General features: G+C 40.1%; 1 protein-coding gene across 2 annotated transcripts; it reads right to left on the bottom strand.

The window, feature by feature from the left end:
- Positions 1-13,134: 13,134 nt before the first annotated feature.
- slitrk6 (SLIT and NTRK like family member 6) lies at positions 13,135-33,032 on the bottom strand. Of its 2 annotated transcripts, none has more exons than XM_004066586.4 (2): positions 32,591-33,032; positions 13,135-16,829 (listed from the first exon to the last, which is right to left on the bottom strand). In XM_004066586.4, the coding sequence occupies exon 2, from the start codon at positions 16,812-16,814 to the stop codon at positions 14,283-14,285; it is 2,532 nt and encodes an 843-aa protein (XP_004066634.1). In that variant the 5' UTR covers positions 16,815-16,829; positions 32,591-33,032; the 3' UTR covers positions 13,135-14,282. The 2 variants fall into 2 exon arrangements, with proteins under 2 accessions (XP_004066634.1, XP_020564521.1); XM_020708862.2 differs by lacking the exon at positions 32,591-33,032 and adding an exon at positions 22,184-22,913.
- Between the last annotated feature and the right edge of the window lie 39,057 nt (positions 33,033-72,089).

Raw genomic sequence — 72,089 nt, forward strand, 5'->3', positions numbered from 1 at the left:
CAATTGGTGCAAAACAGAGAAGAGATGTTCCTGGAAAAGGCCAGACCTTGACCTTATTGAAATGCTGCTGCAGAGACGACGAAGAGCTGTGTGCATAATTGAATGCCTCCTAGTCTAATTGTATTGAAGAACCACTGTAAAACAGAAAAAGAAGAGCAGACGCATCAAATTCTGCAGTTTATAGCAAACAAAACAAAATCCCTTGAAGTTTGCATTCAACAAATTCCTTTCTAAGGTAAAATTCTTGTTTTATTTTAAAAAAAAATCAAAAAATGTGAACTACATTAACATAGTAAAAGCTGCTGATCACCAAAACACCATCTCTATAATCCCTTGTTAATCTTTCTCAAGCAAACAAAAGGTTTAATTTTGTTTTCCTTTGTGTCCCTGAGCAACATCTTTATGCACTAATCTCTTGATTGCATGATATCAACATAACGAGTGCATGTTAGCCTCAAGTGGCCTAGTTTTCAGGGACCATATGGGCTCCATGGGGATGTCACTTTCATTGCCTATTTATCTCATGTCAAACCTGCTCCGTTAACCAGCTAAAAGTTTTTTTATCAATAGGTTTTTATTTATTTTTATTTGACACGTTTTATTTCAAGCAATCAAAGCAAGAATAATGCACAAAACAAGACAATCAGTAGTTTTCAATTCATACAAAGACGTATGAAACTTAGGAGAGTTCTACTGTAACCATTTCTATTACATGATTTATCATTATCCGGTTCATAACTTTTATCAGACAGAATTAAGAATCCTTAAGTATCGTGGGATGGAACTCGAGTAAAGTACATGTGTATAACGTGTAGACGTATTTTTGGTAATTATGATTGCATAAACACTCAGGAAATTTAGAGCCATGACAGGTAGAAAAATGAAGGGTGGTAAAATATATGTTTCTATCATTTATGCATCTGTCGTCATGGGAAGTGGTTTTATTGATTAAGTGGTATCACAACTGCTCAAATACACAGAAGCATTATCAACACAAAAATATCCATCTCAAAACAAGTTAAAACATTCACTACACATGACATTTATCCTTTAGTAAGAAGTGAAAGAATTCTGCCAATGGAAGCATTGTCTTGATAAAATGTCTTAAAATAAGTTGTGATGCCCTTCCCTTTTTCATGTCTTTTGGGAAATAATATCGTGAAACTGGCTATTAAACAGGCAAATGTATGTATTTTGCTCTGGTAGTTGTATATATATTAGGTTTTAAAATGTCAAAACATCAAAAACAAAACATTATTTTGGATTAGAGGAATCAGAAACTAAAGAATTTCCCACAGTTTTGGCCATCAATTAAATCAACATGGTCCATCGGTGTTCATGTATTTATTTTTAACTGATGCAGTTGTTGCAGTCTATCAGATTCTCCTCCGTGTTTAGAATGTCAACTGAGCTTTATCAAAAATGTCTCTAAATTCTGAAGGCAGATATGGAAAAGTGTCTTGAAACACATTAGAGACGAATACAAAACACCTTTCAACTAAACATTGCGCCTATCGTATATTTTTTCCTAGTAAAAGAGAGATAAATCCAACATTATCCACATGATGACATGAGGGAACCTGCAAAAGTTGAAAACAGTTCAAGGGCAAATGGTGCTTCTAAAACAAGTAAAAGCTAATATGCTGAAATATTAATAGAAAAATGAGTTGTCATTCCTTTGTACTTACCGCTATTTTATTTACTTGTTTTGAAAGGAACTGTTTTTTCTTGCAAATTCCCCCTTCAACTCAGCAACTATCAAACTGTGCACCCCATGTATTGAAGTTTCTTAGAAGAACAAAGTAAAAAAAACAACTTGCTTCTGTGGTTGAAGTAGTGTTTCTATCTTAAAATATGGATGATTTGCAGCACACTTGGATGCATCACGGTGTGGCCTGATGACTGTGCATATATCTTATTCTTCCTATGAAAATGCATTAAAAAAGCATAGCAGGTATGCATTTAAATGCATTAAAGGGTTAAACGTTAACCTCTGATTCGATGTGTCATTGGCAGATAAAATACATGTAAAATGACCATAAAAAAATGGGAAAAAAAACCCAAGATTGAAATGTAAAACAGCACGACATCAGCTCTAATTGTGCACGGAATGACAGCCATTGTGTGGGGGAAAAAAATAAAATAAAGAAAAAAAGAGGATGGCTTGGAGCAACTGCAGTGATGCTGGCGTGCTGTGAAACATTTAATTGTGCCATCATTCAGAGAAGGACGGAACCGATGGCTCGTGCTGCTGCGTCTGCACGTCTTCTCAAGCCGCGAAAGCCCATCAGTGATCCCGCTCCACGTGCCAAGTGGGCCGGGCGAGGCCCTTTCTGAAATGGGTCATTAGCTTAATATTATTAGAAACACTTACGGCGACCCTCTCATATTTCTGCAGCGTGATCACATGAGCTAAAATGTAGGGAACACAAGTGTGACTTGTGACTCTGTGCTGGAGGATTTGAAGCAGATTTCAGATTTGTGTGTTTTTTCTGCTGCACAGAAGATCAAAAAGTGTCCCCCTATGGGGCTTCCAAACACGCTGCTTACCAATTATACTTGCATCAATTGGCTTTTTCTCGCTTGTGATGTTCACTTTTGAGCCATAGACAGTAGATCCACCCATTCACTGATCAGGTTCACTGAGCTCTGCGTACTATAGAACTGCATAGGCACCACTGTTGTATGAACAACAGTGTGGATTTGCACACGTGTTACATCTGTGTCACTTGCTGCCGTGCATCTGAACCGTGATCAATGCATTTTCTGCTCGAGGAGCTGAAAAAGTAAATAAATGAATGTAAAGCAAGGGGCTTAAAAAGTTACATATCCAGATTTTTTGTGATGAAAATTGTTTAAAAAAAATCAATGAAAAATAAAAGTGGATTAAAGCAAAGTGCCTGAAGACAGAGGGCTGCCAGGTAGTTTGATGTGGCGCATCCCTGCCGAGCTCTAGCTGTGAGAGATGGGATCTTTCCCCTCACCTTCAAAGGAAGTGGCTGCCACAAGTCTAGTTATCCTGCATCTCATGTTACATCAGATTATGATTTTGTTATTTTGATGTGTAGCGATGGGGGGTAAAATGCAGGCTCACAAGGAGATGGCAGATAACACAATAATACAGTGTGTGACTCCGGGGGTATTTACAGATGTACACTTGAGCGTGTTTGACTAAAAAATTACATTTTCTTTCATTCTTTATTTTTTAAATCTCTGATCTGTGTCAGAGCAAAACCAAGATAGCTTAAAAATAATAATAATTAATAATAATAATAAAAAAATAAAACCAGAACATGGATTGTAATCAACTATATGACATAAAGCACCATAAAGTAGATCCCATAAAACTGAAAGGATGACCATAGAGCAAACAACCTTGTGCTGTATCATAAAAACTATTATGTCAAATAAGAAATGGGCTCCTATGAATCTGTTTCACCCAATAGAAGCAAAATGACAAAGAAAGAACTGGAAGCTTCATTGGGACCAAAATGGATCCATTTCTTCAAGGAAAAAGACATTGCCAAGGAAAAAAAAGGTTTCTGGATATTTCATTCAAGCATCTGGATTATATCCAAAAGGAAAAAAAACAAAGGATGGTGTTCTCATTACATCTGAAGCAAAATATTATATCATTTGACAAGCATGGCAGTGGTAGTGTGGTAGTCTGGGAGTTGCTTTGCCTAAATACCATAAATACCAAAATTAGTGAAAAATTACTAAATATAATTTTGTTAATTACATATTTTTTGTTAATTATTATATTAACTTTTGTATGATTGACGGCCATTTTAGAAGGGTAAATGGTAAAAAGCCCAAAGCACTTTACCGACGGATGTAACAGATAATCGGGCAATTTTTCAAAATAAAACATCTTTCAGTTTCTGAAATAAATAAAACAGAAGTAATGCAAATTATTTATTCTTTCTGTGCGGCCCGGTACCAAATGACCCATGGACCTGTCCTGGTCTGCAGCCCGGGGTTTGGGGACCGCTGGCGTCCAGTACTGTGGAGGGATCACACAGCAACACAAACAATAGACACTGTTTGGGAGCAAAAAGGATGTCACAGTGACCTCTGAACCCCATGTCAATCATGTTTCGGTAGCCAATGGGGCTCAAAGCCCCGTGTAAAATCAGACGCATCTCCGAAACCGTTTAAAAAATAAAAAAAAATAGGGAGAGAAACGGAAAACAGTAGCTGTTGAATATAAACATTATTTGGTAATAATTTAAGATTTATAGTTTTTTCTTTTTCTTTTCAAAGTTACACTTTTTTTTCAATCTTTAACATTTCTTTCAAGTTTAAATATACCCTTTTATAACTAATAAACCTCCAAGTTAACAATGTGTGTTTTTGAGTTAAAAACTATTTTCAATTTCTTGTTGAAATCTAAAATATCTGTTTTGTATCCATTACATTGTGTTTGGGTCAAAACTGACCCATTTTCACACTTGAAAACAGGTCAATTTTGACCCAGACACATTAAAATGCATAAATCTACAATCTGGTTTTTCATTCATGCTAAACTGATTTCCCTCCACACAATTAATCCATCAACTGACTATAATCCCACTCCACCTTTTGTTTTTGTCAGAGCATGTATTTTTGACAACGTACAGCACAAAAATCTATTAAGAGGCCAAATTCCCCAAGACTGATTTCCATCATCAATCTTGGCGGCGCAGCGCATGCCAGAAGCGATGCGGTGATGAAGTACTGCAATTGACTTTCATTGGGGCACCTTTTTCTCTGGCTGCTTTATCGAGCGCTTGTCCATATACAAACTGCATTCCCCAGGAATCCAGGGGAAAACAAAAGCACGTCCAGCTGAGACGGATGAGTTTCAAATCGAACGGTTACAAAACTTTTTCTGCAGCTTCATTGTTGAAGTTGTTGGACGGTGGCATTAGAAAGGGGGTGAAAGTGGCGGACAGGACAGCGAAAAACAAAAACAAAAGCCGCACTATCTCTGGATGGGATTGCTGCTTGAGCCCTGGAATTTTCAATTTCTCCCCCATTCTTTATCCCCCCCTCTGTACCTGAGTGGCACTTCACAACAAAGGATTCAACACAATGCATCAGATGACTAAACACCTCTGACGCGTAACTGGGTCACCGGCTTGAAACTGTGTGCCGAGCGAACAACAGGAGAGGGGTTCAGCGTCCGTGGCGTCACGGCAAGCTGCTCCTTTTGGCAGACGGCATCATAAGATTAGCCTGAGGGGAAAGCTCAGCAACAGTTCGGCCTAGAAGTGGGGGTGTGATGAAAGACAATGTCGCTCCTTGTGATGGTGCTGCAACAACACAGCACGCAGATACTTCAGACAGAAAATGTCACTGTGGGACTTTAAAACGATGGCCTCTGATTAAGTGTTTTGATCAAGACTTCACCAGATATAACTTAAAAATATATTCTGTATGATATGTGAAATCTTTACCATACTTTTAGCCAATTTTGACAAATCTGGACTGAAAACATGCAGCTTTTTAACAGATTATTGCTTCTACTTTTAGTTTTTGGCACTTCATGATCATTTTTTTTAATAATAAATAGCTTAAATCTCATTAAAAAGAGAAGGGAAAAGTCTTTAGACACTAAAAATGCTTTAAGAGCCAGGACCACTTGAATACTTTCATTTGAAAACCCATTTGTAAGCTGTAAACAACCTCCAATTACATAATTCCCCATTTAAAATACACATTTTGAGACCATTTCAGGATTTTATAAGTTTAAGTATGCTTGAAAAGCTCTGAGGTGATGACATCACACGGTTCAATACAATCTGAATTTGGTATTCTACCCGGCATCAGAATTGATCGCCTTTTGGCATTTGTGAGGCTCCACATTATATATTTTGGGTTTTCATATCTTTATCGAGTCAGTCAGCATTTCACGTATCATCTGTACCAACACTTTGGGCCTTTTTAACATCCCTTTGCAAGAAGTACAACATTTTATTGAGTTTACTTGAGTATAAGTATACTATAGTATAAGTATACTATAGACCTTCTATGTGTGGTGTAGGAAGTTCACTAACTGAATACTTCTTCAGACTAAATTGGGACATTTTCGGTTTACAGTATATTTATACTGCCTCACTTTTAGTATAGGCTAGCTACTTGTAGTACACTTAAACTACTTTTTACTAAGGGATTCTTCAGATTCTTCTGCCCAGCGTCTTCAACCTTGCTTCATCTTTTCAGTTTTCCTATTCGAAGAATACCTTTAACCTTAGCTGAACACTGCGCTCCAACATTCAATAAAAAAAGGGTAAAAAAACTCAAACATTTCACAGTCAACCAGCTTGCTCATCTGAAGAAATGCACAATGATCAATGATCTTGACTATTACTCTGAAAAGCTGTTATTGAGGCATTTTGAGCCCAATTTTCTGCTGTCAGTGAGATTATTCCCAAGTGAAAATGTGCAAGAGATTTACCAATCTCCCAGCGAGTCGACATACCAGTAAGTTCACTCCAAGGTCAGTGTTGAAACCTTGTTTGCAGCTTTCTAGACTTTAAATCTCTGAAGAATTTACCTATCACAGGATTCTACAAAAACACAGATGTTTGTTCTTAGTTTTATATCAGCGGCTTGTACTGTGGAACAAGATTATCAGCTTTCCGGTGTGTTAGAGATTAGAAAAACGTGTAAAAACATAAAAATCAAAAATAAGTGGCATGCGTAGCGGGTTGATTTTTCTTTTTTTTTACGCAAGATGAATAGACACACATGAAATTACTTCACGCAACTCATATTGGTCGTAAGCGGTCCATACCGAATTTGAGTTTTAAAATGACAGACTTTTGGGAATTTTAGCATAAAGCATAAAACAAAAAACAATTAATTTCCTTCCAAAAAGATAAATTTGGTGTGATCAAACCCTTAAACTTTTGGATGGTCATGATTAATGACACTTTCATCCCTCATTGGTCCATGTTTAGCATTATTGACCACATTTAGATACACTAAAACTGTCAACATCTTCCCAAATGAGGTATATTGAAGGAATATGAACCAGACCCTACATGCCCATTTCACACATGACATTTTGCCAAACGGGTAACGCCTTGCAATTTTCTCCACAGTCTCCTTTTGTAATAGGGCTTGGTGCTAATGCCAATTTTCTAAATCAATTTAAAAAAGATAGTGGTTTATTTTTTCAATATCCTACTCCAAAATAATCGTGGGGAAACATTATTGTGGGGAGGAAGCTGAGCCAAAAGGGACAGCCCTTGATCAACTGGTCAGTCTACATTCCTACTCTCACTCTGGTCATGAACTCTGGGTCATAACCCAAAGGATAAGATCTCAGACACAAGCAGCTGAAATACACTCTGTTATCTGGTAGAAGTTTGGAATGAAACTGCTGCTTCACTTCAGAGAGACGCCTGTTAACCCTTGTGCTATCTTAGATGACCCCACCCTTACATTGACGTGTTCTTCCTACCATGACAAAGGTGGATAAAGGTGGAAAGATTTCATGTAATCCATGGACACCAGTGAAGATCACAAATCATTGAAGAAAAAAGGTTCAGAGCACTGTCTAGTGGGTCTAGATGACCCAACTTAGGAAAAGTTGGGAAATTAGGAAAAGTCATGAAATATGAAGTAAAAAGAAAAAGGTTAACTATTATTTTTTTAATGACAGACATTGAATTGGGGTCAAATTGACCCTAAGGATAAAAGGAGGGTTAAAGCCCATTTCGCAAGAAGCTTGCTATTTGATGTGATGCCACATGTTGTCACGGTAACGGCTACTGAGCTTGCACAGACCTCTTTCCACTTGTTTTTAACCAGATGAAGTAAAAGTTTTTTTCAAAGACACAAAATAAATTGTAAGAAATATCCACCATTAACTCTGATCATTAAACTTGATCAACATTTTATTTTATTATTAATAAAATGACTTTAAAACATATTTTCCAAGTTTCTGTTGTTCAGGTCACAAACTGGACTTTAGGTTCAGTTCACTAATATAGAACATTTAGGATATTTGGCCAAAACTTATTTTCAAGGTGTCTATTGTCACCTTTGAATGGACAACAATCAAAACCAAGTATTCACCATGGTATGATGCCAAATCATTAACCCTTTAACACACTTTAGCTCCAACTTTGACATTTTTTGAATTAAACATCCATCTATCCATTCAGTGTCACTTGGTTGCTGGGGCCTGTCCCTGCTACTGTTGGGCAAAGGTGGAGTTCTTTAAATTGAACTAACCTTTGTAACTTTTTTTTTCCTCGATTCCAGTAGATTCTGACGTAGAAAACAGCAACTATGCACTGATAAGCAGCACTTTACAGTACTGTTTACTCAATTATTAAAACCAACAGATTCTGACGCAGACAGAGGTAGCTTTTTTTATAGATTGGTGAAATTGGAATACCGTAAATTGTTGTTTATCGGCGTGATGCTGCTTTTTTCCTCTTCAGAATACGTTGTAACTGCCTATAGGCTTGAAGAGTTACAGTCCTTTGAAAAGCATGCGTTATTTCCTGTTAAAGGGTTAAAGCCCCTGGCCCCTTGTTGGGCAGTTGGGATGAGCTTTACTGCCATGACTTGGTTCTTAATGGCTAAATGTAATGTATTGCTCTAGAATGTTTAAGTTTTTCCCAAAGGGCTTCCTAAAGCTGTGCTGCCACATATAGCAGGAGCTCCAGTCTGGGTTTTTTTCTGGTTAATGAAATATAGCGTTGAACATACTAACTTGTTTGGTTCCGCCTTAACTGGAATAAACACAACTATGCAGACGACAAGTTACATCTTCCCACACGATGATTTCAATTTTCTCTTTTTCCACAGTGAATGTGTCCTCGTTGTTCCTCGTCTTGTAAGGACAGCTTTTGAATACTTCCCCTACATTAGACAAAATGTTTAATTCCGACTTTTTCTTCTTTCAGTTCTTTGTATTAAATCCTTTGTGTCTCGCAGCAGTTGTACGTTTTCTGTGCCGATGTCGTGTATCTCTGCCACTCGCTGTTCATTAAATGCCAGTTGAAAACGCAGAGGCCTGAATTTTCTCATGTTTGAAGCAATAACTGGCTGCTGCTCACTTCACAGAAGCCGGTGCATCTCCAGAAAAAAAAAAGAGGGGGGGGTGATCGATATTGTTGCACAGAAGAGATGTTCTAATCTTGTGCTCTCATTTATGAATATTTATGACCCAGAGGCTGCAGGGATGCTTTAACATAGCATTTTATGAATAATAACTGGGTGAAAAATTATAGATTTTTCCGAGTTATCTTCGAAAACATTTTACTAATAAAGACGATGCATCATGGTGGTGCAAATGAGAGAGTGCCTGCATTAACGAAGGGAAGAGAAATACTAATATAGCAATAATGCACAGGGTTACTCTGAAGCGATGGCATTTTTTTTATTTTCTGCATTTTTTTTCAGGGTGAGGTGTCAAAACAGTTTTAATGAAAAAGTCTGCGCTTTCAGTTGAGTTGAGGCGTAAATACTTTTTCTAGCTGAAACAGACGCTGCTCAAAATGAACTGTAAATAGTCTCGGCTGGCTACTGGGGTGATGTTTAAGTTCCGATCCGAGCGTGTTTGGCTTTGTGTGCATCTCATGCAAGCGTGTAAACGATGCCCTTTATGCTATACTTTACCCGTTCCATCATTTTCCTGGGTACTGTTGCTACAGCGTTGTTCACGTTTTCACATGATTGCCTTCCGTGTGATTTCAGCTAATCCACCGGTGAGTGGACAACCGCAATGCTTTGCAGGAGGCTCCCAACATCCGCAGTTATTAGAGCGGGTCCCTGCTCGCGCTGAACAAGAGCCTCTTAGTCCTAATGTACCAGTGCTTTCATCATTGTTGTGCAAATTTATGCAGCAAAGTGCGGCAGAAAACCTCCTCGTATCACCTGCTCTGGCTGAAACCTGTCATTCCAGCATCAGCTGCTTGAGATAAAATTGCTCTCTGGCTCCCAAGAAAACCCTCACAGGAAGATGCAGCACATAACCACGGTGACAGCACAAACAAAAAAAAACACACAAAAAAACAAAACAAGGAGGTGAGTCACTGCTCTGCAGCTGGTTTCACCTGAAATCCAGAAAAAAGTAAAGACAGACAGTTCTCCAAATGTAGAGTTTCCACGTTGTACCCAAGGGTCACTGAAATAAAGTCAGAGGAAGATTCACACACTGGGAGCATCAAACTGTGAGACGTTATTACAGATTTACCAGTTATTCTGAAAGTTTTTATTGTTAAATGAATGATTTTCACAAGCTTTTAGTCCTCTGTAATCATAAAAAGACTCTTTTAGACTTTGTCACCTTTTTTTTTAGACTATAAATTAGGCTCCATTAAGCAAACGTAGATATTTTTAAAGATACAAGTTCCTTAAATTTTACTTTAGGATTCTAATAATTAGAACTGTAAGAGGTATCCGAATATTCGAATATTTGCAATCTATTATGAATATTTGTGACGTCCAAGATCACTAATTTGCGATCTTTATAATTATAGTTGAGTTGGGTAAAGGTACACTTCAGGCAATGTAATTATTGCTCTAAAAATGTAGAATAATGTTAAGTATGTAAACTAAGCTGATCACGTGTGGTACTGTCAACAGACATAAAATCTCGGAAGTCGTGTCGGCAATGGTTCTCATTTTCAAAGTAAAGCTATCAAATGTTTTTTGTAGATGAGAAAACAAACAAACAAAAATGACGTTGAGTTTCCTTAAAATTAGCTCTGGAAAAAATATTTTAAATTTAATTAACATTTTGAAAAAAATACATGTGATGTGAAATTCACAATATTGCAGAAGTCTTGTGATCAATGTTGTAAATGCTAGCATGGCTGTAAAATGTTCATCTAAAGTGTGGGAGTTTCTTGGTATTTTCCACTAAAGATGAAAAAAAAAAAATTGTAAAATATGTCTGTTGGAAACACTGCAGTCTGTTTGGATGGAAGGACTCTGGGTGTTTTCTAGGTTTACTGAGGTGTTGCTGGGACTTCATTTACTTTACTGTTGTCATCGATCTACTGGAACTGTAGTCAGTGAAACTTTGAGGATGGAACAACTGTGGAGAACATTTTCAGGATTTGTTGTTAAATGATGCAAAGCAACAATGAGATTTATGTTTATGTCTCCTGCTGAACTTAACCAGGAAGTTGACGAAAAACAAATTCCATTTCCTCCTGTCTGAATCTTCCTGTTTGTTATATTTGGTTGATTATGATCTCCTGTTCTAACTAAAGGTATAAATGGGGATTAAATACATGTTATTTGAATTTTCTTACATGCAGTACAAAGGCATACATATGCCAACCATTCAGACTTAGTACCTTGAATAGTAAGAATTGTAGTTTATCTGTAAATCATTGATCCTGTTTTTTGAATCGAATCAGATAACCGCCTATGTAATGATCCATACTGCTACTAATTTAAAAATCAGTTTATTTTTTTCATATGTAGAGCTGGTTGTTTTACCTTTAAAACATTTTAGTTTTATCACAAAAGCAATCATCATGAAAAATGTAAACAAAACACAGAACTACCCTGAAACTGCATCCATTTATGTATTTCATTCAATGCATTTAGGTTTTAGTCAGTCTAAACAGACTTAATATGGATTGTATGCTATAGTCGCTGAGCTAAATTTCATAAATAGAAAGACACTTTTGGTTTAATTAAACTAATGTGTCTATCAAAACCTACTTTTGGAGGACGTATATAAAGAAAATTAAGCTGAAAATTGCATTTCTGAGTAGTTCATTCATATTGTTGTGCATCCAGAGCAGAAGTGTTACATAGAAAATATGCTGGGTAGGCCACACAAATCCCTGCTTTCTTATACCTCCTCTTGTAGACTTCCAGATCCATGTGCATCTGTTTTACTCGTCTGAGTGGCATCTTACTTAAAACAGCAATATTAGACTGGGAGAAGGAGGGGCTGTAAACTACAAGAGAGCAACGGGAATGGGAGCGGGATTCCTTTGCTGCAACGGTCCACCCACACATCAGAGGCTAACGAACTGCTGCTCTGCAGAAACTATGTCCTGTAAAACAACACACACTTTTTAACATTTTATGTTAGCTGAAAACATCATAATCATAATTACAAAGACCACTGGGATTGGTTTGAAAATAAACCGAAATAGGATATTTTTTGGGGACTTTAATTTGATTGTTTACGGATTAGAGAAATAAACAGGCAAAAACAGTCTTTGGTCTTGCTTGTAAGAAATACATATTTTGATTAAAGATAAACCACTTTTGTGAAACTTGCACTTAAAATTTGCATAAAACTATTTTGAAAAACCAAAGTATATTTAAAGAATTGTGTAAAGTGGCGGCTGTTGGTGTAACCTATCCAGAAAATTAAGAATCAATGTTTTTCTTTCCACTTTTTAAAACGTTAAAAAACGGCTAAAAGGCTATCCTCACTTTAATGATCTGTGTTTATTAACATCTTTTTATTGTCTTGTCAGAAAATATATTTAGGAAAAACAAATTAGGGTTTGTATCATTGCACTCTAATTACAGGGATCCAATTGTTGCCAATTGTGTTGAGCTTTATCGTGTCTAATATCTTCAGCCACTTCCTGCTTTTTCGGCATCACTTCACCCTTTTGGTGAAACAAAGAGCTTTGTTTGAAGAAAAGGCAGAGATTGTTCATCTCCCCTGCTGCGTGAGCTGCCTTTTTGCATGCCATAAACCATGTGCGTGCATACAAATTAATAAACATTTACTTCTGAATGTTGCCTGAATTCATTTGGACACGGCGCCGCGTGCTAGATCACTCTAAACTGGGAGGTCACGGGTGTTGTCGCATGGGGAATCCAATTAGAAAAAGGAGAATTATTGCTGGTCAGGGGATTGTAGAAGACGAGAATCGCCCAAAAAACAGAAATCCTGAAGCCAGTTTTGTGATGCAGGGGCAAGTCTGCAACACTGATGGGAGCAGCAGGAAGCCAACCAAAAGCCGTTTGGACACGAACATCCATGCAAATACACATCTGCACTGTGGAGGGCTGATAACACAGAGAAAATGCTATTTTCTGTCCAGGTGCCTACTGAGTTAATTAGTGCAGCGATGGCGCACCGCTAAGAGGCGGGCGGCACAGCCAAATGCTTCTTCTGTTTGTGGAAATGACGGTCCCCCGTTTCACTTATATTGCAATTCTTTATTTCCTGTTTCAGTTACAGCTTCTGTTTATATTCTGTACAGCACTGAAGGCACACAAAACCCAAAGAGAGAACAGAACATAAGTATATACAAAATATACAGAATAAATAACCTAGTTGAGTAGAAAAGCTACAGAGTGTGTGCTTACATGGACTTCAAGGGTATGAACGAGTAGAAATCCCCAACAATACGACATGTCAATCACCAGCTGTCCACCTCTTTCTCTGAATCGGACGTCAAATAATGGTCTGTCGCGTTAACAGAAAGCATAAGTGGCTCGTTTCTTCTGGCAAAAATAAGTTTCAGCAGGATTCTTTTGATTGTCATGCACCATCTTATGGCATTTGATTAGTGCTAGGCCTTTTGACAAGACTCTCCTGGTATATGTGTGCATATACCAGGAGATTATATATATATTTATATATAATCTACTGAACTCCCAAGTGCTTTTTCATCTGACTGACACTGCTTTCTGTGAACACACTACCAGCTGATAAAAAAAAATAAGTTTCTCTCGCTGCGGCTCGTTCTGGATCCATCCTCACACCGGAGGACAGAAGTGGAACCGCACTCCTATCACACTCCCCCCAACGTTCGCTTGGCAATTTGCTGACTCTACGGCACTATGAGCATTCATTCTGGTTCTAGCATGAAAGCTGCCTTAGGTTGACGGAGGGTGTAATCGGGTCATGGCCGGAATCAGGATAGACCGATTAAGCAGAAATTCTGGGTCAAGCAGTGATTGAAATTCGCTCACTTGGTTCCAAAACATCTGCTTCGTCCTGCAGGCGGGAGGTGGAGGAGAGAAGTCGCCATGTGGATCAATTCATTTGGCTGCTGGATGTTTAATCACATGTAAAAAGCTGATTGAGTGGATTTCACAGTGGGCTTTGACCCGGGCCTGCTTGACAGTCTCTTCTGTAAAACATAACGCCCTTCCAGCAACTACACGGTGTGGCTGTCGGCACGTTCGACCCAACAAAAGAGCAAACCAGTTACATTCTGTGCTACAGTTAAAGAGATGTGCCAATACTATATTTGTATTTATATATTTCACACTGTGGGAATCCCAAGAGGGAATCAGGAGAAGGCACTTGGTTCAAACAGGTTTGTTGCTGCTTCAGTTCAGTTAAACGCAGTCTGATGCTCCAGAACTTCTAAGTAGTCTGGTTCGGTGTGCAGGTTGGCCTTCAGTTCAAAGTACTCATTTTTCATTTGCTCCAGCATGACCTTGCGTGGTCTTGTGTACATTATGGCCTCCATTAGCTTCAGCTCCTCCTGGTGCCCCGGGCCCTGCAGGTCCATGGCGGGCTGGAGCTGGGACATGTTTTTCCTGAAGTATTCGGTAATTCCAAGCTGCTGGAGCTCCTTCTCCCCCCTGTCCAGAATGTTCCTGTACAAGGAGTTGGGATTTCCAAGAGTCATAAACTCCGCCTGGCACTCTCCGCCCATTGGCCTGAACTTGGGGCAGGGGTTTCCCGTCAGGGGGGACGTGTTCTCCCTCTCCATGATGCTTCTGCAGACGTGATGCTTGGGGCCGGATTCATCGTAATCCAAAGTGTCGTGCTCCTTGTGTTGGGAGCAATACGTGGGGTTGCGGCAGATCTGCACAATAGGACTGTGCGATCTGTCTTCATACAGAGTGGCCGACCCGGTTCTCTGCGTCAGGGTGTGGTGAGTGGTTTTCTGTCCATACATGCTGTAATGCAAATGGATGGGGGAACTGCTGGTGGTGTTGGGGTTAGGCTGCTCCTCTGCTGCCTTTTTCTTCGCCCTGCGCCGCCGTCTGTGCACCATAAACACCACCAGCCCGGCTGAGCAGAATATAATCATGAGGACGAAGATGAGAAGGCTTAAGATGAGCACAGAAAGTGGGATGGTGTCTGTTAGGGAAATGAACAACCCGCTGCTCCCGTCAGGCCCCAAAGTGGCTGTTACACTCTCCTCACCGCTGGGAGGCACCGGGTGGTAGGTCCCTAACCCGGGACAAAGCGCCTCGTGATGAAGACTTCTAAGCTCGCTCTCCATCACTTTCTTTGGAGTGTGACACAAAATTGAGCCCACCACTGTGTCTTTCCGCAGCTTCTCCACCCATTGTTTAAGGCTGAGCAAGTCGCAGCTGCAGTCCCAGGGGTTGTCCTCTAAATAAATCTGCTCCAGTGAGTCGAGTTGATCGAGCACGTTGCTCACTGGCAGATGCATGAGCAGGTTTTTTCTCAGGTTTAATTTGGCAAGGGGCACGTTGCGAAAAATCTGCGCTGGAAGAGAACTGAGCTGGTTATTATTTAAAGACAAAAGTTTCAGGTTTGGCAGGGGATTAAAAGTGCCAGGAGCAATCTCTTTGATCAGGTTGTATTCCAGATAAAGATTTTCGAGGTTGTGGAGTCCCACAAACATTGTGGAGAACAGCTTTTCTAGTTTATTTCCATTCAAAAACAGCTTTTTCAAGCTGCTCAAACTAAGAAAAGTCTCGTTATCGATGTAATCAATTCTGTTGTTGGATAAGTTGAGGGTCTCCAAACTGTCGTACGTAACGAAATCGTATTTCAAAAGTTTTTGGATCATATTTCCTGTCAAGATCAGTTTGGTAGGACTACGCTGAGTAATTCCAATGTCTGAGACCTTTTGGATCCCTCCATCCTGACAGTGCATCAAAAAGCCGGACACAGGGTGATTGTGGCAGGAACAGTGACTTGCGCAGGGACTACCTGGAGGGTGGGATGGTGTTGGGACCCTAGCATCATCTTTGGCATTGTTCAGTTTGGGGATCTGAAACGCTTTGGATGAAGGAGTAACAACCATATCCAATGACTTTGACGGCTCCTCCAGGTTGATATCCGCGTGGGACGGACACAAAACGTCCCGCTTGACTTTAGCGAGGATGCTCCCTTTCAGGTTTTGCGGTGCGCTGCAAACCACATCCCCGATGGCGGACTGGGATCTCATGTTTTCCATCCAGATTTTCAAATGTAAAATATCACAGTCACAGATCCAGCTATTGTCCTCCAGGAGCAGCTCCATAATCCGGCCAATGTGCTCCAAGAAGCCCACATACGGCAGCGTCTGCAGCTTGTTGCCTCGCAGGTCCAGGTGCGTAAGGGGCACAAAGCGGAAAATGTTGTTAGGTAAAAACTCAATGGAGTTGTCATTGAGGATCAGGACTTTGAGGCGGATCAGTTTGTTGAAGGCCCCCGGTTCAATGACCTGGATAAAGTTTGTGTCAGCCTGAAGAAACTCCAGATTCACCAACCCTTGAAAAGTGTCCTCTTTCAGGGTGACAAGGAAATTGCTGTTTATGTGGAGCTTTTTCAGCGTTCCCAGGGAGCTGAAGACCCCTGGCTCCAGCTCTTGTATGCTATTACCCCCGACATGCAGGGAAAGGGCACCCTTAAGCCCTTCCATTTCCTCAGTCCGAAGCTCAACCAGGTCATTTTTATAAAGGTTCAGGTGGAAGGGGACGCCTGGGGGGATTTTGATTTGGGAGATTTTGCTGATGTTCCTTTGCTCGCAGTTGAGATGAAGGATGCCGTCTTTCACCTCACATGAGCACAGGGAGTCACAAGACTCGCTAATGGAGGATGAAGCCTGTGAGGGATGGATATCTTGGGATCGGGCCGCCGTTAAAAACAAGCTGATGAAAATGATACAGCCCTGCATTGCGGTCTGAGACGTCTGTGGATAGAGAACAGAAGCAGGGGTGGGGGGATGGGGAGAAGTAAAAAAAACCTGTTATTATTCTTTTAGTTGAGACATAAGTCAAAATAAAACATTTACATAGTAAAATTCACAAACTTTAACCAGATGAATGTCCTTGAATGAAAAGTCCTATCCTTTCTGAATTATACAGGTGGAAAGAAAAACACCTTTATCCTGGATAAAGGGGTTTTTGACCTTTTTGCAGTGCAAAATATAATACAATTCCACATCACCTAAACACCTCATTTCCCAAAACCTTTGGTTTGAAAATGTATAAGGGTTGTTTGTTTTTTTTTCCCTGAATGTTATCCCGTGATTGTGTTACAAAGCACGGCATCTACATGGCAGCAAATACTTTTAAAAGGTCGAAAGTGGAGACAAAGACATTTCCACTGACTCACTGCAGGATAATACCACATATAGGGAGACTTATTTGACTTATTTCTCCACCCCTTCCACATGCTGACTCATCTGACTAGAAGACTTTCTCGACGTGACTCACCCAGGGCAAAAATCGCCTCAAACCATGTCAAAGAGGCACCAATTATGCTTATTGCACGCGACTGTAAGAAGTGGAGTACATCAGGCAAAACTCTCCACTGTCCACTGGAACTGCAGCCTATAAGCACGCTTTATTTTTATGATAACAAGGAGAATCGCTGTGAAGTGATTTTAATGATAAGCAGCCTCAGCACCACATCCAAATCCATTCCAGTAAGTTGACTAAAATCACAGAGGATGAAAGGATAGATCCCTCGGAGGGAGCTGGTGAAGAAGCGCACGCATCTTTTTCAGAGATGATCCAGATATTCACTGTTCACTAACAGAATTCTTCAAAGAGCAACCATGAGGGAAGATGACAGCTCTTCTTGTTAATGAATCTGATTAGCATCTGGGAGGCTTCACTCCAGCAAGACTAGGCCAGTTTGGTTCAGCTGAGTCTGTCAGAGAAGGAATTCTCTCGGTCCTGGTGTGTCTGACACAATGCTGATGAACATGGGCTGATGATGGGCTTCATTCATGTTGAAAGTATTCGAGGACGGCACTTCTTCATTACTTGGAGCAGTGTTGTATATTGACTCCAAAATGTGGCCTAAAGGCTGAGTCGATTTCCAGCATCTCTAATCCCCATATTTTTAAAGTCTGCAGCCTGATCTTTCCCCGTAGATCTGCCTATTCCTTTCATTTACACCTTTACGTAATGCCTCATTACATTCCTGTGATGTCGAGCCGAACGGCATTATTGAACAAAACTAAGCCGTGTCTATGAGGTCTACAAGCCTACACTCCAAGGTCACCTAGAGCCTCCCGGCACCAACGCTCCAACTCAATAAATGTTGATTATTTAGCTACAGAACACTATCTACAGAAAAAAGCGTTCCCTGGCCTCCTCTTCCTCCTTCATTCTTGTTCCAGGATTACCACATCAGACAAAGCACAGCTCGGTAATTAGTAGTGTATTTTGAACTTCAGGAGCACAATGAGTAAAACACCTACGTGTGGAATTTCTCAAAACAGATCTTCTTTCTCCAGATGGTGTGTGGAGAAGAAAAAAATCCCAACACAGCAGCTTCCAATGTGTAGGTCAACAGAGTTCAAAAAGCAGTATTAAAACAACAGTTCAAACGATAATAAAGAAAATAAAGTATATACTTCCCACAAAGGAGAATTTTTTTTTTTTTTTTGTCCAGACAGAATTATGACACCAAGTCAGTCATATCGGAAGAGAACTGTGAATGAAAAGGCCTGCAGCACGATTTGCAAGATTTGCACTGCTTCTACCTTTTGCACAATGCCTCTTTCAATATTAGCTACATGCGCTAGTATGGGGTAGCGACAATCCAGTGTGAACACCATATGCTTTAAGTGCATTCAAGAACAAGTGGTTAGTACGTTCTTGAATGTAAGAATACGCCATTTACTATTTTATTTGCATTGGAGTACGACACCAAGAGTTCCTAATCCCCTAATTTCATAATGGAAACATGGGCTGTACCTTATGTAACATATAGGAAACCTGGTTATTCAAGAAAGCTTGTTGTAACCTGGTTTACATACCAGTTGCAGATTAAGGGCGTTATAAAAAAAATGGAGATTGGGCTCAAATCAAAAGAGACCAACGTGGTCCCTAAGAAGGATCTTCAACTGTCCTTGTTTGTAGTTGAAACTAATTAATCAGATTTGTCAAACCTGGGAGATTACTGCTGTTTATACACATTTTATTGTGTATCTACAACTGTCTCTTCCTAGAATCTGATGGTAACACCTGAAGCTCTGCCCTTAACCCAAAGACAATATGAAACAGAAAACAAACTATTAACACAGTATATTATGGTAACAGGTACATTTTGCTAAAGAAATATGCAGCTCCAAGCGTTCTGTCCTCCATATTTCAGACAGACTCTGCTAACTGATTCATTTTTCAGGCGGTCAACTTTGCGTGGAACTCAGAGTGACGGGCACAGGACATAAAACTCTTGTGATGCCAGTCTGCCTTTGCTCTATTGTGTGGGAATTCAGATGCATGTAACTTTCTGTTTAGACAATTTAATTAGATATCTAGTAGAATCCAATGAGATCTCTTATCATGCATGCAAGGCTGACATCAGAAGCCACACAAACCCTGAGGAGGGTAAGACAGTAAAGTCTTGAAAATCAGATACAGACTACTTATCACACATGGGGACCGTCTGCAGACACTGTAACATGGGCGATGGGCACCGCCCTCTTACCAGGCCACAAATGGCATGTTCACACTTTATTTCATCCAACTTTAAGAGGCATTGTTGCCGCACAGCAAGGTGCTTGGTGACACCACGGGACTCCTATCACGAGTGTAGTGCCTCTTCATGGGTATAATATCATGTCACAGTGACACAAGTCACTGCAAGTCAGTAAACAGACATTTTTAATGCGTCTCATTTAGTTGTAGAACACAAATAAATAAACAAATGCAAAGTTCATACAAATGCTTCTTGAATAAGATGGTCAAGTATTTCTTAACAAACTGTATTATTGACGGAGTTTGAGTGGGCTGGTGAACATTTATAATGGAAGTTAAGTTCGTGACCCTGACTCCAGGATGGTGCAGCAGCCTTGACAACTAGCATCTTTACAAGCACTTTATCATACTTTTTTCTCAATTCCACCTTATTATCAGTCTTCGTCTTCAGCTCACTACCAAGTGGATAAATTATGTTTGAAACATTAGATAAATGGTCACGACTTGTTTTTTTGTGGTGTAATTGAGAGCCTCTGCTGCACACGTTTCTGCTGAAAAAGTCACAGGACGCTACTTATTTTGCTGCTTCTGACAACTTCCCTCCCTTTCTGATTTATTTATTTTCAATAAGACATGGACTTTCAGGCCGTTTGATATACTGCAAGACGGAACCATTGGCTACACATCTGCAAAGCAAGAGTGCACAGTTCCACAGCGAGCAACACATACGCCCTTGCTTTCCATTGATTTTGCACGCTTCACGGCGGTCAGAGCCCTGCAGTACAGCATGTTTTTCTCATCCCAACATTTGTCATAGTTTAGCTGTGAATTGACACACTCATGGTGTAGGTACAGTGTACGACAACAACATGAAAATGGATTTGAACCGAACGTGCTCGCTACCAGTCGACAGTTTAGTGTATTCTTTTTAGAGAAAGAACACAGGAGTCGTGTTTTGTGCTCATCAATGTCAGTGGAAGTAATGTATGCTGTAGCCACTAAAAACCCATAAAGCAGAAGCATAATTCCTCTTTTTGTAGCTCATGTACCAAGGACTTGTTATCCACTGCAGGACTTGACACCTACAGCCTTTTGTCCAACTAAATTAAGTACATTTTTAGCATAAAATTTATCATGGATATAGCAGACCATTTTAGTTTCTTGACTTAATTTTAAAAGCTTCTTATACAACTAAGAATCTTCTGACCGTCGTACTTGCTATTGCTGGGCTGTTTGCGGTCATGGTGATCAATCTCTCATTAGAAAGATGAACTATAAAGAGTAATTTATCTAAGCTCCCTTACCTGACTGCAGATGCCATGTTGAAACATGTTTTAAGGGTTACATTCTCAGTGTAAAATTGTGTTAAAAATAAATAAATAAAATTACCCATATCTCAAGAGTCTATCAAAATGTATATTTAAAATTGATATTAAAAAACATGTTGGATAACATTTTTTTAGACAGAGCAAAGCTAAATTTGGCAAAAGCAAGTTTGTTATTGTTTTAAGCAGTCCACTACTAAGAATGTAGAAAAGGATTACACCACAGAAGAAGTAGAGCGATGATTGAGCAAAAACTTTAACAAAGTAAGACTAACATTTGGCTTTTCTTGTTCAGAATAACCTTTTTTGTGAAACAACACGCGTTGTTTAAAGTCTTCTGATACTCTGAGGCTTTTACATGCAATGTTTGCCAAAAATCTCAAAGGTATCATTCAAACAAAAAACAATAGTGAATAAAAGCAACACCTGGCGGCCAACCGAGGCCACGGCAAGCTTTTAGGTACTGAAACGGCTTTAATAATCCCATGCCTAAACAGTTCAGAAAGACAAGAGGGGTCATAATCTGGAACATACATCTTATGAAACTGAGACTGTTTTTGTTTTTTTTGAAGACCTAGAATCAAGTCAGATATTCATCCTTCTAAAATGATCCATTACAAATCATCAATAGATTTGTCCGAAACCAAATGACTGTTAGTAGCAGCCCCATCCACTAAAGCAGGGGCTATAAGCCTTTTGCTGCTCATCGTTCTCCCCGTACTCTGCCATGCGGAAAAAGATCCCGTTGGCTGTGATGAAGGCAGCGAGGCTTTTGCTGCATGTTTCGCAGGAAGCTACATGGCTTGCATCTTAAGAAACACCTTCAGTGGCTTGTTTAAAAAAAAGTCAGCTGGAAGCTTTCTTGGGTCTCATAAGTCATGCTGATCACTTAACAAGATGTTGGTGGTAACACACAAGCACGATAAAGGATAGAAAATTACATCTATATGACAACAAACCGTTCATCTGACCCTCTGCTATTTCTATTTTATTAGAGTCCTAGCTCATTGTTCTCTTCTGGCAGTTTCTGATAGAGAACATATTCATGATAGAACTAATAATAGAAGCACAAGAGCTGCATGAGGATGGAAGGCGGGGGCTTACCTCCCCTGGCAAGTGTGATTTAGCAGGCTTGCATTTTAAATGGTCTGTTTAACTAATATGCAGTAATTAGTTCTACAGAAATGAGCAGACAGAGTACACCAGTGTGAAGTGGCATCAAGGTTGTGCGTTTTGTACAAAGACCCATTTGCAGCTAACATGTGTATATTTCGGCCACCTACTTCTCTTGTCCCTTTAAACGACGACACTTTCCGTGCTGGAGTGAGTCACCAGGAGGACTGGCAGATTGGAGGTAGATTTGCTCAGAAAACACAGATGCAGACGGTCAAACGGATAACAAGCAAAGCAAACATGCATAGAAGTATAATCAGCTTCAGTCTACCTTCGGCGTGGTGCAGAATGTGATTATTAGTCAAAATGACCTTCGAAAACTGAACTTTTTATGGCTATCTGGCTCAGTTTTTAAATAACCATTCACTTTTTGGCCACAAAAATCATGCGTTTTTGATTTTTCTTTGGTCTTCTTCAAAACACTGACTGATGTACACTTAAGTTACGTCCTGTTTAATACATTTGGTAACTTGGAAGTTGAGCCTGTTTTGATCTCTTGAGGAGCAACTGTGTGAGGCTGTGGAGGATACAATGCAGTCCTTCAGAATAAAAGACAGACTAATCATTGATGATCGATCTCCCTGTTGCAAAGCAAAAGACGTTAAATGCTTCACATCTGGATGTCATTTACAGTCTTCATGTCTACAATGAAACTGATATAAACGAGTACAAGTATAAAGCCAAAGAAGGATAAATTTCTATAAAATGACCTGACAAATATACCAGAAACAACCCAAAAGCAGGATATGGTGAACCAGCAGGTAGATAGACATTTACCTGATTTTAGTTCATCTAAAATGGGAAAACGTTGACTGGACCCTATCCTGCAATACACTTTAAACACTTTTTCAACCCTTGTGCTATCTTAGATGACCCCACCCTTACATTGACATGTTTTCCCTACCATGACAAAGGTGGATAAAGGTGGAAAGATTTCATGTAATCCATGGACACCAGTGAAAATCCCAAATCATTGAAGAAAAATGGTTCAGAGCACTGTCTAGTGGGTCTAGATGACCCAACTCCCAATTTTAAAGCACCTAGGAGAGCACAAGGATTAAAGTACCGTAATGTAAACGATCTGTGAAAGTGAATTGCACTTTAAAACTCTGTGGGGTTGTTTTTAATGGACAAACTATTTTTGTATTCTATCATTTAGAGTTGTGCCGATGGACGATACCTTCGTCCATCGTGATGGGTGACTGACATCCCGATGGAGAGACACCATCGTGATGCCACGCCCCCGCCACGTTGCGCGTCGACACCATAAGCCCCGGTTACATGTGCAAAATATCTTGATGGGATCAATGGTCGGATTAGAATTCAACAGTGTACATGGGCCCAGAAAAATGTTTTCAGAATATAACAAACGTTCACTAAGGTCACACCTTCGGTCGGAATAAATCATGGGCACATGCGCAGTAGGGTTTGAAAAACCGGAAGCGGATATAAGTTCCGCCGAGCAGCTATTTTTTTTTCAAACTTTATTGAATGTAACAATTCAATACAAAACAATGTTAAACAGCGCCGAGCGGCTATATACATTGACATGTCAGCTCGGTAATATACGAGACGATCTTCTAAACGTGCTTTAATAATGTTACGGTTATTATGAAACACCTGTTCGCTCATCATTTGAATTTTAATCCGTGTGGTCAGTGCTTTTTCTGAACAGAGCCGGAAAGAAGCCAGGATGAGCAGTATGCTAACAACATTAGCTTTGGGTGGTGCTGTAATCTGCATCCTGGCTGCACGTAAAAATGTGGGAATAACATCAGCCTTTATTTAGTCGGGACACGACTGGAAACACAAATCCACATGATTGTTTGAACGGTTTCTATGGACTGAGCGACATTTCTGCTTTGAAGCTCAAACCGCTGTGTGTGCTGACGATCCGAGCTGTACTCAGACACACACTTTTAGACCCGGTTCTGAGTTCGGTAGTTCGTACCTAGAGCTGCGGGATGGATCGCAGTCTTAAATCTCCCACACATAGCGCTCATGTAACAAAGCATCCCCCCCCCCCTTCCCATCAAACACAAAGCTGTAAGTGCGAGCTCTGCCGGTCCACTTCACTAGTTAAGTGCAGGAGCGGACCACTTCTTTTCTATTTTGTTTGTTACTCTTTTTGTTAAAGTCACTTCCCTCAGTTTATATTGGATCATCGGGGATGAGTCATTAGTTGGGAAATAAAGTAATAAAATAAAATAACGAATAGCAATTATGAGAATGAAAAATTTAAAAATCCCCCCCCCCCCCCCCCCCGAACGATATCATCGTCCATCCCGATGGTTGACAGCAAACATCGTCAACGGCCAATTTAGGGGACATCGTCCAACCCTACTATCATTTCAAACTCTTTCTTGTCTTTATATTAGGGCTGGGCGATAAAATGCTAATTAAATATATCGGAATATAACTTTTTCTCAATAGATCAGAGTCTACCACAATAGACTATTATTTTTGAAGGCTCCGAAATTAACACTCGCCAGTTGCGAGCATTTTATCCTTTTTGGCGAGTAAGGGTTAGATGCCACATGGCGATGTTTGCACAAACTTAGTCTTGTTTATTTGCCCTCATTTTGGTAAATTTCATTTTTCCTGTCCTGTACCCGTCTGTACGCGAGATAAAGAAACGCACACAAGATGATGCTTATGATGCTATGATAACAAGCTTTTCCGTCTGTCACCTAATTGTAAAGACGGGCCGGTAAAAGTTGGACAGTATTTTCACGCGGTGGATAAATAAAACAAGATTGATTCACAGGACATTCATAAAAACTGTATTTCATAAATATAATAACAGAATTGAATTTACTGTTTTTGCAGTGTCTTTGTAGCCTTACAGAGCTGGTGTTACACCGAAAACGGTGACCTGTCAGATATTGTGCTGAATATGCTAAAATGAGATATTGTGCTCCTACCTCTTTCTCTCTTCAGAGACCCTTAATGTTAATGGTGTGTAATAACAATAATTCAAAACATTATACTGTTTTCAGGCCGTTTTTGTTATGATTTAATATAAAATGTAATCACCTGGAGGCAAAATTAAATCTGTTCTTGTTTTCTTAGCATGCTTGAATTTGGGTTTACAGTTGGATGAAAATCAAGACATGTTCATACATTTTCTTCAAAGTAGGTAGGAGGTAGGAGAAGGTAGGAGATACATCTGTGTAAAATAGTGTTGTAATTTGGCTAGTAAAAAATATGTTTGTAAAAATCTACCAGCCAACTTGGCATGAAGGGTTAAATGAACTGTTCAATGTGCTATTTTTGTCGTTACATTCAACGATTAATTAATGCTTAATCTGTTGATCTCCAACAAATTGCTATAGTCTGACTAAAGGTTGAAGGTGTCATTCAGTCCCCTTGATGGTGTACAAAAAAACAGGAGCAACAGCACGATGTTGAAAAAGGCTCCACTGACAACAGCAATCATTGTACTCAGAGCGGTCCCACCAACTGGGACAAAAATGCCCCAGGAATGACAGTTTGCATTATGGCCCGAGTAACACGCTCTAGTTCTATTCTTTTGAGTGGAAAAATATTAATGTTGGGCCACTTTTCATTGCACTAAATCTATTGAAACTAAAGTAAGGAGTAGTTATGTTTGTATCTATCAAAACATATACAGTCTATAGAGTTTAAACTGTAGTGGATGAACCTTTTTGACTTTTAGCAAAATTATTTAGCCATTTTAAAGTATTTAACTCAATTGGCTCAAATTTTTCAATACTTCAACTTAAGAGTAGGTCAAGCTGGTTTAATTTAAACACTTAAGGTGGACGATATAGTGTGCGTTCAATAGGCTTTGTATCATGTTCACTTAGAGGCAGCTTTAATAGAACCACGGCTCTTGGTTTAAGAGTTTATGTCAGATAATAGTTATATTTTATGGATTCTAAAAAGAACTATACTTGTTTCAGACAAACTCTACTTATTAGACAAATTACAACAGATAGTGGTAGGAATATAAGGAAACTGATAAATTAGGACTATTTTTGGCATTTGTTTTTATTTTCCACTGACTTCATACCATCAAAAGCTTGTCAAAACTTTATCAACTGAATCACTTAGTTTCCAAGCCTTTGGATTTCAGTAATCCTACCTTATTTCCTGTTGTGGAAACATCGGAGGTCAAAATATTCACAAAAGTCACGCACTTTCTATTCTGATTCAGTGCTGCTCTGCCCTCTGACTGTTTATTCACTAGACACTTCCATAATTCATTTCTGTGTCATACTGGGATCAGCTTAAGTAGGTTTGTGATGCAGAGGGGGTAGACCTGAAACTCCACCCGGGTGACGCTCCAAGCACACTGATTGAAACCTGTGAGAGTTCAGTCCATGTCAAACTCAGAAGATGTTTCCCTAATCTGATGCAACAGAAGTTTAAAGTCCATCTGGACATTAAGGAGTTTTTTTTTTTTTGCTTCTCTATTTTCTTTGGTTCGCTCTTGTTTTTTTATTTTTTTTAGAAACAGCAGCTTTTACTAGGATTCTTTAAAGCCTTTTCTAGAGTTTTCAAGGTTTTGGGTAAAAAAAGAAAAGAAAAACACCAACAGACTTCCAAAAGCTAGAGAGGGCAAACCAACAATATTAAAGGATCATAGAACCCTTTTTAATTTATAAAATGAGAATTGACCAAGAAGTTTTATTGACTTGGTGATTGAAGGGTAGACTGAGAGACCTAAAAGGCCAGGACAATTCTTTCCTAGCACACAGTAAACCCAGCTACTTCAAAGAAAATAGTTTTCTCCTTGTTAATGTTTTATTAGCCCAGGTACTATGGCTGTTTTTAATTGAAAGCCTGATGACCTGACAGCTACAGAGGCGCAAAGTGACCTGCATCTTCTGCCTGAGACCTTTCAAGACCAATTAGGTTGGAATACTGCAGGGGCAATTAAAGAAGCCCGATGGTTTCGAGCTTCAGTTAAAACCCATTATTGGACGTGAAGCTTCAAAGACAAGTGCCACCGGCGTAGACCGTAACATCACCCATAAGTCCCTGTTTGCTGTTGACACAGATGACCAGAATTGGAATGCCTCAAGATTATCAAACGCTGCGGCACGTGTGGTAATCACACGTGATGTTGCTGCAAGAAAAAGGAGTTGGGAAGCAAACAAAGGCAGTGTGGGGTTTGGCAACTTGTCCAGCAGCTATGTAATGTAATCTTGTCTAACAAAAATGTTGACCAATTAGCATAGCTAGGTAACCACTACTGACAACATAAAGATTTATTTGTGAAGCTGTGGGAAAAGCCCCAACACTAATATAAAAAAAAAACAAAGTTAATCCAGTAATTACAAAGACATTATCGTGTTGCTAAGTAGGCAGAAGTATTAAAAAACATTAACATTGCCATGTTGATTGACTGGAACTAGCATAACCTACAGCTGAGCTCTGCAGGAACTTTCTCTTAGTTATCTTTGTAGTCCTGCTGTGTTGCTTTTTCCGTCTGTTTGCTCTGGTGCTGCTGTATCATCATTTTTCAGGAAACCATACCAAGCTCAGTTGATTAGGGGAACGTTTAAAATCAAAGCCCAGTCTAACTGCTGTTATTTCATTGTTTTATACGTTTGCAATCATGACTGAAATGTTCTGAGGAAAAAAAGCAGTATGTGATTATGTGGCTTTATACCAAGGTTAGCTGATGTGAGAGGACTGCACATCAACACTCCGATGTGAAGGATTTCAAACTGACGTGTAGTTTTCCTACATTCTGAACACCATTTATTTGAACAGAATACTGTCAAAAACATCACATCTGGAGTACTGCCTCTGCATCCCCCACCTAAAATAAAGTAGTGGGAAAAAAATGATATTGGAAATTTGAAATAAAATTCTGCCCATATTTCCTCAACCACCAATTTATTAAATCTATTCAAGTTTGACCAAAACGTTTAGAATAACGAAGCATTTCCAATGCACAACCATTCAATTAAATACAAATTATTGTACCAAAAATAACAGAAACATGTATTTTTCCTATAAATTCTTATAAGAAAATGCTTTAAAAGAAAACAAATTAGTGTTTGATTTATCGCTGCAAAATTTTGTTGGTAAAAAAATTTTTTATTTACCCATTTCATCATCTATCCTGGTTCTTGAGCAAATATTTGGATTTCTGATCTTTTAAATACTAGCTATTAACTAAAGAAATACTTCATTTTGTTTATATTAGAGACGATTCTTCATTCTGAATGCTGTTTTTTCCACGTTTATACAAATCATCCCTAACCAAACCCCTTTGTCAGTGACATTCTTTCAGAGTAACACAGAGAAAACAATAAAATATATATTAAATACCCCCTGATAATTGTGCCCCTTGATATGTAAATTGTGTGCCAGATGATCTACGTCTTCAGGCCTGATATGGTCCACACTTACTGCACTTTGCTTCAAGCTGAGCAGTTTAAACAACATTCTTTACAGCCTCACACGGTTCAATCCTTTTTACAGTCTACGTCCCCACAGCTATAATAATATGGCGCAGAACAAGTTTCTGCCTGTTGAGTAGCTTCATAAGGTTCAGGAGTGGCTGACACCAGTTAGTGAAATATGACAGAAATTGCTTGCATGACATCCAGTTTAATGGAAGTTTACCGAGTCAAGAAGTGTGAAGGAAAAAGAAAAAAAAAAGTGGTTTCTGTTGATATTTTGCCTTTTTTTATTTTGAAAAAAAGGTGTTTTATGTAGAAATTCAAAATACACATTGATGGTGGAAAAGTAGCAAAGACGACTCGGAACCTGACATGACTGAGTGAATTATCTTTACCTGGTAAATCAGCTTTAGTCATTTTTAAAGCATCGTATCGAGGTTGAGCAAAGTCTCCACATTTGCATCACCAGTGCCCCAAGTGGAAAACAAAGAGGAGCACTGCAAAGACTTTATTGACTTGGCAGACTCCAATAAGAGATGGGCTGGCCTGGAGCTCCACACTGCTATATTCCCCCTGACAGAGAGGTTTATAGCAGGTGCTGCTTTTAGTAAGGGAGGCTGTTTTCTTCTAGGTGTTTGAAACAACACACTACTAGTCAACAGCAGCACAACGGCTGAAACACTAAGCACAAACATGGAAAAGCTACTTTCAATGATACAGTGAACCCTGTCTGACAACTACACAGACAGCATATCACAATAAGATGTCCTTCCAGGTAATTTATTTCCGTTCACTCGGAGAACTATTCTTTCCCAGAACAGAGTTGATTAAAAAAGATAATCTCCAAAGGACAAACTGAACCGACGAGTGTCAGTGACTGCAAACTTTAACCCTTTACCGCTGGAGACCATGACGGCTACACCTAAATAACATGCTCTTTAAAGGATCGTAACTCCTTAACTGTTCTCACAATCAACACAAATCACCTGTTTCTGAAAAGCGGCTTTTCATATCTGCTTTGCACCAAAATGCAAGACATTACGAAAGTAAATTTTTCGGCTTTGCACCGATATGCAACACATTACGAACGTAAAGTTGCACCAATATGCAACACATTATAAACATGACATGTTGCAAAATGCAGCAAAGCCACTTTTTGTAATGGAATCAGAGGGATTTACATCTATTGCGTAAGCACTTTACAACTAGAAAGTCTTGCACTTCACCAAAAGTCTACTTTTTTTCTGCTTCAGGATCTGCTGGAATTACGTTAATTGTGAAAACGGTTGAAGAGTTAGTCATTCAAAGAAGGTCACCAGTGGAGCTAAATTTCCGTAGTAAGAGGGTTAAAAACACCAATGCACAATAAATTATTATATTTTAGGAAAGCGTGTGGATCGTGCAACTCTTCCATAAGCTTATAGCTATTCTGTTATTCTGATGTCCTTTTTTTAAGTTCGTAGCAATAGATTAACGTCCAGACTTGAGTTCGATTTGTCAAAGAAACAGATCTTGCAACAATAAGATCTACAGGAAGTAATGTTTCAAAAGGAGAGTAGTAGACGTAAAATGAGAAAATGCTTACCAAGCAAAAATAAAACAATATCAAAATATTTCCAAAAAAAGGTATATTTCCTCCATAAACAAAGGTGCATAATAAACAAATGATGCCTTGTGATGATCTTAAATAACTTAGGACCCAACCCTCCTTGTTCTCCAGCCATCTCTTCTGTACTTCTGGCTAATGACTTGATGAGGATCGTTGAGTCGAGCAGAAGCTGAATTCACCTTAATCAGCTGATCAGCAGTGAGTAGAAAAGGAAGAAAAAAATAGACAGGGCAGTAGATTTTAAGAGGATGGATGGAACAGCCTTCACTCTATATTAATCCAAATTTAAAGACCCACTCCGATCCTTTTATAATCTATGTTGAAAGTGTTCCCAGTGGTCTATTAACTATGATTATGCCTGTTTTAGCCAAAATCATAAAAACAGTTTCTAAGACATAGTCGTCTCCATTTCCCATCAATTATCTGTTTTTACGCTCTTCTGCTAGCTTACAGCCACTCACAACCCCAACCTTATATTACAGGAGTACAAAAACAAATGGCCAGCAATAATGGATTAATCCACCTGTACAGTTTTGAGCTTGATGCTAGTTTGGACGAAGGAAATGGAGACTTGCATGGATCTAGTCGTCTAGAGCAGAGCAGGGAGCTTGTGTCCCGTCCAGCATATTTTCTACATCTCTAATACATTCTTTTCAAACTGCATTTTTTTTGGTCTGCTCCTAATTCACAACGATTTGAACAAAGCAATAAACCAAAACGCAATTTTAACCTTTTTATTTATGTCCTCCATCATCAGAAAAAGGCCACAGGAACACCTTCAAAACACAATTTTCATTGGAATAGGTCCTTAAGTGTCTCTTCTTACTACTAATAATTATATAGGTTGTAGACTTGAAGGTCTTTGATTATAGGACCAGTTAAATTTGGGTTTGTTTGTTTTTCCAATAGAAATGGGTGGTAAATCTCATAAACCAGAGTTTGACAATGTATATTGATGTGAAAATGATGAGTCGAGTTCCCCATGGGAACAACTAGGACAAACCATAAAATGTGCCTAAATTACCATCAATCTGCCCAAACAACACCAACAGTCATTGTTTGCATTTGGCTAAGACTGATTTGTCACCAGATGCAAATAACATGTGAGATGACAAGTGATGAAGAGATTTGTTGCTTCCAGTGATGAGGACGTTTTATTTCCCCGTGACATTGGGAAAACGGATCAGAACCGGCACTCCTGTCATTGCTTTCATGCTGCGTCTGCATGCATCATCAGCTTTGATTTTTGTGTGCTCTTCCTCTGATCGTCTCTCTGGCTTCCCTGGCACCAATTACTGCGGGACTTGTCCTTTTTCTCCCTCCGTATTAGAAGTGATGTGGCCTGCCCTATGAAGTCAACACCACCACTACACCCACATATCCACAGAGTGCCTGTGGCCCTCCGCTGTAATCCAGGAGAAATAATAATTACGACATCCGCCCACTCGGGAGCCAAGGGATAGTTCAACTCCCTTGCTCCTCGCTCTGTCCCGGAGCTCACACTGAGCTCTAAACCTGCACCTGTCAAGTTAATCATTTCCTCCGGCTTCTTTACATATTGCAAATACAATTTGATGAATTTTCCATCGACGGCAATGGCTTGTTTAGTCGTGAATTATTGCACTGGCTCATTTCATCAAGTAAACACTGTTTTTTTGTTTGTTTTTTAATCAGCAATTTCCTGCTGCTGGGTGATTATTGGTCATTGATGTTGGTCCACAAATAATTATCTTTGGAGCGGAAGTCAAAGGAAGAGCAACATCCCTAATTTAGCTTCATTTGTCCAACTGGACCTCAATCGATACGCCTTTTAAGTGATTTGGTGCAGGACTTCTCAGTCTGTGCTAGTAAGTGATTTATAAATACTCAATTAGGCCATTAATCTGCCATTAATCCGGTGCTTTCTATATTCAATTATCCAATTCATAACCTAACGATAATTAGACGATGCCTGCCTGGTTAACTTGCATTTACCTATAACCTTATCTAATAATTGAAGTGGGTGTGGAGTGAATTCCTGCAGGAGAAAGTGATTAAATTAGCCATAAATGCTACGCATAGCTGATTTAATTCGATGTGGTGTACAGTAAAGCCCACAAGTACACACTCTTTTTCTTATGTTTTTTATTCCTTTGAAAGGTTAACACAGAGGGCAAAGAAATCCTTTCTGATTGGCTGATTTCTTTGAGAAGTCAAACATGAAAGAACACCTGTGTCCGATGACGTTCGTTTAAATATTCATGCGCCACAAGAAGGGACTAGAATTATAAAAGTAAGCTTTTTTTATTTATTTAAAAAAAAAAGTTTAGAAGAAAAGTATTTATAATGTAAAAGGCAAATTGTTATGGAACACAATCATGATATTTAAAATGAATTAAACATCAACTAACGATTCATCTGTTTAAATAAATGTATTCAAAATAACTTTATTTTATTTGTACTGTAAATTAAGTTAGCAACACAGAAATCCTAAAAATAGAAAAGATACACAAAAAAGATATCTCAGCGACCGCTTCGAGACTTACCGGCTAAAACTCAGTAAAAAAAGGGAAATATAGTCCTCATTTTCATCATCAAACGCGGGGACCCGCATCGAGGAGGCGCGGACGGCGCCTCTCCGGTCCAAGAACACAGGCAGACATGATCGGGGGGGAAACTTCTCAGGGGTCTGTCCTTTCCAACCTTCCAGTGTGGCTCTGCGGTCTGATACGGGTCACCGATTACTCCTATTTCTGACAGTCCCGGGATGAGCAGCCTCCAGAGTTCATTTAAATGACGCTAAGGCTCGGGATAATTAACAGAAGTGTAGTTTAAAATAAAATAAATGAAAAACACAAATCCGGCTTTTCCTTTTTCTTCTTTTCTGTCAAGACCTCAGGCACGCTCCGCGTACTTAACCAATGTGCAGTGTGGCGGAGCTGCTGAGTTATTTGCATGCTGTGGAGGTGGACTACGGGGAGGCGAAGCCTTCTCAAGTTAGCTTGAATGCTATACAGCGCATCCGGTTAAGGTATTTCAAAATAAGAGAGCATCAAATGTTTTTTTAAATAAACCGTCTTTTAACATTTTTGATCCCAACAATTTTTTAAATAAGGCATACAATTTTTACTATCAAACTAATTCACACAAATCTGCTCCCCAACAATAGTTTTTATTGACAAAAAAAGAAAAGAAAAAGAAAATTAGTTTTACTTTAAAGCCACAAAGTACTTCCTCTGTCTATTAATACAAGCACACAGCTGGAAAGGCGCTTTGAAAGAGATCCTCCTATTTCTTTTTTTTCTACTGTCAAACCACAAAAGAAAAGAAAAAAACACTTTCACTGATTGGCTATAATTGGTCCACAATACTTCTCTAAAGCTATCTACACATGGGGCATGTGATGTGCATTCAAAACAACCATTCTTGATCACGCTTTTAGAAAACAGTGGACACACTGGACTGTCGCTGTCCGATACATGATACATGATACAAGAATCATGCTCCAGTTATATGAAATATTTAGTGTCATATAATTCTGCCCAGACACAAACCGCAATAATTCATTTCTCCTCTATGATCAATTTCTAATGGCTGGTACTTCTGTGTGTTGAAAAGGGAGCTACCCATATGACGAATCAGAGTCCCTGATTGGTCAAAGTAAAACTGGTTTAACTTTCAGCATGTAAATGGCGTATACTTGTATAGCGCTTTTCTACCTACAAGAACAAAGCGCTTTACAGTCACAGTCCCATTCACGCAGTCACACACACATTCACACACTGGTGGCCGCTCCACTGCCAAACACAGGCGCCCGCCTACCACCAGAGGCAAGGTGGGGTTCAGTGTTTTGCCCATTAGACGATGCCTGCCTGGTTAACTTGCATTTACCTATAACCTTATCTAATAATTGAAGTGGGTGTGCAAGGTGGGAATCGAACCTGCAATCTTATGATCATGGGTCGACCGCCCAACCGCTGCACTACGGCCGCCAAACGTGTTCAATGGCTGCATGTTTTGCCCAAAGACGGACTTCAAAACTTGTGTAGTCACGCGAAGCCATGGTTGTTTTGATTGCAGCAGCCGAAAAAGGCACAGAAGCACGTTTACAAAGACTTTCTATTAGAAGTGGTCGCTCAAATGCGTGTTTCCGAGCCCGGTATGAACGCACCATAGGGATGCATGCTACAGAGCTGTCATAAATACATAGGGCATGGGATGTTCCCATTGTTACATCATTATTACTGCTTCCCGTCCTTGAGTGTGATTCTGGTGCTACCAGTTCTGGCAGAGTTGTGACCTTTAACCTCCCTGTGGTGCAGATGCTCATAAACGATAATCACCAACTCATGGCACTGAGACCAAGCCAAACAGTTGAACTGATTAAACAACTGTAAGTAACCTTGGGAAAGCAGCAGATTCATCTGCGTCTGCAAAGCCGCTGCTTTAATTCTCTGCTGCTTACAGATTGATCACTTTCAGATGGCGCTGGGAATGTTTTCCTCACGTTCTGCTTTGCATTTCTGCTGCTCAAAGCCAAGTGGGTCTGTCTTTGGATTAGTGTAAATTTTCACCCATCTGGAACATCAAGGCGGTGGGTGACCTCAGCTCTGACCCCATGCAGATAGATCCTCTTAAAGTTGGTGTTGGAAGAGACGAGAAAGCTGCAGAGTTCTCACAAACTGTACATTCTGGACTCAGCTCTGGCTTGAATTAAACAACATGTTTGGACGTGCTGCACACATATTTACATGATTTAGATCAAATCGGCTCCAAAGTTCCTTGCAGATAAATCAGTGTTAAGGAATGTCAAACTTTGCTAAAATTCTGGATCTAAAAATGGGTTTTCAGTGAGATTTTAAAGTATTTGGACGGCTGTCGCAGGTCTTTTTTAAAGCCTTGTGAACTGTGATTTTAGCTTCAAAAAAACGTAATTATAACTAAGATCAGGTGGTTTCAGGAGCAAAAAATACATCCAGCACCAACAGATAGATCACACAAAGGAGACAGAAATAGTAAAGCATGACATAATTAAAGTCTGATTTAGCTTTTTGTCTGTTCAGAACAAAATATGAATGGCACTGCTTTTGGTCCTACCAAAGATGAAAAGACAGATCCTGACAGTTAATGTGCCATAATTGTACGTCTTTTTTTTTACTCCTCATGTCAAAGTGATACCAGTATTCAAAACCATCTGTTAACAGCTACTGCGATATCTCTCTGACTTGACAAAGATTGAAAGTTTTCTTTCTGAAAGTCAACTTTTACAATTGAATTAATGTGTTTAGATGTGATGCGATTAAGGCTGACTGTGACTGGTTTTTTATTACAGTTTACACTTTTTTGTTTTTTTAGTTATCCCACTTTATTAGAATAGAATAGACTTTATTTTTAATGCCCATCTGTACAGTGAGATTAAAAGCTGTCACCACAGTAAAAAAACAAAACAAAAAAAAAGAAACAATATATACAGTACATAGTACAAACAAGGAGGTTATGTGCAAAATAAATAAGTGAACAACCCTGGGAGTATTTAGGGCAGGCAACTCGAGCAGTACATTTAGCTGGTTACTCCTCCCTGCGGGCGGTTTAGTCTGATCAACTCACCTGTTCAGCGTCCTACTTAAGTCCAGGTGCGGTCCAATCCTCTTCTTCCATTTCCGCCAGCTCTGAACTAAAAAAAATGGGGAAAAAAGAGGATAAATACTTCAATAAAAACATGACTGCTACAAAAGTTCATTTTAGCTCTGATAAGGATCAAACTGGGTTTGCCTCTTCTGCTCTAAAGGCCGTATCCCATAACTACATTTTGTGCATTTTCCATTGTTCGATGTGTGTCTGTTGAGGGTTTCGGCGGGTCATTAAGCGAATTCACATTGAGCTGTTCAAAATTTTGGTCGGTTGAGAATTATGCAGTTTACTTGTATTTTACGTAGTTTATTACATAAATTTTACTCAGTTGTAAATTGTAAATTTATGGCTTTCCCCGACCTGTGTGACACGGCCTTAAAATCGAGCTGAATCCCAGAAGAATGAAATGTTGCAATTCCAGATGAGACCACTGGCAGGAGTCAGATGAAGCAAAATTTACTTGTGAAATATTCAGATTTTACACCAAAAAAGAACACACTTGGTGTCCAAAGATTATTTTTAAAATAACTTGGTCTTATCTGCACTTATTTTGGTGTGTGTGGGTTTTTTTTTTAATTGGCTGATGGGTGGACCTATGGGTAGACCCAGACAAGCTTTAGACTTGGGGACATTGTTGAGTCGGGTGGAGCAAACGCCTGTCAACACGCCCATCCCACGTCAGGCGTTCCCAAACAGAATGGAGTGTTTGAGATAGTATCTGTCTACATGTCTATGGGGCAATAGTTATAGGTGAGCAAAAAACAAATGGGAGTTTCACCTTTAGATATACACAACTTGTGCATCAAGAGGTTTGCATATTTATTGTAAAGTTGCTTCTCTATCTAGTTGCCAGTTGCTGCAGTAGAAAACAATTCTTGTTTTTAAATTTTGGCTGCTCCTTTTTTACAAGGGACACCACAACAAAAGGAAGCTCAGCATATTCCCTATCTTAACGTAGCTAGGAACGAACCCGCTATGTTCTAGATACGCTTTCTCTTTTAACTTTAAGCTTTTGTTGTGTCTAGTCTTGGACACACCTATGTAATAATCAGGCTGTATAATCAGCTTCTTGCTATACCACACCTCTGTAGTGGATGGAATTTGTTAACGAAGGACAACAAAAAATGGATACAACTAGGCCTCTTATGTACATAGATTAAGTTTTGGATCTTTGGTTGGAGTTTAGCTTACAAAGGTGAGTACCAAACCAAAAATGCAGCGTTTATGTTTTTTAGTTCAAAACCTTTCTTGGTTGAACTGTCGACCAAACAAATAAGATGTGACAACAGACCTGAAATCTCCCCATCTTCAGCAGAATTCTCTAGAACATAGTTGAGCTGCTCCTGTTATAGAGTGCCAATAAAAGCTATGAAACACTTGCACTAAGCTCTATTGTAAGTCCTTCCAGAGCAGAGGCGGGCATACCAACCAATTGTTGGTATATGATTCCTATCAGTGTGGTTAGTATGCAGTTTTGTGAAAACAGGTGATGACCCTACTGGTCTTTGACTCATTTATCACCTCATCGAGGGCACGCTACTTTGAATTATTAATTGCATTTTCATTGATCTGCTGTTGGCACTCCCCGCACAGCTATTTCTTTACTTTTTTTTTTTTCCAGGGGAGTGTAATGTTGGCACCACCGACGTGCAGATGGCACATGGCAGTCGATGTTTTATGTATAAACCCATCTAATAAACAAAATATTTTAGGCGCTGCGTCTACTTTGGATTAGCTCTACTGTAAATTAATCCAAATTAAAAGCGGTTACAACACATAAACATTGCACTTTTGCTTTTACAATAGAGATGTCTTTCTATTGTCATCTTCACCATCTGGCGAGTTTTGAAGTGTACCTTCAGCTGGTTTAGCCAAAGCAGTGAAATCAGAAGCAGTGCTTTTCTGTGAGTGCACACTCATGTGTGTCAACACAGATGTTCTGGCTGAATTATTTCCATGTATGCGAGCAGTTCCCCTTTAAATTCTTTGCTATTCCTTTTATGTATGTTTTTTTTTTTTGAAACGCCGGGCCTCGAAGACTTCCCTCATGTGGTTCGTCGGCTTTGACGCACAGAGCCAAGTCCTCCAGGCTGCAACTCATCCTGTTTTCACCACTGAAAACTATCAACAACTTGCAGCAAAAGTGAAAGGCACTGCGTCGTTCTCAGCAGAAACATTTCTGTGCAATCCTACGTATACAAGCCTTAAAACACTTCACTGCATGCACAGCAGAAACCGCCGCCTCGTCCCGCCTGTAATGAGTACAATGTTACCTCCACATATTGACAGCGACGCGGCAGACGGTCTGTCAACACAATTACATGCCCCCTGCCCGTCTGATAAGGCAGAAGATAGGAACGAGAGCCCAGAGACGTTCAAAGGAATGGTGCAAGTCTTTATTTATTCTCGGGTTTTTAAAGTGGGCCGCAAATATGTGATTGTATAATAAAAGCATGAGCCAATTCCTTCTTTTTGTTCCAGTTCCAGCTGTTCTTCTGCATGATTAAAAAGTCACAGCTTTCCTAGGCAACTTTGGAGAAGAAATGTATTTTATTATGTTTTTTTCTTCACAATACGGTTTTATAAGAATATGCACAATTATCACCCATTACTGTTTGGTTTTTTTACCGCAATCAAGGTCATATTTTCAGCTGAATTATTGCAAGCAGAGACATATGGTGGATTTGTTCTCTGGTTTGTTTGGACCTACAGGCCTGTAGGGGTTGAAGCCCATCCAGAGCCTGCCACAACAGTTAATATTTCTGTTTCATTCGCTGTCGGTCTCATGGTAGTAAACCACAAAATTATCTTACAATCGAGTGATGATGACATCTCCAAAAACAAAACATCAGTTTTTTGCAAGCAGAATCCTTTCCTAGACAATAGAACGCATGTTTCAAGCAGTGTCGGGGAAAAAAAGAGTACTAAATAAAGCAAAAGCTTTGACAGACTGTAGTTATTTATTTTTTACCTTTACCTTTTTCAGTCAAAAGGCAACTCCACAGAAACTGGCCTTCTAACCCAGACTCCACAACATCACGGGGTGCTCACCTTGAGCCATCAGTCAGAAAAAAAATGCTCCTAAATTGGATGTCTATAGGCTAGGGCAATAAAGGCCAACAAACATGCAGTTAAAGTTTGAAAAGTCTAAAAATATGAGTTTAGAAGAGAAAAAAAAGGTCTACTGTATGTCTATTCTTAAACATATCAAAATACTTTTGCACTAGAAATCTCCTCACTTTTGGTACACTTTAGGTGGTTTATCCATAAAACTAGGATGTGACTTCCAAAACAGCCAATAATTATGTGAGGCTGGTGCAGCTCTGACCTAATTTATCGCATACTATTTTTCCTCATTAAACTTATTGCAACTTCTCCCTCCCTAATCAAATGTGACCCTAAAGCTATGTTCCCACTAGGCCTGTGTTTGATTGAACGCACATTCTTGAACATGCTATTGGCATGATGGTGTTCACACTGGACTGTCGCTAGCCAATACTAGCTCATCCACCACCTACAGTTGGAAGAGCGTGAAATGTCAAAGCGGTGCGAATCTTATTCCAGGCTGTCTTTCACAGATCTATCCCAATAAATTTGGTGTCATATAATTCCAGCTAATCACAAAACCACAAATATTTATTTCTCTTACGTTATTAATTATAATATGGTTCGCAGTTCGGTGATTTAAAAAGGAAACTACCTTTACGTCACTGCTAAATCCTAGTCCCAGTTTGGTCATTGTCCAACTAGTTTGCCTTTCAACTCGCGTTCAGCCGCAGTGACTTTTACACGAAGAGCCCGAAAACATGATTAGCCACACATGAACACGAGCGATTTGAATATGAAACATGCGTGCATTTACAATGACTTTTTATTGGAAGTGGTTGCTTGAAGGACATTATGTCCTGTTGAACCAATCTGGATTCTTTTTCTTTTGCCCTTTTGTTAAGCTAAAACTTTGTTTGAATACCTGTGAAGTTTGGATCAGAAAAGCAACTTTTTTCAATAGTTAAACAAGTCCAGACTTGAGGTATTTTAATTGATTTATTGCCCATCAAGATTTTGCTATTGTTGGCATACTGCATGGAAGGACAAGTCACAAAAAAGATTGATATAATTCCTATCATCTTATCTCTCTGATCTTTTGAATCTTGAAGATCTTGTTCTGTTTTTAAGGATAAGAAAAACAGATACAGAAAAAATAGAGGAGCGTGAGGGAAATACAGTAAGTCATGAGTTCATAGTTGGTCCCATTGGTGCAAAAAACAGCCTATAAGACATCAGCAGTTTGTGTGAAGTACAACAGCTGTCTGTCACAATGTAGACTCCACAAACTTTATTTCAACTTTTCTGACATTTCCTGAATCCTATCTTCCTATCGCATTCCTATCACTTTTAGCATGAACATTCACACATTCCATTCCAAAACTAATATGCAAATAATATACTAATCTTTTGAGTCGAGTCTAAGCTTGCAAGCTATTTATTTGGAAACACTTCATCGGTCCGACCGGTCAAACAAGGCAGGTGCAATGTTTGTAAAATGTACATTATGTGGTGCTGCAAGAGCAGGTAACTACAAAGTAGGAAAAGTACAAATCAAGGCTTGATGCTGCAGTTTGCATGTCGCGTGAGGTGGTATTAAACTTAGGGTTGAGGCTAAAATAGTTTAATCTGCTTTTTTGGGTTAAGGCCATGTTCTGTGGCTGAACACCAAAGAATAAAGGAACCGCAATGGCTTAAGTAAGCAAACAAGGAAGAGCTTTGCAGGGATAAAGGACTGCTGCTATTATCATGCTTCAGACAGTAATGTGTAATTCAAGCATAATTGATACGGTGAGGCGCCTCTCACTTGTTAGCCTGTTTGGACCTGAGGCACATTCTAACCCTGAGAACTAAAAGGTCCATATTTGATTGCTGGGATAAAACAAACATGAGTACAGATTACAGCAATCAAATCACTGACACTGGTGGTGTCATGATGTGGGACTGTAAGGTTGGTCACCAACCTTTTTTGTGAAGTTTTTTCTTTTATTGTGAAAATATCAGAGTTCATCAGGCTTTAATTGTCCGTTTTTTTTGGACAATCAGACGACTTGGCCCCTCTTGCCAAGTCAAACATAGCTTAGCAAAGAACATGGCATGAATAGTCTAAGCCCATTTCAATAGTACAGTTTCCCAGGTTATGCTAACATTTTCAGCAAGGTGTTAAACTTGACTGAAACTCACCCTCTTCATGTAACAACATGCTTTTAGAGTGTTTTTCCTACATGCATATCCTGTGGATACCAGAGAACTATAGCTTATAATTACAGTAAACATCCTCGTAAGTAAATACAAAAAGAATTCATAGCCTTTTTCTTTTTACCAGTCATTGGACTTGCTCGAACATGTTGAGCACAACATTTTTCTGGAAGGTTTGTTTTGTTTTTCCCCACAACCTGAAGTGTAGGAATTACACAAATACCATTCAGTTGAAATTACATACTGGTTATGCAGACAAAAACAGAACAAGTGGATGTGGGACATGCTCCACGCTATCTCCAAAAACAAAATAACCAGTTTTTCGTTTGTTCGCACAATGTAGAACTCTTGTAGACCCAACATTGACTCAACTTGTAAAGTTGAACAACAGTAACATCTAATATTAGCAACCAGGACAAGTATTTGACAAATTGGTGTTTTAGTAATTGTCACGCTATTCTTTATCAGCTCATCAATTTTACCTTTTTTTTTTTTTTTTTTTAGCATTTTTTAAATCAACAAGCGGAAATCTCATACAACTCAATGGGTCTGCATAAACACACAGGAAAAACTGAAGAAACAAGTTGTACCTCTATATTCTGCTGACATGCAGACCCAATGGGTACATCTTAAAATTTTGCAAAGAGGAGGCAAAAAAAAAAAAAATATTGTTTCTTACATTTGTTGATGATTATGTTTACATCCAAGTGACGGCCAACTGCCACCGTATACATGTTGCATGTTAATCAGTCCCAGTTTGGTTTCACAGGTCACCAAACCCTAAAAATTCTTGTTACTTTGGAACTGAAGAAAACAATATTGATAATAATTCAGATTTGAACTCTTTATGAATTAGGTTTTGGGTTACTTTCAAGCACGGCAAAAATTATACATCAAAGAATTACCGTAAATTCCGGACTACAAAGCGCACCCGATTACTAGCCGCACCCACCCATTTTCACGTGTAAAATTAGTTTTATACATACACAAGCCGCGGCAGAGTACAAGCCGCGCATGTGTTAGGCGATATTGTCGTCCTGACAGATCACGGCCAGAATCCCAGAGTGCAATTCATTAGCACTTTGTGGGTGGTTCCAGCTTTGCCTCTGGCTCATGTATTTGAGTGTATTGACATCTGTCAAACAGCATGGACCTTTATTCTGTTCACAAGTTCCTCAGTTATGGTGTTTTTATTTCATTTTTTTTTTACTTATTGACAATCTAGGTATCATACATAAAATTACAAACAGTAACCATATAATCAACATTACATCCCTCAGTTATAATGAGGAAATTTACATCCGCGATTCCACATTTCCCATGAGTCTTAGGGGCTAAAGGCGGGGCCAATGCCCGGCTCGCCATTCTGTTGTACGTGTTTAAGAATGAGCAAGTATCAGCAGTGCATGGAGGGGTGAACGGGTACAGCTCTCCTTCCGCTTGTGTCGCGGCAGCGTTATGGGAGTAACAGGGCTGGTTAAAAAACACAACGGTAAAATACAGCAGCGGCGACTGAAAAGCGCGCGCCTCAGCGCGATACGCGCGCCTCAGTGCGGCGCGTGCGTCAGAATTCAGAAGCCTCTGCACTCCGCAGACGCCTCCGCGCTCCGCTCCCGCCCCGCGCGCTCCTTGTCTCCCCTTCCTATCTACTCCGACACCTCTGGCCAGGGCAGCTTAAAGGAGGAGCACTTCGTCCCCGTTGCGCCGGTGGATGGAGCAAATCGTTTCTGTGCAGAGCAATCGGACTTAATACTGTACGTTTTGTGTATGAGGGGCGGGTGCGTTGTTACGTGTGGGAGCCATCAGACTGCCATCGGCCCCGCAGCTCAATCAGCAGGAGAAGATGTCTCCAGCTCACACGGAGGCTGTGAGTTTTTCAAAGCAAAATTCCGCTTTTACGGTTTCCTTAGAAACCGTAAATGGAGAGTAAATTCACTCCATGCGCTGTTCTCTCCGTCACGCAGCAAACCGGCTTTTCCAAACCCGTTGGTGACGGTGGACTTTTTTACGCTGCTTTTAACAATTGCTTTTAACTTGAAAGCTTCATCATATTGTGGCGGCGATCACGTGCACGTTGGGTCTAATGGCCCCAAAGGATTCTGGGATGCGGCTGGGCATGCGTGTTTCATTTTGTTGAACCATGACTGAAGTGTCTAAGACCTGAAGTCAAGTCCATGCTGTTTGGCTGCTTAGAGGTGTGTTGAATATAAATGTCTTGTGCTTGGTGTTAGATAAAGAATACAAACTATTCACTGAGTACGGAAGAACGTACATGGCGGCCGCTAATTAAATCCATAAATTAGCCGCGTCACTGAATAAGCCGCAGGGCTGTAAGCGCAGGAAAAAAGTAGCGGCTTGTAGTCCGGAAATTACGGTAACCCTGGAACGGTGTCGGTATACAGCACCTACAGTCTGGAATTCTCTACAAAATAAAACAATTCAACTCCCAAATCTCATATCTAGGCCTCAGATGATGCCATTATGGAGGACTTGGAAATGAAATCATTAACCTTGACCTGTTTTTGTAATCTTTTTAAATGTGATAAAATGTTTTGGGTGTGTGTAACTTTTTAGTGGATGTCAATGGGAACTTCCTGGTTAAATACGGTTAAGTACATTTCATTTTTTGTAACTCATAAATTGCATTTGGGTCGCAACATAAAAAACAAAAAATTGTATGATTGGAAAAGTTGGAATCCAAAACTAATGACTCAAACTTTTTGGCAGGTGTTTTTTCAAAAAGGTGACATTTGTGGTAAATTGGCATGATTTTTGCACAATTTGCTTGTTATTAAGCTTTAGCTTAAAAAAAAAAAAAAAACTTCCTTGGTAGCAACATGGGTTACAAGGGGACTTTGCCAATTTTATACAGTATTTTGTAGACATTTGATGTCATAAGTCTCTTTTACTTAAATCTAAGATTAACTTTTGGAAAAAAAATCTAATTTCTACTCTGACACCAATCTATTTACCCATCGTAACACAGAAAATCTTTGTCCTTCCAAGCCTTGGTTCCTTTGGTGACAGCAGGACAAAGGCAAATACACGGAGTTCATATGCAAAGTCACCGCCGGACAGGTAACATGACAGGTGTCAGGTCTGATCCAACCCCCCCTGAGGGCAGCACGCTTCAAATAGATCACAGAGCATAAAGAAGCAGGTATCTACTGGTGTCCGGCAGAGCTCAAAGAGATGACAGAAAAAAAAAGAGACAACGTGACATCAGTGTTGTGCCGTTTGAGCTCAACGAGCAGGATTCCAGTGGAACGGCTAACGAATTGCAACAACTTTAAACCTGTTAAACAGTTTTAGATAAACGAAGGGAATGCATCGTTTCTTCATTGATTTCAGTATTTTAAAAAAAAAAGATGGCTTCGGTTCTGCACATGCTCAGTCGAGACAAGGAAGGTGAAACAGCAAAGCCCTCAACTCTGAAGGAAAACAGAAGTTGTCTTTGTAATTACAGTTTGAGCAAATGTCCAAACAATCTGTTCTTTGGATTTGGTTATTATAGGGTCTAAACTAGTACATGATGTGCAAGAACACACAGAAATACAGGATCTGTTGCCATGACTGCCAGTCAGATTGTTTTGGAGCGCAAAGTGAGGATACAATTCTTATTTTGTTTTGCATAAAGTTTAATTTTGATCCATGCAAATATATTTGACTTATTTTAATCACCTCCTGTCCTTCCATATCCTGCACAACCCATCCCAGCCATGCATTACTCATGCACCCTTGATATCATTGATCTATTATTGAGTCAACGTCGTGCTACCAGCGCCTTTTTCCTCCCCATCTGCATCACTGGTCTTTTATCGGCGCCGTGCGAGTCATAAACCAGATATGAAAGATTCTTTAACATAACAGTCAAACACCTGTTTGCTCTGTTCAGACACTCATTTGACACCAATCCAGTCATCCCCGTGTGAGATCCAGTGTCCCGTACCACTCCCTGCTCCATAAACTAATACAAAAGACCACTACCTGGGCAATATCCTGCTTATTGTTCACCCGGGACAACTTTTAATTAAAGCCAGACGCTGCTTTTGTGCGCCCGACAAGAGAAACCGCCGCGGCTATAATCACATCAGGGGCCACCTTTGCTTTTGTCTTGAGAGCTCTTCATTTTCCGTCATTGACTGGTGATGTACGAGGCGCTCCGGAGGAACCGGAGGAAATGATGAACCCGTGTTGAACCGAAACGCAGCTGACATAAACTCGGCTGAAAGAGGACAGCTTGTTTGGCTGATGAAGTGGCTTGGAGACGCTGGAGGAGCCGGGGGGCTCTAGCCCCGCTGCCACATGGCGCCTCGTCTTTTGCTCTCAGAGATCTTCTTTTGCTCATGGGGTCACAAAGCATGCCTGAGCTCTGTATGACTGTCTCTGCCCCTGCTTTGAATTCTGGAGTTTGATCTATTGGGCTATCTTGCTGTTTTTGTCTCTGTGGAACTGGTAGGCATGTGCTGAAACATAAAAATGAATTTGGAATAATTAGGTTTTTGATTTGTGATGTTTGTTAAAAAAAAAAAAAAAAAAAACAATTTCAGTGAGAACTAAAGGAAGAAAACACCATTGATTTCTAAAGTAGGAATGAAGGGCTAGTTCACCAATTGTTGGCTTTGGTCCCCCTCTGCTGGTGACTAAACACAACAACGCAAGGCTCACATATTCTCCTAGATTATTCTAAAACGCTTTTTGTTTGCGTCTCTGTGTAGATTTTACACATCAAAGCTTTGTGATTTGCTTTAAACTGGATTTGCACCAGTAACCTTGACACCTTCTGCTGTTATTCCACAGTATCTTTGATTATATTGGTCTTTTCACATCTACAGAGAGGCTAATGGGGATTTACAGCACCGTTGTTCTGCCGTCTTCAACATCATAACCCTCAAACTCAGGACTGGAACACAGGTTGACTGGGAGACGGCTCCTAAAACCACTGATCCCCAGATATTTACTATTCAAAAGAAACAAATTGATAGATTTTTATTTTTTATTTTTTAAGTTTTGTTTTATGCTGTCACAAAGATTTACATTGTGCCTTGAACAAAATAAACTCCAAAAGTACTAGTAGCCATTTTTATCTAATTCCACTTTTAGAAAAAAACAAACAAACTTGTAGCTTCAAAGGTCAAACGTTCTTCTTAATGAAGAAGCAAAGTCTCAAAGATGGAAAGAATCTATAAACAGATGACCAAACTTTTGCCAAAATGTTCTTGTAAAATGATTTCACGGCTTAGTCTTTACCAAATAAGCCGCACGGTAGTATAGTAGCGTTTCTCCAGGCACTTCGGCTTCCTCCCAGAGTCCAAAAACATGCGTCATAGGTCATTGGTTAGTCTAAATGAATGTGTTGTTGTGGGGCTCTGAAACAGGCTAGCGACTTATCCAGAGTGTATCCTGCCTTCACCCAACAGTGGGTCAGGCTCCAGCAACCCCAAAAGGGATGAACCCTTTATAACTGGAGTTGTCTGCGGCATCAGCAAATGAAAAACGCTCTTTGAACAAACTTAGCGTGTTAACCATACATGCAATTCACGTAATTCCAATGGATTCTGATGCAGAAAAACAGTAGCTTTGTACGGATATGCAAGACTTTGACATAAAGTTTTTCATATTGGTGCAAAGCTGCTTCTGTCATCTTCAGAAACCGTTGCAAAGATGTTGGTTGTGTAAACGGTTGAAGAGTTAAATTGGTTAAATAGTGGGTTGGAAAATAGATGAAATGAATCTATGTCAAATCTGTGTGTAAATTAGTGTGAAAAATACGGATGTTCAGTTTATTTGAAGCAAATCTCCCGTTTGTTAAACTTGTTGGAACACATGTCAGCCATTTAAAATGGCCCCTATTTTTTCAAACACATTTTTTTTTACTTTTTTTATTTTATTTTTCAACTAAAAAATTCTCAACTACAGGTTTAGATATTTCACTGACCAGCTTTATATATATATATATATATATATATATATATATATATATATATATATATATATATATATATATATATATATAATTTTTTAACCTAAGGTATTTTTATTGAGTTTTACATTATTCAAACACAATTAGAGTTCTGTAAGTCTGGAAGACAAATTACTGAAAGAAGTGTTTATAATAAAGCCAAGGAAAGAAAAAACATACACAAAAATAAACAAAAACATAATGATACGTAAGAATAATAAATAAGTTTAAGTTAACAAAATACTCCATACCATTCCGTGTCACTGCCACAGTCATACCATCACTCCATCACACATGACCTGTACTATGTGCTACCACATGCAGCTAAAGGCTGTAGGCTTGTGTTACTAAAAAGCTGGAAATGTTCTCAAAAAGGGTCCCCATAAATCTTCTAATATGTCAAGAGACTTTTTGAGTGGACACCTAATTTTCTCCAGTTTTAAGCAGGACAGAATATCCTGTAGCCACTGTGAATGAGACGGGGGAGAGGTATCTTTCCATTTAAGCAGTATATCACGTCGTACCAGGACTGATGCAAAGGCTATACAGTGTTTTTTGGCAGGATCTAAAATAGCTTGGTCCTCCACCTCCCCAAAATGGCTTCTAAAGAATTTGGTTTCAAATCAGTGTTAAATACACGAGACATTGTGTCAAAAACTGTCCTCCAATATACATATAAATGAAGGCATGAAAAGAACATATGAAACAGACAGATGTAAGATTACATCTTGTACATAGTGGACTAATTGTGGGGTACATAGAGGCCAGCTTTACCCTGGAAATATGGACCCGATGTACCACCTTGAACTGAATTAGTGTCGAGCACAAAATGAAGATGAGTTTACCAGTTTAAGAGCAGAAACCCAAGTTTCACCTGATATAGGGAGGCCCATATCTTCTTCCAAAGCCATCTTAAATTTATCCACAGAGGGACATTTAAGGTCCAACATAATGTTATACGGTTTTGAAATAAGACCCCTCCTGGATGGATCTGGTGAAAAAATCGTGTCAGTTATTTCTGTTTCTGTGGTCGTTGATAATTGTGGTAGTCGTGAAACAAAGAAATGACGTACTTGAAGGTAACGAAAAAGTTTAAAAGGTCAAATTTATCTTTCAGTTGAACAAATGAGGCAAAGGTATCATCTATAAATAGATCTTTAAAGCGAGTGATACCACTGTGATGCCATCGCACGAAGCCTGGATCCATAGTACATGGCTTAAAAAGGTGATTCATGGCAATAGGACTCCAAATAGAGAAACTGTGAAGGCCAAACTGTTTTCTAAACTGAGACTTCAGTGTGTGTTTAACTGCAGGGTTGTTAATAGATGCAATACAACGTAAAGGCAAACCAGAGCCAACAAAGGTCAGAGGCGAGAGATTGTTGTCTTGGCAAAGCTCGAGCGCTAACCAGTTAGGACAATCCGAGTGGTCATGGTAGAAAGACCAATTCACATTATTTCTTATATTGGATGCCCAGTAATAGAAGCGAAAATTCGGCAGGGCAAGCCCCTCTTCTATTTTTAGTTTTTTGGAGGTAGATTTTATATAGCTTTATATTTTTTAGTGCATGTTTTCTGACGTTATGTGGGATTTATTCATTGCTAATCTGTTCGGCTATGAGTAAAGGGAAGCAAATCTGTGACACACGGACCGAACAAAAGCTGCGGCAACAAATTTCAGAAATGCACAAATCGGCGCAGACCATTTCTGGGTCTCAGCTGCAGGTTGCCCTCCACTCCCAATTACTTTCATCCCTAGACTGTGCAAGAACTGCTACCCTTGAGGTTGGGACACACACACACACAGCAGCAGCAGCCAGCTGAATGCTGATTTTGTGCTTGTCCCTGTGCAGCTTTGGTTCCGACTCCAGCGCTGATCCCTCCCTGCACAGCGGCAATCCGGCTAAATGCACCCTGATGCCTCCACGGTCACTGGTCCTCAGCCATAGCATCCTGATCAAACACGCAAACTGTGCACAGACGCACACAGTTCCACTTCCCCTTTGGGAGTGAACTCTTAGCGCCATGGGAGCACAGCTAAGGTGAGAATGCTGGGAGATCAGTTCCTTCAGTAGCAGGATACAAGAGACACCAAGTGAAACATGAGCTTTGAGGTGTTTTCAAGACAATTAGAGAGAAAGGAAATAATGAGCGTAGGCCTGAGGGATGGCGGGAGGGGGGGATTAAGGTGTTTGGCTCCACGGATTAGTTCAGGGGTGCAGTGCGCTTTAAAAGCAGAGGAAAGCTCTCCCACACCGACAGGTCACTCGCCAAACTGATTGAGTGCTTAGCGAGTATGAGACCTCAGAGGCAGCCAGGCAACGCTCAGACTTCGAAAACTGTGTGCAGTTTCATTCCTAAAATGTAAAGAACAAAGGTTGTTTTTCCTTTTACCTCTTACTGCTATATAGTTTCACACCATGCATGTGATGCATGTTCAGAAACGCGCTAAAGGGGCATACTTAAACGTTCTTTTATCATACGGCATTACCCAATACTAGCGCATGCAGCTACAAGTTTGATGAGAGATGTTGAAGTAGTTCAAATTAGGTGAATCCTGCTCCAGGCTTTTTCTCTCCCAGGTCTATTCTAATATTTGAAAGACTTGGTTTCATAGTATTATTAACCAAAATTATTAATTCCTCCTTTATGATCAATTTCCAAATGGTTGGTACCTTGTTGTTTTGAAAAGGACGCTAACCACACGTCACTACCATTCAATGGCCATGCATTTAGTACATGCAGCCTGATGACGTTCTTAGAAACTGGTGAACCTACTGTGAACATAGAATTAAACGTTTTCCTGATTCAGCAGCTTTTCAGACTGACAGGCCACGTTTTCTTACTCCAAAAAAGGTAGATGTGCACTAATGGGATGCAGCAGTGACTTGTTTGTTCTAAAAATATGATCAAATCCTGTCGTCCTGTTTGATATTATTCATGAAAATCTGAAATGCAAAGCAATATTTTTAAATAATAACAAAAACAACAGTAAAATCGCTTTTGTTATTTTCACAATCCTTAAAAAAGTTTGTATTGATGATTTCTTAATCTTCATCAATAATAATGCAAATATTAACTCAAAAATTGGGAGGGGGCAAAGCTTTTTGCTGCTTGTCCCCCTTGTAGTGCCGACCCTGGCATTGTCAGTAATGTAGACAGTGGCCATCATAATAGTAATAGTATTAATATTACAGAGAGAATCATCTAAATTATCCATAAATGTTTGAAAAAAGAAGGGGGAATGAGTGTAAAGTTTGAGATTAATCCAGTTTCTAGTGTTATTGCAGAAAACCTTGGAATATTCACATGAGAAACACAAATGTTTCAAAAATTCATCAATCAAATCATAAAATGAAAGCTTCAAAGTTACATTTAAGTCTGCTTTTAACTGACCTGAGGTGTCCTGTAGTTAAAGGCCCACTTCAATCATCTTTGACACTTTTGTATTAAATGCTGTTTTAAACCAACATTCAACAAACCTGTGTCGTTTCCTAGGAATCACCTGCGAGAACATGTGCAAAATGTCTTTAATCAAATCAATGATTGGATTAGAATTGAACTGTGTTCATGGACTCTTTTTTTAAAAATCTTAGCTATTGGGGCATTTCTATGAAAGAAAGTGGAAAAAACTGTACCAAATTCAGGTTTTTGCTTGATATTATTCACAATCTAAGTTCAAAATAGCTAATAAAAAACTCTGATGACCGAGCATGTACACCCTAATTAAGACTACTGCCTCTCCACACCGGGGCAACAAAAACGGCGAGCGTTATCTGAACTATCAAGCCGTAGATTTTAGATCCACATTCCAGCTCAGACGAGGAAAACAGACCTACAGGGATCCAGTCATCTGCAAGTGGATGCATCAGAATGGAGTGGAGCAGGGAGTTTGTGGCCTGCCGATGTTGGTCTTATGTCACAACTACAAATTTATTCAAACGGCATTTTGAAAAAAGAAATATGAGGATGTAATCCATGGACACCAGTGAAGATCACAGATCATTGAAGAAAAAAGGTTCAGAGTAGGGTTGGGCGATGTCCCTTAAATTGGCCGTTGACGATGTTTGCTGTCAATCATCGGGATGGACGATGACATCGCCGGGGGGGGGGGGGGGGGGGGTATTTTTACATTTTTCGTTCTTATATAACTGCTATTCGTTTTTTTGTTTTTTTCATTTTATTTCCCAACTAATGACTAATCCACGATGATCCAGTATAAACTGAGGGAAGTGACTTTAACAAAAAAAGTAACAAACAAAATAGAAAAGAAGTAGTCCGCTCCCGCACTTCACTAGTGAAGTGGACCGGCGGAGCGCGGACTTACAGCTTTGTGTTTGAGGGGAAGGGGGGGGGGGTGCTTTGTTACATGAGCGCTATGTGTGGGAGATTTAAGACTGCGATCCGTTCCGCAGCTCTAGGGGAACGGGCTACAGAACTCAGAACCGGGTCTAAAAGTGTGTGTCTGAGCACAGCTCGGATCGTCAGCACACACAGCGGTTTGAGCTTCAAAGCAGAAATGTCGCTCAGTCCTTAGAAAACATTCAAACAATCACGCGGATTTGTGTTTCCAGTCGTGTCCCGACTAAATAAAGGCTGATGTTATTCTTACATGTTTACGTGCAGCCAGCAAGCAGCACCACCCAAAGCTAATGTTGTTAGCCCGTGTTAGCATACTGCTAATCCTGGCTTCGTTCAGAAAAAGCACTGACCACACGGATTAAAATTCAAATGATGAGCGAACATGTGTTTCATAATAACCGTAACATTATTAAAGGCACGTTTAGAAGATCATCTCGTATTTTACCGAGCTGACATGTCAATGTATATAGCCACTCGGCGCTGTTTAACATTGTTTTGTATTGAATTGTTACATTCAATGAAGTTTGAAAAAAAAAAAAAAAACGCTCGGCGGAATTTATATTCTTCCGGTTTTCAAACCCTACTGCGCATGTGCGAATGATTTATTCCGACGGAAAGTGTGACCTTAGTGAACGTTTTTATATTCTGAAAACATTTTTCTGGTTCCATGTACACGGTTGGATTCTAATCTGACCATTGATCCCATCAAGATATTTTGTACATGTAACCGCGGCTTATGGTGTCGACGCGCAACGTGGCGGGGGCGTGGCATCACGATGGTGGTCTCTCCATCGGGATGTCAGTCACCCATCACGATGGACGATGATATCGTCCATCGGCACAACCCTAGTTCAGAGCACTGTCTAGTGGGTCTAGATGACCCAACTCCCACGTTAAAGTGCCTAGGATAACACAAGGGTTAAAAGTTGATAGACATACAGTAAAACTTAAAGCCTGCTAAATGGCACTAGTGAGAAATGCTGCTTTTAGTCCTAGCACAAGCCTTTCCTTTACATAAAGCTGCATGCGTTTCTTCTGTCACTTAAAGGATGTGAAGACTACGTATGAATCAGACCTCAGCCACAACAAAGGCTGCTCACCTAACTGTAGGAACCTTCAATTCTGTGATTCCTGCTTTCATCAGGCCTCAGACGAGTCTAATAATGACTCTATTTTCATGTCCGACATGGAAACCACTATAAAAACATGCTGGACCGATGCAGAACAGCTTCAAAGTCTGACAGCTCCATCCTGGTTGTCATGAAACTTGGTTTATTTACGGCACTGCCTTCAACATTATGCAAAATAAATATGTAAAAGGGATCTGAGAGGCGCTAAAGTCTGTGTTCGTGTTGGTGAATGTCTTCACGATTTTACAGAAACATCAGTGGAGCTGCTGATGGGTTCATTAGCATATCCAGCGAGCGACAGAGATTTGATCAAAAGAGGCTTAATGACTGTAGCTCATGGATCTGACGGTCTTTTATTATTTTTTTTTTTAGAGAATCGCCAACCGCTTGAGAACACATGCAGACCGTGTCGCTGGATTAATGAACAGGGTTGCAAACTTTCACACATCCAGCATGAAGCTGAGCAGAAGCTCTCACAGCAGACGCCCATTTCTGAGAGGGAACCCAGTTAAAGGGAGATTCGGAGCTGATAGAATCACTGCGGGGAATAAAGACCGCATACGTGGACGGGGCCGCGCCGCGCCGCAGGAAACTGGATTACGATGTGTTTGAGTGGCTGCTACTCTCAAATCTTATGGCAGGCATCAAAATCAAATCGTCTAGCCCTTTCATCCAACAATCTGACGGTCATGATAGTTGACAATGACGGAAAGGATACTTTCAGGCCGAATTCAATACTGCAAAGGAAAACACTATAAATTGGTCAAACATATGTCAAGGAATGAACATCTGTATTTGAGCTAGATAGTAACAAATTACACCTACTTAAGTAACTTTTCTAAAAATTGTCTACATTGAAGTGTAAGGAATCCCCATCAGCTCCACTTTTTCTGGTTTAATTTCCATTAAAATTTTCAAAATCTATTATGCAGAGAAATGTGGAAAAAGTTTGAGTTTTGAAACTAAATTGCAACTGATTTAAGACAAAAAGGAAACTCGGTCCAGAGTCTGTGACCTGCAGGTTTTTCGGCTTGTCCGGGCCTGTGGAGGGTCGTAGAGAGGAGTGCAGGTGTGTCTCAGAGTTCCCTAGAAGTCCATGCTGGCCACTTCCAGGGTCATTCAAAATAGAACATAGGCTTGTCCTCCACGTGGTAAGGGTTTCACGAAGTATTCGTCTGACTAATGGAAGTTCTATGACATACAGGAAATGCTGTCGAAAGATGCCCTTATGCCCCAACCTAGTTGTTAGTAAGGTGCGAGTACTCGCTACTTCAAGGCACAGCAAGAGGATGCGAAGGTGACACCCAAGTTCCTGTAAGATGTCAACACAAACCACTCTATCATTGCCTATGTTCCCCTTTTTCCGACCAGTCACCCTTACGTGTTGTATAAGTGATCGCTGTGACCTTTTGCCCGCACCATGTACGCAGAAAAGAATGCGCATTTTCATTCGACGGCGGACCAAACAGTCTACGACTTTGATGTTTGGGCCTTCTGCGTGACCTGAACAGGTTTGACCATTTTTTTGGCAGCAGAGTGAGTAAGACTTTGATCTTTTAACCGAACATTTCCTGATAATTTGCGTAGCACTCCAGCATTAACATTTTAACATGTTTAAAAGTGAACATTGTAATTCGTGTTTAAAGAACATTTTTTGCCATTTCTGCCTGTACATTAGCCCTCTAGGCAGAGAGTTATGGAAAAAATAATTACTACCGCTAGACGATGTCATCAACATCCACATAGCTGTGATGCATTTCTCCTCCATGCCACAAGCACGGTGCGGATCACCCTACCGACGAGGGAAACCCAGCCCTTAGTCACTACCTCCTTAAAAAATCCCTAATTGAATAAATAAACTCTAAATGCCCTCACAACTGGAGCAATAAAGATGTGCCAGGGGAGTAGGAATTGGAAAAATCCCAAACCACAGTCACGCCGCCCTTGGAAAGGCATTTTCAAGGGGCCACATTCAATGAAGAGTATCCGTGACAACAGGTTAAAACGCTCAGAACTCTCATGTTCACTCGTAGCTATGCGAGTTTCCAGAACCATTTTCAGGCTCTACAAACAAAACATGCAGCCATTGAACGTTCATTAGCAGTTAAACCAGGTCAAACTTTGACCAATCAGATATTTGGATTTAGTAGTGATGTATGGATGGCGTCCCTATTAATTCGGGGGAGTGCCAACCGTTTGAAAATTCATCATGGAGGAGAAATTATTAACTGTGGTTTGTGTCCAGCTGAATTTTTATGACACTTTCATATCTCGGAATAAAGCTGTGAAAGAAAAAGCTTGGAGCAAGACTCACGAAATTTGCTTCGACATTTTGCACAAAAACCTCTTCTAACAGCAGCTGGTACACATGCACGAAGAAACGGTAGAAACAGAAGCCCCTCCCTGCTCGTCCAGTGTGAACACCATGGCTAAAAGCTCCTTCTTGAAAGAGCTTTCTGGTTTAATTTTGACATTTTTAACAGAAACCCGCGGCTTTCTCTGTATCTGAATTGTTTTTGAAATAACGTTTGTTCAGTGGGAGGGTCTTAAAATAAATCTATGGTCATTTTTTATCCTCAGATTATGAGCAAAATACTGTGTTAGTCCTTCCAGCTAAGCATTTTTGAATCTCCGATCGTCTGCTTGCTTCTGCGGCGGTTTGTTCAGGTAGATGTCTCCATTCAAAGCCCCACTGGCAGCTCCTGCTGTGCCTCCTTGCATTAAACCCAGAAACCCACTGGGTGAGCAACAACCAGCCTTGTTTAGCAGCAATGACAAGGTCATTTAAGTGATAATGAAATCTTCCCATTACTGTAATGAGACACATTTGTAATGAAGGTGATTTGCTCAAAACAACACCGGCGCACATGCGGCGACGATTCAGCTAACGGATGTGCGCTTCTCTGACCGCACATCCGTGCACTTCAAACACAAAAATCCAACCACCTAATTACCCAGCAAGCCAAACAAAACGTACACCTTTATTTGAGGAGAGCATTGAGTCACCAGCTTCTCCTCGTGACAAGGTCCAGATCGGAGAGAGAGCAGCTCTTTACAGCCGCTGTGTATCTTTGTATTAGCTTATCTGTTTACTTTTAGTCACCACCTCAAAGCAAATTACGCCGCAATGAGGTCTTAGGCTGTCAGCACCTATGTCAGACGCAAAATGACTCTGGGTTTTTCTTATATGCAGAAGAGGAAGAAAAAATATGCTCTAATTGGCTAGCTAGAGCCTGTTTATATTATCGGTTTATGAAGTTTTTATTTGTACATCATAACGAGGTATCTCCAGGAATTACCATACAGTTAAAAAAAACTGCTCCTAAGCACTTTCTATAGCCATTTATATACTTTCATGACCATTACATTCTCAGTCATGATGCTGAGGTGTTAAGAGTAGCTGCAATCATTTGATGACTACTTAAAATAAAAAGGTGTTCAGTAAGAGTTGGCACAGAGCATCAAATTTATTGTTTGGCATTGCTGGAATACTGCAAAAATAAGTAGTGCATTGATGTTTCTCTGGTGAAAATCCTGTTTTTGGTGTATTTAAAATGTTCTTTTGGCATTTTTCTGATGATGGAGAACATATTTTAAGAAAACTAAGCTTAAAATTGCATTTTTGTATATTTCTCTGTTCAAATGGTTGAGAATCAGTTGCAAAAATCTGTGACGCAGAAAATACGCTGTGCAGCCCTCAAGCTCCCTGCTGTGCTCTATTCTGATTCATCCACTTGCAGAAAAATAGATCCAGCTACGTGTTTGTTTTCGTAGTCCCAGCTGGTGTCTGGCTCCAAACTGTGTGACTGAACTACTCCAAGACTGCTTGCCACTTTTGTTGCACCGATAATGTACGGTGGGGTTGTGAGGCTAGCGGGAGAGCGTGTAAACAGATGGATGACGGGATGTGGGAGTGAGCACACTAACAGTCCCGCCTACAACTCAGAGGTGAATTTCGAATGAACTCCTGCTGCTCTGCAGAAACTGTGTCCTAAAAAAATTGACAAGGGTTTTTTGATTTTGCCTAAAAACAGTATGATTATGACTAAAAGATCACAGGGAATACTCTGAAAATAGATCAAAAGATGATCAGAGTGGGACTGTAGATACATTTTTGTGGGTTAAATAAAAAGAGCATTTCCTTTTTTGATTTTTTAATAATAAACTGACATATATCATGTCAGTAGAATAAACTCAAAACACGACCAGCACATACAGAATTAGACGCATCAAGTCTGACGATTTGAGTTTATCTTCAGAAATCCACTTTGGTGAAAGTAAAAAGCTACAGTGCAATGAAATTATTCTGTATTTTCAGGTGTTCAGTTCCTTTATTTAAGTGCAACCTCCAAGTACAGCCCGCCAGTCACGAGTCAGAGGAAATTGCTGCCAAATGCCATAGCAACAAGCCTTAAAATGCACAAACTAGATCAATTACCAGCTGTTGGCATGCAGGGAAAAGTGCGGATGTTTCTTGCTTTTCCAAGGACTGAACAAGGTGGAACGGTCACTAAATGGTAACTTTGAATTAGAAACTGATCCTAATGGTAGATTAGAGGATTAGAAGTCAATCCAAAGCAATTGTCATGATCTATCTAGTGCATGAAAATGACAAATGGTGTGGAGAAGAACTGGGTTAAAAAAAATGGGGTTAATTGATCTTTACTTAGACAATCCATTCATCCAATTCGTTTATCATACTTTACATACTTTAAGGTATGCACTTGTATTTGTTTTTCAGGTAAAACTGCTTCTATTTGCTGTTTTTGTAACAATTCATTTGAATACAAGGTCCTTTGATCAGTTTTCATGTGGTTTTCATAGACAAATAATACAGTTTTTTTATTGTTATAAAAAGGTAGTGAATTACTACATTGTATAATTATGACTTAAAATCCTAATTTTATAAGAAAGAAGTCCTAACTGTTCAATCAAAAGTCGTTGGCTAAATTTATGAATTTTGTCTTGTAAATAAATAAGTTTGAAAGCCTCAAATTTAACTTTAAAACACGTAAATTTACAAAAAGAAAAGTCCTACATTTAGGGGAAAACAAAAGTCATAAATCAAGAATAAAAACACCAAAGTTGTCTTCTTATTAGGGCTGTGCTCAAAGATACAAAGATGTAGAGCATTTTGTGAAGCTTTATTTCCAGACAATTTTCAAAGACAAAGAAATTCTGAACCTTTTGACGACTCAACACCAAATTATTGTTAGTTTAGCAGGCCTTTCCGGGAAATTCTGAGTTACGAATATGTAAAATAAGGAACTCAGAGACACGTTTGGGTGTAGAGGACAGCTAATTTATTCTGGGTCCATATGTCCATATGTGACCTTTCATCATGTGACTGTCATGCGCACAAGTGACACTAAAGGGGAATGACAAAAGTGTTACAGACGTCCCGTCCAAATGAAACGTCAAATCAACAAAGAGGAATACAAATAGTCTGTTGCATTAGCATAAAAACTTTGAAAACTGGGCCTCTTCAGATGGAAGCATCACACAGACTTGGAAGTGGACAGCTGCAGGGATACCGATGGCTTCATCAACGGGCTGCAGAGATCCTGCAAGACACCCATCAATGACTAAACGTAACTTTAACCCTTGTGCTATCTTAGATGACCTCAACCTTACATTGACGTGTTATTCCTACCATGACAAAGGTGGATAAAGGTGGAAAGATTTCATGTAATCCATGGACACCAGTGAAGATCACATATCATTGAAGAAAAAAGGTTCAGCGCACTGTCTAGTGGGTCTAGATGACCCAACTCTCAATGGTAAAGTGCCTAGGATAGCACAAGGGTTACAAAAGTCAAAGTTTTTTTTTTTTTTTTTACAAGATTTAAAGTCATAAATTTATGAGAGCAAAGTCGAAATTGTATTACTTTAAATCTTGTAATATTACATTAAAAAAAAAAATTGGTCCCCTAATACTCTGTCGTAATTGAATCAAACAGAATTGTGTTGATTAAAATGTAATTGATCCAGCACTGGCAGTGATGACCGGCTCTAGTGGTTATCACTGCCAGGAAGTACCTGCTGGTTCCAGGACGCCAAAATCCTATTGACTTCTGTAGAGAAACAAACAGCTAATTCTGATAATCCTCATTTTTGTCTTTATCCTTTTTCTGTAATTATAAACTGACCAAGCAGATGTCTCATGTCAAACAATTGAAAAGTTTGATTGGCACATTTTTGTGGTAGGGGCAACAAGCTCACTCCTGATTGGTTTTGAGTGCTTGCCTGATGTTGTCTGGCTCCAACACGGAGAAGAAAAAATGGTGACTGAATTTGCTCCATTTTTTTAATGGGTGATGTCATGATCGCTACGTCCAGTTCTCGTATACAGTCATTGATCCAAACTCAAGAGACAGTGAGAGACAATGGTAGAACTTATGACTTATCGCTTCAAAGGCTTCTCTATAAAAGCATAAATGACTTGTGCATGGTGATTTTTGTCAGGTTTCATTCATTTCTTTGCGTTTTTCGTTCGAGAAACCAGCATGAAAGTCCAGTGCTTTACTTTCTACTGTCTATCTTTTAAAACAAAAACTACATTAAACTTAGGTTCAATTCATGCCTCCAACTTAAACCTGTCAATTATTCTTCCTTGAGTTGAAATAATTGCCTTCCTTGAAGGGATGTGACAGAATTTGTCTCCTATAACTCTGGAGTTCTGTTTTCAATGACTTATTTCCTCCAAGTAACCTTGAGAATTGACAGCAGTTGTCAAGAAGCAAAGGGGCTCTAAAGACGACATGAAGCGCCACAAAAAACAAAAACAAAAAAGTTCTGGTTGGCTGATGGCAGAAGACTCCAGACAGGGGTCGATGGGTCTGATCTGCACCCCTAAATATATGACCAAGACTTGCTGAATCACCACAAGCTTCAAACTCCATAATTTTCCTTTTAACCCAGCTTGAACCAGCTGCACCGCCTCCTGTGTGAAAGCTCGCTCTGCTCAGCAATCACACACTGTGATTGTGAAGGGTGCTCAGCTGACAACTGGTTTGCTGGTGACAGATTTGAGTCCTGTGGGTAAATGGAGCACTCCCCAAAGAGTTTATGGATCAAAACCTCTCTTTTGAGTGTTTACATAATTTCCTCACATCTCATGAGCAAGAAAACATCCATTCCCATTTCTTTTTTATTTTTTTTTATTGTTGGGTGCATTTAGCTCACAAGAGGGCACTGTTGCCTCTCCGGAATATTCTGTCTTGGTGCATTGCCTCCCAAAGCAACCAACCGACTCTTCAGGACTCATCCCTACATAAATACCCCCCAAGGTGAGTAACCTATAAATTGTCCGTAAATAAAAGGCATCAAAATTAAATCTGTCACCGAGACAGAAACAGAGCAGCATCCAGACAACCGGCCGTGGCGCGTATCCGTCAAGTTTGTGTCTTAACCCAAAGAAAGGGGGCACGTCAACTCCATTACTCACTTCTGCTCCTAATAGCCACAAACGGCCTTCTGGAACTCCCAGACTGTCCCCGTTAGCCGAGCGGCCGCTTCTCCGTGTCAGGGCTGCCCGTCTTCTGCCGAGCATGTCAGATGAATGGACACGTGGCTGTCTTGTGTCAAGTCGCACGACGAGGAGATGAAAGCGGAGCGGGCCGCACAGAAGAGCTGCTGCAGAGTGAATGATGAGCAGGGCTCAGAGGGAGATGTGTGGACGACTGCGTTCGCCTGTTTGCGGTCGTGTGCGGACACGTGTGTGTGTCTCTGCGACTGTAATCGCTTGTATATGTGTGTTGCTCTCTGCAGATTGCTGCTCATCTGTGGTTTATTCACCCCTGTGGATAACAGGGCTGCACACTCTGAAAGGATACATCAATCACTGGACAAGGGATAAAAATAGACGGGCTTGGTTAAATACAGATGTGCCTCTTAGCTACATTAACAAGAGGAGAAGGATCTGCTAGAGAAAAGCTGGACAAGGAGCTAATTGTGTCCTTTTTTTTTTGGTCGTGGTCCGCAGTCAGGAGGCTCATCACAGCCTGAAAAGCCGTCTCCGCCCTGCCACCTTCTAATCCCACACACTGAGAGCCTCCTGCTGTCCATATCAATTAGCAGCATTTAGCTGGTCACACCACTGCGCTACAGATGACTACATTTCCCACGTCTCTGCGAGGCAGATTGTCTGCCGTTATTAATGGCAGCGCTGGGGAGCCGCTGTTGAATTCGTGCCATCACACTGCTGCAGGAATCTCCTTCCTCCCCCTGCAGGAAAGGTCAGCAGCCATTCCGAAGCAAGGACTCCGGCGCGCCGCTCGTTTCCCATCCAGCATTTTTTGGCCTGTGTCAGATTTGTCGGCTGACGTGCAGCGCTGTCAGCTGTCGAGTAAGATAAATGAAGTGCTGAAGAGGACAAATATATTCTGCAAGTATGCATCCGTGAGCGCACACATGCCTGCTGGCATGCACATGCGTCTGTGCATGCCCCATACCCTTGAGCGGCGGGGGGGGGGGGGGGGGGGGGGGGGGGGGGATGTGAAGGACGCACGCTCAGGTGACTGATTGGGCTTGGCGTGGCGTTAATGGTTTCAATGATAAAAGACGTGACTCCTCTTTGCGTTTGCATCGGTTGTCTGTGCTTTATTGCCGGGGTTGCGGGTTAATGCCAAGTGTTTAAGTGTTCGGTGCAGATGTCAGCCAAAGTCACTTCATGAAAAAGTCCTGCAGGTGGTGAATAAGCCAAAAATGAAGAGGTGAATGGTAAATCCTCCACCAGCACTTTTCACAGCTAGTTTGCTGCTGAATGTGTCCACCTAGTATTTAAAAAAATTAATCTAATGGAAATTGTGATTTTAACATGTCCCTGTGGCATTTTTCTGATGATCGAGGGCGTATGAGAAAAAAAAAAAAAAAGCTTAACATTGCATTTCTGAGTATTTATTTATTTAAATCAGTAGCAGACCAAAAAAAGGGTTTTGTGACGTAGAAAAGCTCTGCTTAAACCAGGGCTCTGCAACCTGAGGCCACATGTGGCTCTTTGACCACTCTGGTGAAGGAAAAATGAAAAGGTTTTAATTTTAAAAAGCAACTGTAAACTAAAACAGTTTGAATGATTTTTGTTTGCCACAGAAAATCAATTGGAGGTCACTAAGCACAACCAGACCTGAGGCACACTGAATTATAAAGCAGAATTTCAAATAAATAAAAAGGTTTTTATTGTGCCTTATGTATGTTTTTTTTTTTTTTTTTTAAACCAGTAAAATAATCTAAAAAGATCAGGATCTCTTTTGCAAGTGTGACCTGGTCAAAAGGTCAGCAACACATTTCACAAAACAGGATAAGAATATGTTTAAATTTAAAATGAAAGTACTGCAAAGTAACTTGGTGTTACAAAATGCACAAGATCTAAAACAGTCACAAATTGGGTGCAAATTAATTTAGTATGAGAATGTGCAAGAGATGCAAGATGCCGTAGTTGACAGTAACAAATTGAAAACACAAGGATTGATGGATGGACTCTTTGTTCTATACAGGATGGAATGAAAAATGGAAATGAAACAAGTTCGGACGATTTTAGTTCAGTTTGAAAAATACGGATATTAGCTGTAATTTAATTTAATTAAGTCAATTTACATTCTGATGGGGGCCGGTTTGGCTCGTGCTGGTTTATGGCACCTTCCGTCCGTGAAACCAGGGTTCAAATCCGGGCTGCTCCCTATTCCCTTCTCTGCTGCTGTGCCGGTCCTAAACCCGGTTGGATTGAGAGGGTTGCCTCAGGAAGGGCATCCAGCGTAAAAACATTGCCAAGTCATGCGACTCATCCTCGAGGGAGGGCTGTTTCGCTGTGGCGACCCCTGATGGGAGAAGCCGAAAGTGACAGAAGTCAATTTACATTCTGATTTCTGGGACATGTTTATTTTTTTTAATTTGAAAAATCTGGCTGCATGGTGGCGTAGTGGTTAGCGCTCTTGCCTCACAGCAAGAAGGCCACGGGACTCCAGCTTCCTCCCACCGTCCAAAAACATGTTTCATAGGTTAACCGGTCAACCTAAATTGTCCATAGGTGTGAATGTGAGAGTGCTTGGGTGTGTGACTGTGGACACTTTACCCTGCGACAGACTGGCGACCTGTCCAGGGTGTCCCCTGCCTACGCCCACATGTGGACAGGATAGGCTCCAGCAGCCCCGAGACCCCGAAAGGGAATAAACGGTAGAAGATGAATGAATGAAAAATCGAATATTGCTGTTATAAGTCAGGTATTTTGATTTTTCTTTTCAGAGTAAAAAATGTGTTTTTTTTTTATAAACATGGTTCTTTTATGTGGCAGCTCTGTTGACCAATGAATGAACCCAACCAAGCTTCACACTTTATGTTGTCCCACCCAATTCCCTTTTGAGTTGGGCAGAGCTAACACAGATCAGTTTATGCTTCTTACTTAAGGGTTTGTTTTTACGATGTGGTCTCCAATGGGTACTATCAATTATTGGTCTAGTCCATTAACTCTTTAAGGGTGTATTCAGAGTGGTCACACTTGGTTCGCTTAAAGAGAACAAGAGTTTGTTTCTCCCAATAATCTGTAACTTTCAGTCTGAATTCACCCAAGTGAACCCTGGTCTGGGACCAGGAACAACTCTAGGACCCATCTTTGGAGGTGGTCTCGGTTCACTTCCAATCAGACTGGACTCCGGTTCGGTCAATGGACAATGTCATGTTGGAGCCAGATGTTGTTGGGAAGCAGTGATTGGTCCAAGTCTGTCCGAGTTATCATTTCTGTGGCAACCACTCCCGATCAGGAGAAAGCTTGTTGGAAGTCTACACTCCTAACTCATTGAAAGCCGGCTACACAGAATATTTCAATCAAATCTTCCAAAAGTTGGACAAGAGACCACATACTTTAATTTAGGCATTATAATAAAATAACTTGCACAACAGAAAAAAAAAAAATCAATCATGAAAAACTAGGGTTGTGCATAACTGTGGAAAAAATATTTGGAATGGTTATTCTGATAATACTACTGTCTAATAGCTGTTTATTTCTCAATAGAAGTCTATTGGATTTTGGCTTCTTCAAACTTGGGGGTATTTTCTGTTTAAAACGGAAAGGAGGAGCCAATGGTCCAGTCTAAGGTCAGTACTCAGTTTGGGGAATGCAGCTGTTGAACTGCATGATGTCTTCATGTTTGATCAGCTTTAGCACTTTAGACTCTTAAATGACAGCAAGCCAAACAAATTCAGGTGTAAAAGCAAATTAATGTATCCCCTGTGTATCAGATGCCACTCTCATGAAATATAGGGGCCATTTTCCAAATTTCCCTTACAGACCATTGCAGCTGTGTGACAGGAGGGAGCTCACTGAAAAACACCAATCACTCCCACCCTCACATTTTGTGTTTCTGAAAAGCAGCATGGCAGAAATGACAGCGAGTGGAGTTTGGTTCTCCACGGTCCCTAAGGACGGCTACCATCTCCGCCTTCCTTTTTTTGAGCGGGTGGGGGAAGTTTGGGTGTTAATAAACCACTGATTCAAGCAGCATGATTGCTGGCAGCATACAACTCCACTTAGCTTAACGGGCCTCATAAAATTAACTGTGGCAATAAAACACATGCCGCCAAAGTATGTTTGTAATGACACCTGGAGCCCCGCAGGTCATTTATGTAGGAAATTATACAGTAAAATATTATTGAAGCCAGCATGTGCACTCAGACACAGCACAAAAAAAAAAAAAGCTGTGAGTGACTGAAACCAAAATTTCTTAACTTTAACAACCCGACCTCCTCTGCACAGCATGTTTGTCCACTCAACCACAGTCATGCCCGTCACCGTTCTGACAAAGCTGTTGACACGCGAGTATCCGTAGTGCTTTCTGAAGATAGCAACGGTGGTAAATTGTAACTAGAAGCTACATCGACAGTCAAAGAAAGCTATTACTCAGGTAGGAAGTTTCAATATGCTTCTGTAAACCCAGGAGGAATGGGGAAATTGAAAAATCATCGACACCGCGCTGCAATGTGGAGCAAATGATCCTAAGCTTTGGTAAGAAGCGGGGGGGGGGGGGGGTCCTTATCTGTTGCTTGTCTTCTGGGGTGAGTCATTAAATCCTTCAGCCTGGAAGAACATATGTTTGAGCAGTTATTTTTAAACTTTTGGTCACGTAGAGCATAAACAGAACCAGCCTTTCATGTTTAGCATATTTCTTTAAAAGCTTTCCAGCAGATATTAAATGAAAGTGATAATCAATAACAACCCAACCCCGCTGCAAACAGTTTAGGTGGCCAAGACGTCACACTAACGCCGAGTTCCAGGCTGAGCATCGGTCACTTGTCACAAGGCTACGAGGAACCGAAATGCCAGTTTTATTCATTTCACTTATCACCGCATGTGAGCCGTACTGGGCTGAACAGACGACCTGGGGACGAGTGTGGCTGGACGTGTCGGATCTGGTTGACTTCTCCTGTCAAGATTTTTCCAGAGGGGACACATCCAAGCAAATATCACAAAATAAAAAGTGCATCTCTTGGAGCTGTGGCCCCCAACCTTTTTTTAGGCTACGGACCGGTTTAATGTTTTCATGGACCGGCCTGTACGAGGCTGAAGTGGGAATCCAATTTTATTTTTTTATTTTTTTTTTACTTGCAGTATAGTAGCTCGAAAATTTTGAGGGTAAAGTTTATTTTCATCCCAAAATATCTGTAGCTGCTTTAAACTTTATTCGTACTCTACATTTTGTGGAGGAAGCATTACAATGAAATATAGATTTTCCCTGAACTCATTAGTCAAAGTAGAAGCAAAAATTTGAAAAAAAATGGTACACTAACTTCAGCCTCTGATATTGAAAGTGCGATTGATAAAAACACACAAAAAATCACTGAAATTGTCTTTTTCAAAATCAGTAACGTGAATCCATCCTTTGAGCAGCTTTGTTAGCAGCATCCTCGTAGCACTAAATATTATGTCTATGTCCACACATAGAGTAAAAACTCCTGTTTCTGGTCCGTTACATGCAGTTTTCTTTCATTTTGAAGTCATTGGCTCTTCTTCTGTTTCCTTACATGTTCTTTTCTGCCAAGAGACATTTTTCAAATATGTCTGTTTTTTGTTAACTTTACTAACCACGCTAAAAATGTATGGGATGAATTTTCAACATCTGACTGAGCGACTTGACGATCCAGTACTTTTTTCAAAATAAAACTTATTTCAGAATCAGATTATAAATAAAACGCACAAAATGTCAGTTGTGTTTTTCGCCTCTGTGGCCCTGGTTGGGGACAGCTGTGTCAGAGCATGAAACTGCAAAGGTTTAGGATAAACATTTATGGAAGGAGTGACATTTTGATAAACAAATTAAAGATTTAAATGATCAGTTGGACAAACATGACTTCATACAAATTATTTAATTTGGTCAGAATCCTTTGAACAAATCAGAGCTGCAAACATTAATTGGATCTCTGTGCAGTTGACCTTTTGTTCGGAAGGTGGAAAAACCTCATCTGGCAAACAGCAGTATTATGAACATCCATGAGATACCAAATAGTAGCATTTATGGTGTTTTTTTTCCTCCAAAATGTAGTGGCTATGACAAAGGACAAAAAAATAATAATAATTACCCTGACGAAAATGGCGACACATGGAAGCAGGACAACACCGCATTACCATAACAAAAATATGAGAAAATCAAAAACTGACCTTGCGTCAGACTGTTCTGTTTGTATTTCACTTTATTTTTACAGAAATCTTTCTTTTCTGTAGACCCATTACATCTTTTTTATGCCTAACTTGCTGTTTTGATTCGACACACTCCTGTTCTTTGTACATTGTCACGAGAGGTTGCTGCCAGGTTGCAAGTGGGCGGAAAATGACAGCCTAGGGCTTAAAAAAATGGACATAACAGAAAAAGATCGACAAATGATGAGGATTTGGTAATCGCAGAGCAAATCCAGGGATCTTTAAATAAACTGGGTTTCTAAAACGTACTTCCGTCCTGTCTAAGTAACTAGAGATTATTAGTAGATGGAGATCTGAAGTTTCTTCCTTTTCACAAATGTTCTGCTTTTTTTGTGTTTTGCTTCCTTTTATTCTGAAAATCCAAAACACAAAAAATATGGATGTAGGTAAGTGAGATCTTTTGGAGGATTAGTTTTTCTCCAACATTTTATCTTCATCTGGTGTTTAGCTAAAGACTTAAATGGGTAGCCATACTTTCTTGGCTTAACAGCTAACCGTAAATGGCAGTTTTGGCTGGTGGGGCACTGATTCTTTCAGAGTCTCATTCATAAGCGTACCAACCCAATATATTTGCTAACTACTGATAGTGTTTCATATCTCAAACAGCCTTCTTTCTTTAGACATAACAGACCAAGTAAGATCACGGCGGATGCTTTCTCTCACTCATGCTACTCACTCTAGGCTTGGAAACGCTTGTTCGAATGACCACTTTGAATAAAAGATGATGCAAATGCAAATTTATGGGTGTTTCGGGCTTCTACGTTCAAAACTTTCGTGTTCACACATTGTTAGTTTCTAAGTCTGTTTTCGGGCTCTACGTACAAAACGAGCCACCATCGATTAGGCGAAATGAGTTAAAACAGTTTAACTTTGACCACTCAGGGGATCAGATTTGGAAGCGAGTAGTGTCCTTTTCAAAATGCCAAACATTTGAAAGTTGATCATGGAGGAGAAATTATTAATTGCCATTTGTGTCTGGCCGGAATTTTAAGACACCAAGTCTTCCATACGTTGGAATAGAGCTGTGAATGGAAAACTTCGAGCAAGATTCACAAAATTTGCTCCACTTTGACATTCCGCACCAAGCCTCTTCCAACTGTGAGGACATCCGCTGGTATTAAGTAGCGACCAAACCAGTGTACAAAAATGTATACAAATACCTACGTTTTGAACGCGCCACACATGCCTGGTCTGCACACATTGTGGCGGCCGTGGTGCAGCGGTAGGGTGGTTGACCCATGATCGTAAGATTGCAGGTTCGATTCTTCCCTTGCGCACCCTTGTGTCGAAGTGTCCCTGGGCAAGACACTGAACCCCACCTTGCCTCTGATGGGAGGTTGGCGCCAGTGTTCAGCAGAAGAGCCGCGACCAGTGTGTGTGCATGGGTGAATGGGACTATGACTGTGTGGTTTTCTACCTTACTCGAAGGCCCAAAGCCTTCGAGTAAGGTAGAAAAGCACTATATAAGTATTTACCATTTACCATTTAAATCACACGTGCGCCTGCACACATACACACACACGCACACTGGTTTTACCTTTATTTGTAAGTGAAATCCCTACACCTCTTCTTCTGACCAAAAATATCAGTTGCTTTGCCATCAATTCTTCCCTATAGTTTTAGAAGCATCTTTAAACACTTTTTTTTTTTAAATTTTGAAGCTTGAAACCCTCAAGCTCCAGCATTGGTCTTTACATTTTGATTGGAAAACTATTTCTAAGGCGATTCACGTGGCAGAGGTGGCCTTCATATTGCTTTTACACACCAAAGAACTGGTGGTTGGGATCGGTCACAGAATTTAGCCAAAGTCATTACTGGTTTGAATGGCAGACTGGCTTCAAATCTGCAGCTTGAAAGCTAAAGGGAACCTTTATTTTAAAATCCGCATCAGTCCGGTTTCCTTCGAAAAGGTTCAATTGAGTTAAAAAACGCAAAAAAAAAGACAGAGTCCGCCATAAAAAGACATAAAAAGACCACAACATTGACCTATGGGCGGCCGTGGTGCAGCAGTAGGGCGGTCGACCCATGATTGTAAGATTGCAGGTTTGAACTGAACCCCACCTTGCCTCTGGTGGGAGGTTGGCGCCAGTGTTCCCCACCAGTGTGTGAATGTGTGTGTGACTGTAAAGCGCTTTGCGCCATGTAGGTAGAAAAGCGCTATTCAAGTATACGCCATTTACCTTTGAATATTGGAATGTAAAAGCATCCCTTAGCAGATAAATCAGGTAAGGTGGATCCAGGAATTCTTATGTAGGGAACCGGTGCGCACTAAGGTCTGGTCTTTGTTCCCCATACGTCGTGTGCTATCGTGTGGTAGATCCAAGGACTACAACCAGGTCTTTATCTGAGATGACATGAAAAGATGTTAGAAAAGGTTTTAGATGGATGTCATCAAAAGTGCTCAATGCAGAAAAGAATCTTTACCAATTCAAGAAAACTATACCCAAATCTCCAAATAATGTCATAAATCTACACATATTTTATGAGTACACCCAATTTTAAGTTGCAGTTTACTAACTGACAGCAAGAGGGCATTCAAAGCTCAAGACACCAGCAGGGCAACATTTGCCTCTCCAAGTGCTTGTTATGTCATTCCCTGTGTCTCTCCCAGGGCTTCTGTGAGCAGCTACAGGAAGCTGAATGCTGTATATTTAGAGGTAGAAACAATAGCCCGATCTCTGCGGTGCTTATGCACCCATTTATGTCCCATTTTTCAACCACTCTAGTAGTCCTCCTACACGCCATACAGCAACACTTATGCCTTTGTTATTGAAATAAGTGCGTAGAAGCCTGTTGTACAGTAAACAGCAGGTTTAAAATTAAACTTGGCAACAGGGGTTGCTGGGAACGTGAGTGAGAAGTGCTGATGGTGGGGGGAAAAAAACAAAACAAAAAAACACTGAGGTATAAGAAGTCCCTTAGAGCTTCTGAAGAGGCACTTCAGTCTTTCAGTGTGGCATTGGCTTGAATCAGCGGCATCATCCATCGACACCTTAGCAGGGTCTGTGGATGATGGCTTGGGGGAGAAAATGAGTATTTAGGAAAAAATACACAAATGTAATACATAAAATGAAAAGAAAAAAACCTATAAGAATTTTTCTTTGTTTCTGTGTTTAATAAAAATGGTTCAAATTACCAGGCGGAACAGCTGCAGAGCGGCCATTTTTCTGTTGTTTCTAACAATCAGTTGCACATAGAAGCATAGCTTTACATCACCTATGCTGATGTAAGGCTGGTCCCTCATCTTGATTGAGACCACCAGAGGGTCTGAGAGGGAAACTGTAATCACACTTAGAATAAAAAGGTTATTTATACCCCTTTTTTGAAAAGTTTCAACATTATGCTCAGTGAATGTTTGTCCAGTCTTTTACCCAATTCGAACCCCAGTGACAAATTAATCACAATGTATAGTTTTGGAAAAACATTATACTTCCTTACATTCAGAAGGTATCGTGAAGTCTGCAAAGGTCTGTGAAAATCAATAAATCTTAGATTTTGGCTCAAAGTGGCTGCTAAATCATAAGTCATGTGGCCATCCAATGTTGATTTCAAAACTTCCTTTGGATGTCCCCAACAAGTGTGTATTGGTTTACAGTATTTTCCGGACTATAAGCCGCTACTTTTGTCACAAACTTCCGTCCCTGCGGCTTATTCAATGATTTGGCTAATTAATGCTTTTATTTAACGGCCGCCAGGAGCGCTCTGGCAGTCGCAGAGGGGAGACTGCCTGCATAATTCTATGTCCAGCAACAAGCACAACAAGAACTGCTCTCGCGTTCCCGCTGCAGCTCCCTGCTCCTTCTTAAACACGCACGCGGTTTCAGCACATATACATCCTCAATGTACAACACAGTGTGGCGAACCGGGGGTTAGCCCCGCCTTAAACCCCTAAGACTCATGGGAAGTGGGGAATCGGAGTGTGAATTTCCACACCATAACTGAGGGACCTGTGAGCTGAAGTGAGGTCAATGCTGTTTGGCAGATGTGGGTATGTTCAAATAAATAGGCTAAACTACTGGTTACGCCTCCCTCTCTGAGACTACTATGGACTCAGTGACATGCCAATTGAATTGCTACAACATTGCTTGTATACAACTGTGGCTTGTGTATGTAAAAAGTGGTTAATCCTCATTAAATTAGGTGGGTGCGGCTTGAAATCAGATGTGTTCTATAGCCCGGCAATTACGGTAGTTAGCGAATTGTAAAGATTTTTTTCCCAAATTTCATTTTGTAGCTGAGTCAGCAGATTTTTTTTGCGACGGGTTTCTATTTACCACATCCACAATTTTATCACTGTCATGTCGTATGGTTTTTCTTTGGCTCCACAGGCGATTTTTGAGCCTATTCATTTTTTTTTACAGTATCGCTTGCTGTGATTTCATCATCTTGGGGAGCATCCCTCAAGATGATCACTATGCCAAATATAAATTTTCACTGGGTGCTAAGTGTGTGCAAATTTTGGTGACTTTTTCGTGCATGTGACGGGGGGCAATATTTCGCTCAAAGGTGCAGAAATATTTCCAACTGCGAAATAATATGGTCCTTACACTCACTGACTGCTGCTGTGGGCCATGAAAATTCTTAAAAAAAAACAGTTTGAAATATGTATTTCATTTGTAATGGCCTTCCACTCTGCTGTTCTTGTTTGCTACCCTTCCAAATACTTTTGACCCCCTCTCTGCCTTTTCAATAAAATGTTCCAGCTCTGTCAGTGGCAGGAAGGTAGCTCTCTATAAAAACAGTTTATAAAAAGGTTCTTACAGTTTTCAGCCACTGACTGTATAGTAGATGTGGACTGAGTGGCCTCTCCCTTTTCGCGTTCCAAACATGAAGTACCCGCTGGCTCCAAAAAGCCAAAATCCCCTAGACTTCTATAAGGAAACAAACAGCTATTACTCCGTCATTCTATTGGTCAGAATCACCATCCCCTTTTTTTAATGTTTTTGCTAATCCTCATTTTTTTTCATGGTTTTTCTGGAGTGCAAGTTATTCAAGTTATAATCAATCAGATGCCCCAATATAAGTATGTGGTCGTAAAATGTACGTTTAAAACATTTGACAGTTTTTCAGTAGCCTGCTTTCAAGTGGTAAGGGTGTGGACTTCCAACAAGTTAACTCTGGATTAGCGAGAGTTGTTGCCATAGAAATGTTGACCGACTTGGAGAATCACTTCTCACTGATGTCACCTGGTTCCAACATGGCAGTGTCCATATTGTGGAAAAAAAATGGTTACAGAATTTCTGTGGGTGATGTCACACTGACTTAGTCCAGTTTTCATATACAGTCAATGTTTACAACTCAATAGCAAACAGAAATGCATTGCCAAGGGGCCAAGGGTGTCATGCATTGGTGGTGGCCTTGAAGAGGCAACCGTTACTGTACGTCAACCTGGAAAGGATCATTAAAAAAGCATTGCATCAAAAATTCTTGATACTGCCCTTTAATGTATACTGCAAACAGTACAAAGCAAAGTTTATCAAGTTTAGTGAAATTTATACCCGGCAATTGTTAAATTCAAGAATAAAGCATAGACTGTCAGGTACTTTATTTTGCTGCGAGGTCATTCCTCCTAAAACCGCAGATAATGTAAAGATTAGCTGCATTAAAATGAGGAAAAGAGAAACCGAAACAAAGCGGAACATTATGAAACGAAATGAAAAATCTGCACCATAAATGACGGTTCATTATTGTGTCACAGAAAGAGGTTGTGTCTTCAAAAGTCTGTCGCCAGCTTATCAGAGCTGTGCCAATTAACTGGAGCTAGGTGGGCAGAGATCTGTGCGAGTTTCTTAGATAATGAAACACAGTCAGAAGCTTTTCTTTGAATCTAACCTGAGCGTGGAAACCAGCAGCCTTTGGGTTTAACACTCTTTAAACAGGTTTAGGATTGTACTGGGTCTGACTTCGAGGCATCACTAGGAGTGTTCGGTTGCAACGCTGAATGTTTTTCCAAGTCATCACTTCAGCCACAAAAAGTCGGAAAGAACAAAAAAAAATAGGTCTTTGGGCTCAAATGCCGTGAAAACTCAGTG

Source organism: Oryzias latipes, chromosome 2, assembly GCF_002234675.1.
Source record: "Oryzias latipes chromosome 2, ASM223467v1".
Taxonomy (NCBI): Eukaryota; Metazoa; Chordata; class Actinopteri; order Beloniformes; family Adrianichthyidae; genus Oryzias; species Oryzias latipes.

Excerpts from the sequence above, each read along its gene's own strand:
- slitrk6 (XM_004066586.4), bottom strand. The coding sequence starts at position 16,814 with ATGCAGGGCTGTATCATTTTCATCAGCTTGTTTTTAACGGCGGCCCGA.